The following is a 60948-nucleotide window of genomic DNA, read 5'->3' on the forward strand; positions in this document are numbered from 1 at the left end:
AATACCACTCTTGGGCACCTACCCAAAGGATGCTTAATCATACCACAAGGACACTTGCTCAACAATGTTCATAGCAGCATTATTCAAAATAGCCAGAACCTGGAAACAACCTAGATGCCCCTCAACCAAAGAATGGATAAAGAAAATGTGGTACATTTACACAATGGAGTATTATGAGGTGGTAAAAAACAATGTCATCATGAGATTTGCAGGCAAATAGATGGAATTAAAAATATCATCCTGAATGAGGTAACCCAGACCCTGAGTACAAACACAGTATGTACTCACTCATAGATGGAGGGAATTTCAAGGCAGCCCTCTGATTCAGTCTATGGCATGGATATTGTTGGCTGCTTATAGCCAAGTTTAGAGTGAGTATCAAGAGCAAAAGCATATAGACAAAGATTTGATAATTTGCAGTTTGGCTGGAAAAAGCATAAAGCTGAAGCCAAGAAAGGCATGCTTCATTGAAGAAGAGTTTGGGGGTATTACAAAGAAACCCAAGAGTGGGGCGTGGTGGTTCCTGCCTGCAATCCTAGCACCTGTGATGTGATAAGAGAATCGCCGTGTACTTAAGGCCAGCCTCGGTTACACAGTGAGGTCCTATCCAGGCTGGGTTACAACGCAATGCTCTCTCCATCAAAACAAAAAACAAAAATGTAGGTCTGATGTTGAGAGAATGAGGGAGAGACAGAGACATAGACAGAGACACATAGAGACAGAGATAGAGAGACAGAGACAAAGAGAAACAGAGACAGAGACTCTAAGGGAATTTGCTAGATCCGACCTACAGCAGGCTTAAGAGTATAATACCTTTAACTAACTTGAAAAACTGCTTTGGTAAGAGGACTCGGGGCTTCCCTGATCACAGGGCTGTGTAGAGAAGTGTTTCCCACCATGTTCAGCCATCGGGCACTCATGGGATCCTACACCTCAATGGGAGTAAATGCCAGTGAAGGACACAGAACATCAGGAACTCCCGCTGCTATTTGCAAAACACAGAGGTATGGTCGCTTTGGAAAAAACTTGACTTCTTTTTTCCTTTTTTCTTTTGTAGATTTTATTATTTATTTTATGTGTATAGGTGTTTTTTGCCTGAATGTGTGTCTATGCACCACATGTACAGTGTCCTCAGAGGCTAGAAGAGTGTCAGGGGGCCATGAGAGAGAAACAGCAAGCAGCTTTGGAACTCATGGAGAACAGCTCACCATTCAGCAAAACCACAGTGGGTGTGCCCTGAAGAGGCAGAGCCCTGGGACTGCGTGTCCTGAGGACCTCATGCTGTTATTGAGCATGGCTCTGTTTATCGTCCTCGAGGTCACCATGTCCCTCATAACCTGTGAAAACTCTCAGGAGGTTTCCAGTCCCTCACTGGGCAGTGTCACTGGTACTTACAATAATAGAGATTGACTTTCCTAAGCATTGCTGCTGGAGCAGATTAATGATTCAACCACCACTCTTAGGAAGAATTTAGAGATGTAGATTGTTAATAAAGTTAGGTTAAGATGTTTTTGTTAAAGGCTTTGATGTCAAAAATTTGGAGGAACAATTTAAAGTTTGGAAAGGCACACAAAGGCAGCCTGGTTCTTACCAGCTGACAGGCCCTTCTTGGAAGGTTGGTGACCAATGGTGATGATTAATTTCTTGTACCCATTTCTGCCCTTGGCTTCCTGGTACGATTTAATAAAAAAAAAAAAATGTTGATGAGTGGGTGTGCACTCTGAGGAATTAAAGTAGAAATGACTGATTGTTTAGATCTGTGACTCTTTTAAGACCTTTTGTGGGAATGGAGAGAGGGCTCAGCAGGACCCAGGTTCAATTCCCAGAACCCACGTGGCAGCTCACAGCTATCTGTGGCTTTAATTCCAGGGGATCTGACATCTTCACACCAATGCACATAAAATAAAGTTTAATGAATTACTTTTAAAAAATCTTTTGTAAAGTTACCTTTTGAGATAAAGAATAAAATGATTGATCCTTTCTTTGTATCCACCAACAGCTGCCTGCCAGTACAAAGGAACTGGCTGAAACATACTTGGCTTGCTAAAACTTTGTTAATCAATTATAAAAGAATCATTGCTTTGAGGTGAAGATGTTACGGTGGGAAAATACAAAGAAAAATGTTCAACTACTTGTGGGCTTCTAAGAAAAACATGTAACTTGTAATCATAATGTGATTTCTTCCTGTGCAAAGATTTTAATTTGTTTTTGGAAAATATGGAAATTGTGGTTGTGAGTAATCTTTCCTTTTGTAGAAATTTTTGTCTTAGGAGGTATAAAAAGGACAAAAGAAAAATAAGAAATATATGAGGATTATAACCAGGAAGAAGGAGGAAAGCAATAGGGTGAGACAGGACAGAAAGAACGCAGTAGGAGCAGAAAGAACAATAAAATGAAGAATTAAGGGGGTTTTTTGTTTTGTTTTTGAGACAGGGTTTCTCTGTGTAGTTTTGGTGCCTGTCCTAGATCTCGCTCTGTAGACCAGGCTGGCCTCGAACTCACAGAGATCCACCTGGCTCTGCCTCCCGGGTGTTGGGATTAAAGGCGTGTGCCACCACCACCTGGTGAATTAAGTTTTAAAAAAATAAATGTATATATTGATTTATTTTACATCCCAGCCGCAGTTTCCCCTCCTTCCTCTCCTCCCAGCCCCCCCTCCCTGCCCCCTCCCATTCACTCCTCCTCCATTTCTATTCAGAAAAGGGCAGACTGTCTCAGACTCTTTTACTGGCTTTTGGGACCCTATTCCTCATAATGGGTTGCCTTGCCCAGCCTCAATACAGGGGGAGGTTCTTAGTCTTATTGCATCTTGGTAAGATTTTAATTTGTTTTTGTTTTGACCCCTCAGATAAAGTCTCCTGTGTGCAGTTTCGCCAGCGCCACACCTCCTCTCCAGGTTCTCTCAGCAGCCAAAGAGGGAGTCAGATCCTCTGAAAATGAAATTACAGAAGGTTATTAGCCACCATGTGGGTCCTGGGGAGCCATCTCTCCAGCTCCTACCGTTTCTTTATAAAGTTAAACATGCTTTTATTTTTCTTTTTTGTAATATCAACTGGACTTGGTGATGCATACTGCAATTCCATAGCTTAGGAGATGGAGACAGGAAGAACAGTAGTTCAAGGTTAGCCTTAGCTGTATAACAAGCTCAGGACTAGCCTGAGATTCATTAAACCTTGTCTGAAACAAAACTGTTAGTACTGTGGCAGTGGCTCAGCAGTTAACAGTATGTACTGCTCTTCCAGAGGACCTGAGCTCAGTTCCCAGCACCCACACTGGCAGCTCACAACTATAATAATCTCCAGCTCCAAGGGATTTTACACCCTCTCCTGGAACGCTCTGGGCACTCATACACACACACACACACACACACACACACACACACACACACACACACACACAAACAGCAGCACCACCACCATCACCTACCCTAGACATATACAGACAATTTTTTAAAAAACTTTCACACACGTGCACATGACACCCCCCCAATGTACATACATAATTTTTTAAAACTTCAAAGACATGCATTTATCATATATGATGCTGAATTTTATGTTTCAACTTAATTAGACCATGAACCGTCCACTGATTTGACCAAACATTCTGGCTGTGCCTGTAAGGGGGTCTCTGGATAAGATGAACATAGTGACCAAAACAAATTGTGCTCCTCGATCTTGAATCTCATATAACAATCAATTGAGCACCCATAAGTAGAACAAAAACATGGAAAGAAGGGAGGGAGGGAGGGAGGAAGGAAGGAAGGAAAGAAGAAAGGAAGGAAGGAGAGAGATAAAGCAAGTGTGGAAGCTGAAAAGCTAGAGATCCAATGAGAACAGATATTTCAGTGTGGGTCACAAGGGTGGGAAAGTCCAATATCTGTCCTTCCTTCCTTCCTTTTCCCAGTACTTGGGATCGAACTTAAGACCTTAGGCATGCTGAGCCAATGCTCCACCACTGAGCTACACCAGCCCATCATTGTCTCTCCTGATTCTCAGGCCTTTGGATCTGGACTAGAACTACACTATTAGTTCTCTTGGGTCACTAGAGACCTTGAGATTTCCTAACTTCCATATCTGTATGATCGTCTGTTTTTTATTATTAGCAATGAATACCACAGTTTGGGTAACCTTATGAAGAAAATGGGGTTGTTTGGGGGTTTGGGTTCTTCCCACACACACACATCTCACAGTCCTGAAAGTTAAAAATCACCTGAGGCCACGTTGGTGTCGAGGGCCACGCTCCCACCAGGGCCATACTGATCTGAGTGACTTATGGTACCACCCAGGGCCACAGTGACATCTGGGGCTGAGCTTTGGCCAAGGGCCATGTCTGGGTCCATGGTGGCCCAACCACAGCTGGGATCTGTATTGATGTCTATAGCCCATGCCACCACCAAAAGCCATAGGGATGTCCATGCTCTGGGCCCCCATCTGAGGCCATGTTGATGTCTGAGGGCCATGCTGCCACCAGGAGCCATACTCATCTGAGTGGCCTGCACTGCCACCTGAGGCCATGGTGACATTCAAGCCCAAGCTGCAGCTGAGGGGTATGTCTGAGTCTCTTGCCCTACTGAAGCAGTCAGGGTCTGTGATAATGTCCATGACCCATGTTACCATTGGGGGCCGTGGAAGAGCTGACCCCAGTGGCCTGGGCACTGGAGAGCTGGTCCTGCTACCCAATGACTACCTCAGCAAGAGAGCTGGCCCCACTCCCAAGAGAAATGGCCCCAGTGTTGTGGGCTCAGGAGAGCTGTCCTCACCTGGATGGCTGCCACAACAGGAGAGCTGGCCCTGCACCTGGAAAAACTGGCCCCACCCCCTCATCATCTGTGTGGGAAAGCTGGCCTTGACCCTTTCCTGAGGGGGTGGTCCTAGTAGAGGCCCAGATTGACCAACTCAGCTACCACCCAGGCCCACATCCACCCCAACATCTACCCCATCTATGACCTCCTGGAGAACGTGAAGGGACCTCCGGTCCTGTGGAACTGTAGCCACAGGAGCTCCATGACTGGGGCAACAGTGGATAGCCCAGAGAAGTTTCACTGAGGGCCCAGGATTGATGGTGTGCCAGAGGCAGAGGCCTTGAACCAGACCAACAACTCATTGCATGGAACGTTAGCAAGGAAAGCTGTTTGGGCAAAAAGGTAAACTTCGTAACACAGGGAAGCTACCAAGACCACCGGGACAAAGGGATATGTGACGGAGGGGTGGGAAGGACGGAGGACTGGAAGTTTTTTTTTTATTTTTTTTTTCAGAGCTGAGGAACGAACCCAGGGCCTTGCGTTTGCTAGGCAAGCGCTCCACCACTGAGCTAAATCCCCAACCCCGTTTTTTTTTTTTGTTTTTTTTTTTAATTTTATTTTGTGGGAGGAGGCTACAAGGGTGGAGGGCAGACATAGAGGGACTGGGAAATGAGTGGGATTGTAGTACATGATGTGAAATTCCCAAAGAACCAATAAAAATTATGTTAATTAGGAAAAATGACAGCGGGCAGTGGTGGTACATGCCTTTAATCCCAGCACTCAGGAGACAGAGGTGGGCGGATCTCTGTGAGTTCAAGGCTGGCCTGGGCTACAGAGCAAGTTCCAGGACAGCCAGGACTACACAGTGAAACCCTGTCTCAAAAAACAGTGACTGAAGTGGCCCGGCACGATGTCCCAGCTAGAAAAGGTGCCATTTGCCAAACCTGATGGCCTGAGTTTGATTCCCAGGTCCCATATGGTGGAAAGAGGTTGGTTCTGAACTCCAGAGGTGCTCAGTGGCACAGCACCACCCCCACACACAAGTAAGTAAATAAATGAAATAAAAAGCTAATAGTAATAATAATAAGGCATCCATATTCAAAGCCACATTATTCACAATGATAAAAATAACTGGAGCCAGCAAGATGGTCAATGGGGGAAGACTGTAGCCTCTCAATAATGCAAGCCTAAAGACATGAGTTTGAGCTCCAGAGTCCATGTCAAAATGAAAGCAGAGACCTGAGTCCACAGTTATCCTCTGACCTCCACATGCATGTGGCTGGCATGCTGTGCCCCTCCTACAGCATATGCACACAATCATAATAAATAAAATGTAACCCACGCACACAACCTGGATCCAACCTAGATGTCCATTAGCAGTAGAACAGATAAATTGTGGCATATATATTTGTTTTGCTTTGTTTTTCGAGACAAGGTTTCTCTGGGTAGCTCTGCCTGTCCTGGAGCTTACTCTGTAGCCCAGGCTGCCCTGGAACTCAGAGATCTGCCTGCCTCTGTCTCCTGAGTGCTGGGATTAAAGGTATGCGCCAACATGCCCCACAAAGTGTGGTATATTTATGCAATGGAATACTATGCAATCTACCAAACTATAATCTATGGAAATAGAACTCAGAATGTTGAGGACATTTGGAGGGGAATATTGGCTGAGTGAGCTTGCTAGATACTGGAAATACTCAATATTTTTATCTGATTGATGGTTACATAATATATATATATTGTTTTCCTGCCGACTAAGCAGCTGTACCTGAATCTACTTATATTTTAACTATTGTCTGTGTCCCTCGGCCCTGCAGTTAGCAACACCCCACTGTTTAGACTGCGGCCTGGCAGGATTTCTGAGGCTGACAAATGTAGATTTTAACTAAGTCTCTATCATTCTAGTTACCAATAAAGACTCAGGAGTCAGATGCTGGGGTGAAAACCTGCTAGATCAGAGAAGCCGAGAAGCAACCAGCTGACCTTACTTTTTGGCTGGAGACACAACAAGAGAGTGTCTCTCCATTTGTCCCAAAGGAGAAAAACAACAATAAAACACAAGCTGGGCGGCAGTGGCACAGGTCTTTAATCCCAGCACTCAGGAGGCAGAGCCAGGTGGATCTCTTTGAGTTTGATGCCAACCTGGTCTACAGAGTGAGATTCAGGATAGGCTCCAAACTACACAGAGAAACCCTGTCTCGAAAAACAAAACAAGGGGTTGGGGATTTAGCTCAGTGGTAGAGTGCAAGCGCTAGGCCCTGGGTTCGGTCCTCAGTTCTGGAAAAAAAAAAGAAAGAAAAAGAAAACAAACAAAAAAACACCTTGGATCTCTCAGTCCTTCTCTACTCTGTGAGTCTCCTCTGTCCTCTTTTTTTTTGTTTTCTGGAGCTGAGGATCGAACCCAGGACCTTGCGCTTGCTAGGCAAGCGCTCTACCACTGAGCTAAATCCCCAAGCCCCTCCCCTGTCCTCTCTATGACTAATTCCCTGTCAACTAGTCACTGGCTCCACCCCCAATCCAAGGTGTGAGCAAATATTGCACAACATAGCTTTACATGGCACTCTAACTCCAGGTTCAAGGGACCCAACACCCTCTTCTGACAGCATACACTCCTACACACACACACACACAGAAATAAATAAAAATAAATCCTGTTTTTGAAAATGTTTTCTTTCTATAACAAGTCAACTACTACATTTTGCTTAAAGTATTCAAGGAACCCTGAGAGTTTCTTAAGAGCCTGTGTTTGGACAGGGCATCCCAGAGAAGGGCTGCAGCCAAGTGCGGGGCGCATATCTAGCAGTATGCTGTTGCTAGCCTGGGCTGGGGTTATGGAATGTCAAGGCTCTGCTTCAAGGCAAATGCCAGAGAGCAGGAAGGGGGGGTACCAGCAGGGAAAGGGGTGAAGAACAGGGCCAAGGGCAGATTCTTTCACTCTGTGGCCTGTAGCCCAAACCGTGGACTCCTGACCTCACCAGAACCTCAACAAAGGTAAAGGAGCTAAATGGTTTCCAAGTCCACCCACGAGTTTTGCTGCCCAAGGAATCAATAATAATAATAATGATCTTTATGATTCATGTTCCTCCCGTTTTATTCCAAAGCACTTTACCGAAAAGCCCCTTGGCTCAGCCAAAACGTTCAGGGCAAGAAGCCAGAATACCTGCGCTCCAGATCTGTCCATGGAACATTTGGACTTTATTGGAGTATGTTTCTCTGGTTTTAATTGTGGTAGTGCCATATATGGAGAAATATATAGTTTTACTTATGTCCTCTCCCTTAACCCTCCAATCCCTGATGAGGAAGCAATCCTCATTCTAAGCAGACAGATAAGGAAATGGGGTCTAGTTAGGGCAGAATTTATCCAAACTCACACAGTATTAAAAAGGTGGGATGGGGCTGGGCGGTGGTGGCCCACGCCTTTAATCCCAGCACTGGGGAGGCAGAGGCAGTCGGATCTCTGTGAGTTTAAGGCCAGCCTGGTCTACAGAGTTCCAGGGCAGCCAAGGCTATACAGAGAAACCTTGCCTCAAAAAATAAAACCAACCAACCAAACAACAACAAAACCCCCAAAAATCAAAAACAAAACAAAAGGTGGGGTGGGAAAAGGAAGTGGGTAATTCTGGCCGGCCTTTAACTCCCTATATAAAGCAGGCTGGCCTTAAACTCACAGTGACCCACCTGTCTCAAGTGCTGAGATTAAAGGCTTGGGCCATCAGGGCTGACACCTGAGCCCTTTAATTCTACCCTAGTCAAAATAGATAAATATATTCCACGCTCTGCTTTTTTTAGTGTGGCAGGAGGTGCCTTGATCCCATACAAAGTGCCTAGTGCATAATCCAAAGGCAGATCTGGGCTGATGGGGCTCTAAACGTACAACTTGGGAGGAAAACTCTTTTTATTAAAAAAAAAAAAAATTAAATAATTTGAGAACAGACCCGCCTGCAGGCCTTCCAAGCAAGGAGCCTTGAAGACTAAACTTCATTATCATGGTACATGCTGTGCCTCTAAACCGGACACATCAGATCTCGGTTCATGCAATGTGGCGGAAGTGGGATGTGGAAGTCCTGGGAAAGGAGTCTCATTTTCCCCAGGAGACAAGAGGAATTATACCAGCAGCGAAACTGTGAGGAAGGAGAAGGCAGTGTGCCAAGGAATAGTCCAAAGAGACAGTGCGACCCAGCTGGCTGAGATGTGAGCAACAGCCGTGTTATTGTGCCAGCCGAGGAGCCAGGAGCAATGGCGTTGCCCGGAGAGCGATGGCAAAAACCACGCGTGGGCTGGCCTGGTGGAAGCAGGCGTCCTTGACATTGCCTTCTCCCTCCCCACGTCTAATCCTGATAGCCCTTCCGCTGAGCAGGGGAGGCAAAAGCCCACTAGAGCCTACAGCAGCGGGAGACCAGAAAGTCGCACACGCCCAGGCCTTTCCTCTTCGGACTTGCCGGATGGTGGGATGCGGGAGGTTCGAACGGCGGTGGCCGGGCTGCAGCTCCAGCCTTAGGACTGGGGGGCCGGGCTCTCCTCCCGGCTCCCCGCCGCCGCCGGCCGGGGTGGGGGCTGAGCCGGCGGCCTGCTTTCTCAGGGCTGGCCAAGCCTTTTTGACAAGCTGATTGCGAGGAGGGGATTGGCTGATCCAGGCGTGACGCCGGTAACAACAAAGGTGGAGTTGGAAGAAATTAGATTAAAGGAGAAGAGGAAAAAAAAAATTAAAAGGGGAGCTAGCAGGCGACTGGAGGCAGAGACCAAGGGGAGACGCACGAAGCTCCGTTCCCGCTTCTGATTCCCCCCCCCACTTCAAGCTCCTTCGCACAAACGCTCCGGGATTTTGCTCTAAACCCCCACCCCGGCGGCGGCCTAGTTACGGAAGCCGGGGTAGAAGGGATGGCCGCTCCGCTGCGTCTTGAAAAATCTTCCCAACTCCCACTGATACCACTACGACCCAGGGGAGAACTTTTCGCTCCAACTCCTCGGATCCTAAGGCCGCTGAAGATGGGGGGCATCGAGAACAACGAAAGACTCGCTCTGAAACCCGGAAGGCCCTCGCGGGGCATCGCGATCGAACGAGGCGGGGTGTTTCCCCGGAATTTCGATGTGTTGCAAACCTAGGAGCGTCTTTATTTTTCCATTTTTGTAACACCCCCTTCGCCCCCACCCCGCTTTAGGTCCAGGGTTGCAAAAGCAGAGCAATAAAAAAAAAAAAAAAAAAAAAAAACCTGCGCACACACTCAGACACACACCAGTGGCGACAGGGGAGAGTTGGAAAAACGCAGGAGAGGAGGAGGAGGCAGGAGACAGCGGGGATGGAGCAATGGGAGCGGGAGCAGGCAGGATCCCTCAGATCCCCCCTCCGGCTTCAAGCTGCCTCGCCCGCCCCGGCAGGGGAGCGAGGAGTCGGGCGAGCAGATGGAGCGGAGCTCGCTCTAGGCAGCTGGCTTGGCCGGAGACTGGAGGAGCCGCCAAGCGACCGGCTGATTGGAAGAGAAACGCAGAGCGATGGAGGCGGGGGTAGGAGGACGATTTCTCTGCGGGGACTGGCGGCGGCGTACACGCCCGGGTCGGGCGCTGCAGAGCTTGGCTAGCTTTCAACCCGCGCTCGGCGGCTCCAGCCCCGCGCACCCCCGCCCCCAGCCCTGCCGGCGGCCCCGCAGGTGAGTGCGAGCCGAGAGCCAAACAGAACCAAACGTCGAAAAATGTCTGCCTGGAAAGAAAAAAAGAAAGGAAAAAAAAAACCCAAAAATTTTTTCTTATTCCTTTTTTTAAAAATTTTTCGTGCAGCCCCCAGAGCGGTGGGAGGGAAGGGGTGAGGCTGAGCCGCCCGGAGGAGGCGGAGGGGCCAGGCGAGGCCGGGGCGGCCCGGGAGGCGGCGGCGGCGCCAAGGCGGCTCTGACGGGCTAGCGCTCGAAGCGGCGCTGCGCTGCGCCGAGGCGGGCGGGCGGGCGGGCGGAGCGGGGCGGGCGGAGCGCGGCGCGTGGGGCTCGCCATTAGCCGTCGCTCCGCTTCGCCATCTCGGGCTTTGTCTGGAGACTCGCTGGCCCGGCGTCGGCAGCTGCGGAGCTGCGACTCCGCTCTTGCGCCCGCCGTAGTGCCAGGTCCCCCCTGCCCTCACTAGCACCCACACGCTCGGTAAGTGGGCCTCGGTGCGGCGGATTTCGGGGGAAAGGGGTTGCTCCCTGGCGGCGCCAATCTCCGGGCTCCACGCGCCCAGGGCAGGCCTAGGGAGCCACGCCGGGCTGGATTGAACCGGCTCCCTTCCTCTACCGGGGCCGGCCAGTCCCGGTCGTTTTCTCGGGGGTGAGAAACAAGGTGGATTTGGGGGAGTTTTTTTGTTTGTTTGTTTTTTAGGGAACTAGTAGCATATTTTTAAGTTTCGTGAGTGCCGTTCGGAGATAAGGGGACCGCGAGGTAGGCGCCGAAACCTGGCACCGCGATCGGCGAGCGTGAGCCCAAAGCCGGTGGCCACGCTCCGGGGACCAGGGTGGGCGATCGCCCGCTCCCCGAGGCGGGAGAGGGAAGCAGACGAGGGCTGGCCCGGAAGACCGAGCCTAAGCTCGGAGAACCTGGAAGAGAGCTCCAGAGCAGGGCTGCCGGCACCCGCGAGGCTCGCCGGCCACCCCTCTGGGCACCCTCTCCACCGCCGCACCTCGGCCCTCCCTCCCGCGCCGGCCAAGCCTGCTAGTTCCCCCGCGGGGCTGGCGAGGTCGCTCTCGCCGCCCGCTTGCCTGCCCGCCTCGGCTCGCAGCCCCGCCGCCATCCGGGCGGCTGCGTGTCTCCCTGCCCCGGCCCCCCCCCTTCCCCGGCGGCAGCAACAGCAGCAGCCGCCGCCGCCGCCACTACCACCACCCCCCTCCCCTCCTTCCTTGCCTCCGCCTCGGCCGCCCGGGTCCCCCCAGCGCCCGCCCCTCCTCCCAGCTGCCCCCCGCGGAGCCCGCCCGGGCAGGCTGTGGGAGGGAGCGGAGCCGGCGAGGCGGGCGGGCTGGCGCTCGCTCCCCGGGGGTCGGTGTGCGCTCTACGGGGAAGGACGCGCTCGCTGCCCCGCTTCTCCCGCCCCCCCTCCCGCTCCTCCTCCTCCCTTCTCCCTCCTCCTCCCCGCTCCGGCGGCGGAGGCTGCTGCTGCTGCGGCGGCGGGGGGTGTGCGAGCTGAGGCCGGGGCCGGCGGGCGGGCGGCGGGCGGGCTGCCTGCAGGCGGAGGGCGCTGTGCTTTGTGCTTTTCGCCGCGAGGAGCAGCAGGCAGCAGCCACAGCCGCCGCCGCCGCCGCCACAGCAGCAGCAGCCGCCGCCCCAGCGCCGCCGCCGCCGCCGCGCCCGGAGGAGGAGCCGCTGCCGCCGCGGGAGGGAGTTGCGGCTGTGCCCGGCCGAGCGGGGGAGGGCGCCGCGCTCAGAGCCGGGAAGGGAGCCGCCGGAGCGGGGAGCTCAGAGGCCGCGCTGCGCCGGGTAACCGAGGCGGCGGAGGACGTGCGCCGGGGCCGGGGCTAGGGAGCGAGCCGCGGACGCCGGGCGGCGAGACCGGGGAGGACTGTAGACGAGCTGACCGGGACACGGGGAAGGGCGCCGAGAGCCAGGGGTGGAAAGGGCAGGAAGCGAGGCCCCAGATGGAGGAGCCCGCGCTTCTCCGGCCGGCAGGCGCAGTTCTCGCCGGCCGCCGGAGGGGGCGGCGGGGCCGGTGAGCGCAGCGCCCCCGCCTCGCGGCCGCCGTCCTCCCGCCCTCTGCTTGGCTCGGCTCCCCGGAGGCCGGGGCGGGGGCGCCGGCAGGGCTGGGCCGCAGGCTCGGGGAGGAGGCGGCCGTTCCCGCCGCGGTCGCGCCTCTGCGCCGGGCATCTTCCGTGCGCGTCGGGGTAGCTGGGCGGTGGCGGCGTCTCTGGCCCCGGTAGGTGGCTCGGGGGCGGGGGACAGGCTAGGCCGCTTCTCTCCGGCTGCTCGCCTGCCCGGACGGGCGGCGACCGCGTTGGGAGGTTGGAAGGGGGGAGCAGCGGGAATCCGGATCTGGTCCCCGGGGGCGGTGTGGCCGCTACGCTCCCGGGCTGGCGGCGGCTGCGTTGCGTCCGGGTCCCCGCCGGGTTGCGGAGGCGGGGGGAACCGGCCGGGGGGAAGCGGGAGGAGGAGACTGGGGCGCGTGCCCGCTTCCGTGCCCGCGCGCGCCCTTTACCCGCCCTTCCTCCCCCGCCCTCCAGCCTGGGGCCTCCCCGGGGCGGGCGCTCAACGAGGAGGAGGAGGAAGAAAAAAAATTTTTTTTTTTTTTTTTTGGCCCGGGTGGGGGAAGGAGATCGGAGGGCGGGCGCTAGCTGCACGCGGGAGCTGGGAGCAGTCTCTCGCGTGGGCAGGGGAGGGCGCATGCGGCGCAGCCGGGCTGCAGGGGCTGGGGGCTGGGGTAGGGAAGACAGGGGTTCACTCCTACAACCACCGATGAAGTCTGTGATCCTCCTGGTTGAGTCTGGCTGAGAGTGTGGATCTATGCCCCCTCCCTTGTGGGAGGGGGTGGGATAGAAAGGCCCCCCCCCCCCCCCCCCCCCCCCCCCCGGCAGCCTACCTGAGTGGATCTGGTGTCTCTTCGAAAGGGTGAGGTGGCTTTGACCCCGGGTTGCCCGGCCAGCGCGACCGAGGAGGTGGCTGGACAGCTGGAGAATGAACGGAGAAGCAGACTGTCCCACAGACCTGGAAATGGCCGCCCCCAAAGGCCAAGGTAGGGGACCCCAGTTTCTGCCCTCTTTAAACTGGTCTTTTCTCACACATGAACTCACCAGCTACTCTAAGGTTCCACTAGACTGCGTTCTGTGCACTGGGAGAGGGTCTTAAGTTTACAGAGTCAAGCGTCTGTCCCTTGGGGGTTTGGCCAAATCCAAATTACTTTGCTTTCACCTTACATGTTATGTCTTCTACATTCCCCTCCTGCTGTGATTGAGGGGCAGGGAAGACCCGTGCAAGCCAGTTCCTAGTTAGCCTAAAGTATTATGCCCTCACCTTAGAGAAGAGAAGGTTTTTGTCAGAGGCAGGTAGAAGGAGGAGGAGAGGGGTTATTTAGTTATTTAGGGTCCTGGGCCATAGGAACTGTCGATGGTTAGGTCCTAGCTGGCGGTGTAATGTCTGTGAAGTGGAGGGTCTGAGGCAGAGCATCTGGCAATGCTTGTGAGGCATTGGGGGAGAGGATTATGGGTCCATGGGACCCTCTCTGCTGACACCCTGGCCCAGGGTACTGCATGCAAGTGGAAATCAAGAGCCATTTGCATCCTGGTCCTGGATTCCCCCAGCTCAGCTTCCAGGGCAGCCAACTCTCCAGAGAGGTCTGAGCTGCCGCTGGGCTTCCCTTCAGCAGCTGAAAACAGTTGGCCCAAGATGCCCTTTTGCCTTCCTGAGGAGTTGGGCTGTGATGGCAACTTGGAATTCTGGGGTTCTCCAGAGAGTAAGGCCCTGAGAACTCTACCTGCCCGCATGCCTTTTCTCAGAACTGTTGTATGTGGTTCTGATGTTTGAATTCCATCTTTCTAATTGCCAGAAATTCTTCTCCTTTGGTCTTCCTTAAAGTGACTGTGAGGGAGGCAGGTGGTGATAGACTTTAATGTTGGGCTGGAGAGATCTTCGAGGGGTACCTTACTACCCACACCCCAACTCGGGCCTTGCATGCTTTTTATACCTACCTAGAGCATGACCACATTTAGATGTTACCTACATCCCTGCTTCCTTCCCTTTCTGGTGAGCCATTTATTTACCTTAAGGCCCCCAAGTCTCTATAGCTTTACTCCAGCTCATATAATAAAAGGGGCCCATGGCAGCCTAGCATGATATGATAGCTTTGAAGTAAGCCAGACATGACATCCAGAGTGGCTAAGTATGGTGGTATCTGGTCCAGAGCCCCCTGCCCTAATCCAGTATGGCCACAGTTTTGGGGGCTGAGCCAGGTCTGAGGAAGGATTCTCTAATTCAGATGCAAGGCAGCCAGGGGCTTTGGGAGGAGGGTTTGAACTCAAAAGGGCTGGGGAACAGATCAAGAGAATGGCGAGAGCCAGGTGTGATGACTTCTCCCACCTCACCAGACCGCTGGTCCCAGGAAGATATGCTGACTTTGCTGGAATGCATGAAGAACAACCTCCCATCTAACGACAGCTCCAAGTTCAAAACCACAGAGTCGCATATGGACTGGGAGAAAGTTGCATTTAAGGACTTTTCCGGAGATATGTGCAAGCTCAAATGGGTGGAGATTTCCAATGAGGTAACTGATTCCTACCTTTTGACAGACAGACACATCTATATGTGCCTTTGTCTCGGGGTTTTTTTTGTTTTGTTTTTTCGAGACAGGGTTTCTCTGTGTAGCTTTTGTGCCTTTACTGGAACTCACTTGGTAGCCCAGGCTGGCCTCGAACTCACAGAGATCCGCCTGTCTCTGCTTCCCAAGTGCTGGGATTAAAGGCGTGAGCCACCACCGCCCGGCCTGTCTCAGGTTTTTAATCTCAGAAAATGGGGAAAGTAAGGCAAACCTGTCCTATTTGTAGTCAGACAGAAGGTGTTTACATGTTCATTTGTCAGCTCTGATCTATTATGCCTTAGGGGACAGAGTAACCTGGGCGATAGCAACAGCCTGAGGCTCACAAGTCTACTACAGTCTTTCTAGGTGGCCTTGAATATCCAAACCAGTCTAAGGAGTTAATGAGGTACAGGCATGGAAGCCACAGTGAAGTCAGTCTGTCCTGTGGTGACCGCCATTAGGTGTGCCCTCACTGCCTGGACCTCTGCAGTAGGCATGATCTAGTGCCTCTGGCTGAGGTTGCCTGTACGTAGGCTGTTGGTTTGTGTCCTCAGTGAACCCAGTCTGGTGAGGAGTGGCAATAATATTGGAAAAGAAGGCTGCGCTGCACTATGGAGTGGTGTTTCCCAAATTCCTTTCTCCCCATTTCCTTGTTCAGGTGAGGAAGTTCCGTACATTGACGGAATTGATCCTTGATGCTCAGGAACATGTTAAAAACCCTTACAAAGGCAAAAAGCTCAAGGTGAGTTACCAGGAGAAGCCCGGTTGTCGGGGATGAAAGAATGGATGGTATCTAACCTCGGTTTTCTTCGTTCCAGAAACACCCGGATTTCCCAAAGAAGCCTCTCACCCCTTATTTCCGCTTCTTCATGGAAAAGCGGGCCAAGTATGCGAAACTCCACCCTGAGATGAGCAACCTGGACCTGACCAAGATCCTGTCTAAGAAATACAAGGAGCTTCCAGAGAAGAAGAAGGTGGGGGGAGGGGGGGACTCAGGTAGGGGAAGGGGAGGGCAGAGATGCTTGCAGGTGAGAGCAGCTGGTTTGGGTAGGTCATTGGAGTAGGGGTCGGCTTTAGGCAAAGGGACTCAACATCAGGGGTGTGGATGGGTAATGCAGCAGAGTGTAGGCGTGAGGAGGCCACCTGTGGTTATCTGTCCCCTCCTAGGCCCACACAAGGTCAGACAGGCCGCATTGGAAGGGAAGACCCAGAAGGCATTCAGGTTGACCTTGTACCCCACAGCCACTGCTGTGTTTTGAACAGTCACACCCAAGCATCCTCCCTGGCAATCTGTGGAGCAGTTCTCTACCTACTGTGATACTTGAGCACACAAGAGACCATAGGAAAGGGATTGGTGGGTTGTCCTGATCTGTGTGAGAAGGAATAGGGCACAGGAGTCTCGGCTCTAATGATGTTAGAGCACACTTGACTGGAACCTCTCCCTCCCTCCAGCGTTCTTCCTGCGGTAGTCACAGAAGCGAGCTCACTTCCCCATGTACAAAGGCACACGTCTTTCTTCCTCACCTCAGGCTGTTCCCTACAGAAACGGCCCACTGATTAGATTATCAGGGATACTTCACTTTAGGGGTAGAAGTTGTCCAAACCTCCTGAACAGAGATGGATAGAGCCAAAGACAGCTCAGGTTCCCTGTAAGGCAGAAAGCAGAACTACAGAGGAAGTTCGTCACAAAAGAAATGGGATGAGGAGAGAGCTGAATGCAGAGGAGATGGTGGGTGATGAGAAGAGATGTCAGTGGGGGCAGCAAGGTGTAAAAAATGCACATTGACAGGCAAAGGACAGATATTTGTATGTCTCTAGCCCCCCAAACAGCACCAGCCAACACACCGGGTAGCCATTTTTCTGCATACTCTGGCTGAGTGCTCATACCGCCTTGTTGCTGAATCCAAAATGGAATAGGTTTGATTGGGTAAAAGCAGCTGTCTGTGGCCCATACCCGAGCCAAGAGTAGCAAGAAATGCCAGAGGTGCAATTGACCCCATGGGTGAGGACTGGGGACAGTGACTACACATAGTACCAAACCTCCCAGGGACGGCAGGGAGAGGCTAAGAAACAGAATCCGGGAGATCCAGAGAAACTTGAGTGGGAGAAGCATTAGCATGGGCATTCCATTTTGGGCCTGTCTACTGCCTGTTGCCAATTGGCTATGTAGGGGCTTCAGGTAAGTCACTTCGCTCCTCTGCTCCTGATGTGGGGTATAGAGGGTGAGCCAGAACCTTGTCTGAGGAGGACTGAGATTGCCCCAAGAAGGCGATGCTGTTTGTGGTTTTCATTGGGAAGCATGGGGAAGCAATGCCTCGTTGCACTTGGTGCCTCTTCACAAGGAGGGGTCTGGCTGGTTGTGAGCCTCTGGTCCCTTATAGTGCTAATGTGACCCTCTAGGATAGAGGGAGGAAGGAAGGAAGAAATGTCTTTTACATACATGGGAGTCAGGATGCAAGATGTCAGAGGAAAGGTGGGGAAGGAAGGAACCTGGGGCTCCAGCTAGAGGAAGGGTCAGAGGCAGGAGGCGTTGACCAGGAATATGAGGAATGCTGGAGACTTGGAGCTGATGGATGGGAAAGAAACTCCAAATTCAGGACATTGGGATGTGATTTACATTGCAAGAATTCATTTTGTGTCCTTTCAACACTACCTTCTCCTGCCTTAGAAGCAGAATTCAGCCTCCCTCGTGCTATTAGCCACCTTGGAGGGAATAGACCAACATCAGCTGCCAAGGAGGGTGGGAAGAGGTGGGCAGCAGCAGCAAGAGAGTTCCACAAGGCCAGGGGGTGTTCTGTGGTATTGGGGAAAGGGGTGGGTAGTCCAACCCTGCTCCTGTCCACCCAGGGGGTGATACCATATCCCCTGGCTTCTGGGACATTTTGCCTTCAATGAAGAGAATAAGATGGAGATTGAATGTCTGGAAGACCCCTGTAAATCCCACTGTCTGGTTAATTAGTCACCGGGCCTAGTGTGAGTTCAGCTCACCGAGGGCAGAGATACCATCCATCCAAAACCGTAGCAGGAGGCAAGGCAGTCAGGAGGGTGGCTGGCATTTCTAGCTCTGGGTGCAATAGCTCTTGGGTCCTGGATGACCCCATCCCCTCCTCCCCTCAGATGAAATATATTCAGGACTTCCAGAGGGAGAAACAGGAGTTCGAGCGAAACCTGGCCCGATTCAGGTAAGGCAGAGGAGGGCCATGGGGTACTGGGTGTGGTAGGCTAAATTGACCCTGGCTGGATACTAGAACCGATCATGAAACCTGGAAGTCTTGTGTAGACTGTTAGTGTCAGGTTCAGGGGCAGGGACAGGCTGCCAGCCACTAACTCCCACTCGGCTCCAGCAGGAGGCCTAGAAAGAAGGCTTGGGTTGGACGGCTAGCTGGGGTCTGCCTTAGCAGTGCCCCTGCTGACCCTTGCTCTGGTCCCCTGGCTAGGGAGGATCACCCTGACCTTATCCAGAATGCCAAGAAGTCGGACATCCCTGAGAAACCCAAAACTCCCCAGCAACTGTGGTATACTCATGAGAAGAAGGTGTATCTCAAAGTGCGGCCGGATGTGAGTGTCTGGCCAAAGGGTAGGGGTGGAGGGCCCACGGCGGTGGCAAGGGGGGAGCCGCGCCAGGTGGCTGGGTATGGTGCAGGGGAGCAGGAGAGGAGGCCCCTCCCCAGGGGGGGGTTGCATGGACAGGGCCTGGGCCAGCTGGCGTATGAATGAGTGTGTGTGTGAGCCTGTCCCTTGCACCAAGGCGGATCCCTGCCTCTCCACCTTAACCCTCCTGGCCTGCGGTGGACACTCGCGTGACCTCCTGTGGCCCGAGGGGGCGGGGCCTCTGTGCCCCTCACCCCCCTCCCCTGCCCCTGGCTGCCTGTGTGTGTCTGACGGCTTTTGGTTTGCAGGCCACTACGAAGGAGGTGAAGGACTCCCTGGGGAAGCAGTGGTCTCAGCTCTCGGACAAAAAGAGGCTGAAATGGATTCATAAGGCCCTGGAGCAGCGGAAGGAGTACGAGGTTAGGCTTCCGCTGCGCTCCGCCCCATCCGGCTCTTCACGAGCCTCCGCCCTCTTGACTTGTGCCACCGCGTTCTGCAGGTGGCAGTCATTCCCCGACCCCCTATTGAGGGAGGGGCCCTCTGGGGCCCCTCACCTCTGCCCCTACCATCTCACAGCCCCCGCCCCACCGAGAGATCTCAGGCTAGGGCAGAGCAGGGCACCATATTGCGAACGACACGGCAGACACACAGCCACACACCGCCATCCCCAGCTTTGCTCCCTGCCTCCCTTCCCCAGCGGCTCTCCCCCTTATGGTGTCCCAGCTAACCCCGCACCCCCCGTTACCCTCCACTCCCCCACCTCTCACTCTGCAGGAGATCATGCGTGACTATATCCAGAAGCATCCCGAGCTGAACATCAGCGAGGAAGGCATCACCAAATCTACCCTCACCAAGGCCGAACGGCAGCTCAAGGACAAGTTCGATGGGCGACCCACCAAGCCACCTCCGTGAGCGCTGCCCTGGGTGGGTGGGCGGGCAAGCGGGCAGCCCGGGAGTTGGGCCTTTGCAGGACTTGAATCCAGGTTTGGGCAGCTAGGAAACCTGTTGCCCGCTTGCTCACAGGCGTGCCTTCTCTTGGGTTAAACAGGAACAGCTACTCCTTGTACTGTGCAGAGCTCATGGCCAACATGAAGGACGTGCCCAGCACAGAGCGCATGGTGCTATGCAGTCAGCAGTGGAAGCTGCTTTCCCAGAAGGAGAAGGATGCCTATCACAAGAAATGCGACCAGGTACCACGCCGATCTTTGGGGCCTGTCTCGGGGTTTGGTTCGGGCATGGGGTTTGCCCCGGCCGGGCTGTTGGTTATATTGTCTACCATCTTTAGAGGGACAGGAGGTTATACCCAGTCCCTAGGGGCCTGCTGAGGGTTACTGCCCCCAGAGGAATGGAGGCTGTCCCCAACTGACGGAGTCCCTTTACTTTCCTAGAAAAAGAAAGATTATGAGGTCGAACTGCTACGGTTCCTTGAGGTGAGTAGCATGGTGGACAGAGGGTGAGCCTGGCAGGCAGTCTTGAGTCCGATGAACCTGCCTGCTGCAGCCCGTGCCCTTCCTCCTGCTCAGAGCCTGCCCGAGGAGGAGCAGCAGCGGGTCCTGGGGGAAGAAAAGATGTTGAACATCAGTAAGAAGCAGACCACCAGTCCAGCCTCCAAGAAGCCTTCTCAGGAAGGTGGCAAGGTGTGTGCCTGCCGCGTGACAGCCACCTAGGGTGGAGCCACCCACCTACGCCAGGCCAATGGTCACTGTACCGCTGACCCTCCCCGTCCCTCCTCCAGGGCGGCTCTGAAAAGCCCAAGCGGCCTGTGTCTGCCATGTTCATCTTCTCAGAGGAGAAACGGCGGCAGCTGCAGGAGGAGCGGCCTGAGCTCTCAGAGAGCGAGCTGACCCGCCTGCTGGCCCGCATGTGGAATGACTTGTCCGAGAAGAAGAAGGTCAGGCCTTGCCTGGAGAGTCTGGCACCAGTCTCCCTTCAGGGCCGCCTGGGCTACTTCCGTGCACGCGGTTAAGGCCGCACTCCTGCCGGTGTGGATCACACATGTGCCCGCCCGCCAGCCGGAAGGCGGGAAGCTGTCAGCTGGGGTTGTCTTCCCTTGGAAAGCAGCCCCATGGGTGGGGCGGAGTCTGCGGGACATCAGCGCTGCCCACGGCCTTTGCCGGGCCCCGCCCCCGTCCCGCCGGCCCCGCCCCCGCCCCTGCCGGCCCCGCCCTCCTAGGCAGGCGCCCGCTGCCGCTGCTTGGTGGCCTTAGCGCGCCCCCTAGGGGTGGTTCGCAGGCTGACTCCGGTTGCTTTTCCTTCCAGGCTAAATATAAGGCCCGGGAGGCTGCTCTGAAGGCACAGTCTGAGAGGAAGCCCGGTGGGGAGCGTGAAGAGCGGGGCAAGCTGCCTGAGTCGCCCAAGAGAGCTGAGGAAATCTGGCAGCAGAGTGTCATCGGAGACTATCTGGCCCGCTTCAAGGTAGCAGGGAGTGGGAAAGGCTGGGTTTGCAGCCTCCTGCAGCTACAGGACCCCTCCTACGGCTGATGCCCTTCGTGTGTACCGTAGAATGACCGGGTGAAAGCCTTAAAAGCCATGGAGATGACCTGGAACAACATGGAGAAGAAGGAGAAGCTGATGTGGATTAAGAAGGCCGCAGAGGACCAAAAGCGATACGAGGTGGGAAGGGCCTGCGTAACGCGCCTCGGCGGGGATAGGTGGGTGCTGGGCCGGGAGCGCGTCCCGGCTTGGCTGGGGACCTTGAGCCAGTCTCTTAACCTTCAGCCTGTCCTAGGCTAGGTGAGAGCCCAGGTACTAGCCTCTTAAGTGGTTCCTAGGGGACATCCGTTCAATTTAGAGAGCACTTTGAATGGTCCTCTTGAAGTGGTTAACTGGGGAAGTAGTTGCTTGAGGGAGTCTAGTTATGGCTTCCGGACTAGCCACCAACTCTGGGTCTTCCTGCCTTAACCTCTGGAGTGTTGGGATTACAGGACCTGTCCCAGGCAGTTTCTCCCCTCTCTGGCATATAAAAGAGCCCGCAAAGACTGGATGACGACGGGGTGGGGCGTGTGAGTGTGACCTTCCCATGTCTCTGCACAGAGAGAGTTAAGTGAGATGCGGGCCCCTCCAGCTGCTACGAACTCTTCCAAGAAGATGAAGTTCCAGGGCGAGCCCAAGAAACCTCCCATGTAAGCCTCGGGCTAGCGCCCATCCTGGTCTAAAGATGGGACTGGAAGGTGGCTGGCTCGGGACCCTGGCCATACCTGTGTCACCCCGCCCTGCAGGAACGGTTACCAGAAGTTCTCCCAGGAGCTGCTGTCCAACGGGGAGCTGAATCACCTGCCGCTGAAAGAGCGCATGGTAGAGATTGGCAGCCGCTGGCAGCGCATCTCCCAGAGCCAGAAGGAGCACTATAAAAAGCTGGCCGAGGAACAGCAGAAGCAATACAAGGTGCACTTGGACCTCTGGGTCAAGGTGAGAAAGAGGAGGGCCAGGGAGGGATCCTGCTAGCTGGCCCTCACTCATGGTTCCTTTGGTGACTCAGAAGTCCTTCAGGGCAATGGGCACTGGCACTTTTAAAGCTAAGAAAGCCAAGGTATTAAATAATTTGCCAAGGTTACATAGTTGGTAGAAAATGCACATCAGCTGCAATTTTTTTCTTTCCTGCCAGGACCAGTGGACTTGTAAGCTCTGGCCAGGCTGTCCGTCTCTGTTTTTTCTCCCCTGCTTTGAATAGTCAGATCTGTATAGTGAGGAGAATTGCCTGTCACTGAGACAATTCTCAGGTTGGCCAGAGACCCAGAGAGATGGTGGGAATTAAGTGTTGTAGAATTTTCTCAGCCTCCATCATCTCATCAATGGCTCAAAGACCAGGGTCCAGGTGGGGTTGGTTGGTGCTGGGCCTCATGAGTCATGGGGGAGGAGGCTTTGGAGTTTAGAAGGTCCTGAGTGTGGAGCTATGATTTGGGCAGAGCAGTTGGGGAAAACTGATATGAAAACTAGCTGTCAGTTCAGGTTGACTCCGGAGAAAGGTACCTGAAGCATAATCAAGATTGTGTTCTGAGCCCCTAAGAGCTCTCTGCAGGGACCCAGAATTTGGGGAGGCTGAGGGTAAAGATAGGTGATGGTACTTGAGTGCCCTGCCCAGTGGACGTCGACATACGGAGCCCGCAGTAGTGTGGGGTATGCTCTGACTCCCAGCTCTTCTCTCCAGAGCCTGTCTCCCCAGGACCGCGCCGCATACAAAGAATACATCTCCAATGTGAGTGAGAGCAGGCCGGTGGAGGGGGGGGGGGGGAGGGTCTCTGCAGGAGCTGGAACCTAATGCCCCGCCCCTTCCTGCTCCCATTGCTCTCTGGTAGAAACGTAAGAACATGACTAAGCTTCGGGGCCCGAATCCTAAGTCTAGCCGGACCACCCTGCAGTCTAAGTCGGTAAGGAGCCCCTCCGCGATGGATGGGCGTCGTGTGGGCCCGGGCTGGTAAAATGGATCTCCTCCGGCCGCTGATGTGTCTCCACACTTCCCAGGAGTCGGAGGATGATGATGATGAGGAAGATGAGGAGGAGGAGGAGGAGGAGGAAGAGGAGGAAGACGACGAGAATGGGGACTCCTCCGAGGACGGCGGCGACTCTTCTGAGTCTAGCAGCGAGGATGAGAGCGAGGATGGGGACGAGGTGGGCGGACGGGACGTGGGGGAAGGGAGGGTTGCGGGCGGGCGGCCGGGAGGGCCACCTGGCGACTGCCGATTCTTTCTTCTCCCAGAATGAGGATGATGATGATGACGAGGATGACGATGAAGATGACGATGAGGATGAAGACAACGAGTCTGAGGGCAGCAGCTCCAGCTCTTCCTCTTCAGGGGACTCCTCAGACTCTGACTCCAATTGAGGCTCGGCCCCCCACCCCCGGCCCTGGGCAGGCAGCCAAGGAGAGCCACTGCAGAGCTCCCCTCCCCAACTGACCACCTTTGTCTCTCCCTATGTTCTGTCCCCTCAGCCTCCCCCACTTTCTTTCTTTCTTCCTTTTTTTTTTTTTGGAAAAAAAAAAAAATCAGTGGGGGTAGGAGGCTGCGTGAGCCCAGGCTAGGACTCGGCAGTCTTGGAGCCTTGAGCTCCAGGGATTCTCCAGGGACAGCAACCACCAGACTGAGCCAGCACTGGACCGGCCCACCCCACCCCTCTTCTGCACTTGCAGTTCCGGCATGGACAATGGACCGGGGAGATGGGGGTGGGAGTGTGTTCTGAAGAGTACGGTGAGGCCTCCGCACCTGCAACCTGCACCAACGTGGATGTTCAGGGGAGCCTTTCCTTCCCGGAGGGGCTCGCCTCCTGGACACCCACACTGAACTGGAGGGAGAGAAGGGTGCTGCCTTCAAGAAAGCAGGCAGTCCATGTCCCTCTCCCCTGCCCCTGCAGGAAGGAGCTGCCTGGACCCGATCATGGGGGAGGGGCAGAGTGTTTTTTATATATGTGTATATATTTTTTTTTTAAGCTCTGAGCTGTCAACGAGACGTTTCCTACCGATCTAGGCTGCCCTCGCTGTTGTCATTTCTGGGGATGGGAGGGTGTGGGGTGGGCTGGGTTGAGACTTAAAAATGGTCTTGGTGTGCATAGAATGTGAGACTGCGCGTGTGTGTGTGTGTGTGTGTGTGTGTGTGTGTGTGTGTGTGTGAGAGAGAGTGAGAGAGAGAGAGAGACACGCTATGGCATGGATGCACCTGTGGATAGGGAAGTGTGTGTACATCATATGTGTGTTCGTATGGATGGATGTGTGTGTGAATGTGTGCCTGTAAGAGAGAACCCACCTCAGTGTTTGTGAATCTGGAAAAAGGGTTGGTAAAATCCTAGGAGATGGTAACCCTGGCAGGAACAGGCCAAGGCTGCCTCTCCTTGCCATGCTCCACTGTGCCGGCTCTCCGGGTCCATGGTGGAGGGCATGGAAACCACCTGATGCTTCCTATACCAGTTTGCCTCTGCCAAGGCCATGCACCTCTGAGCTGCTGCAGGTCTGTGCTGTCCAGCAGGGAAGTGGAAAGGACAGACAATGGTATGAGCCTTAAAGCTTTCCTTCGGTGGGAAAGATCTGGCTCATCTGGGGGTGTCCCCTGGGTTTCAGGAAATGTCCTGAGATCTTTTTACCTACATGTCTCTGCCTTGCCCCATGTCCTCTGGCCACCCCCATTCCTTTGATTTCTCAGGTCTGCTCCCCTCTCCTGCCTCCACCCCTGTATGTGGGGAAAGGGGTGCAGAAGGTGCTTTCTGCAGTTGGCCCTCTAACCCTAGCTAGCAGGTGCGAGCCTTCTGTGGGCTTAGTCCCTGTGCTCTTGATAAGCCAAGTCACCTTCCCCTGGAGAGTCTTGCCCTTACTAAGTTGGCCAGAATTGGTTTTGTTCATGCTATTGGGTTTTGTGCTGCCCCATCTTTTGCCTCTTGAATGAAAGCTGGGGATGGGGAAGTAGGCTCCCCACAGAGATTGTGGGGCTGCAGCCCAGCTGCCTGTCTCCCTTGAAGGCAAAGACATTTGCTTGGACTGTGTTGTGAAGATTCCTGGGGAGTGATACCACCCCTACACACACACACACACACACACACACACACACACACACACACACACACAGTCACTCACAGTCCTTATTCTAAAATTTAATGCCAGGTACCGAACCCCGTCTCTTGTTTGAATGCCCTGGACTATTACGATTGAGTGGAATGTTTTCACTTAACAACTCTGAACACAACATGTGTTCCTCCCATTTCAAGTATTGGAAAATGGTTAGAGACAGGGCTGTGGGGGTGGGGTTGTTGGTGCTGTCAGAGGTTGCCCAGGGTACATTTTAGCACTGGGGCCCCTCTTCCCCTTTTTCTAATATTTAAGGAGTATTTTGTAGGTTTTAACAACCACTGCGCTTGAATTTGTACCCTGGGAGTGGCTTCGACGTGACTGACCCAGCTGGAGGCCCGCTGTGGAGGTTTTGTTTCCCTTTTTTGTACAATAAAGTGAAAAACAAAGGTTTGACTTCTGCCTGGTCACTGGAATAAATAAGTGGGTGACAGGGTTACCCGATAACAGGTTTGACATGAAGCCAGCTCGTTTGCCCTTTCTGGAATCATTTTCCTGTTCCCTAAAGATTCTACATGCAACCTGCCTTCACCTTGTTCCCAAACTTTCTCAATTCAGCATGTTCATCTGGGTTTGAGAAGTTGAGACGTAGATATATTTTCACCCAGAGTGCATTGCTTTAGGAAAGGAAGTAATTGACCACTGGGGTGAAGGGTTCACCCAGGCCATGCAAGTCCTTGTAGCTGGCGTGTGGCTTAGGGAGAGCCGGGCTTAGCCATGACTCCACCTAGCTTCTGATGGAAAGCTGCTAGGACCAGAGGACTTGCTCTTTGGATTAAGACCTGCTGTCTCTGAACAAGCTTTGGCTGGATTCCTGAACAGGTGAATGAGTGATAAGTATGGATCTATGCAAAGGCTCCCCATTCACGTCACTCCAGTTCCTGTCTTTACTTCAAAAGTCCCCGCACAGAGTCCCCCAGAGTCTGTTCTCCAGCCATTAGCTTTCTTGTTATTACTCCAGAGGACATTTGCCTGGACCTTGCCCTGTAGGCTGACCGCTTCTGTTAGCCTCCCTAGTCATTCCTTCCTGGATATCCATGTATCTCCTTTGAACCCCTAGTTTTCACCATTAGGGAACCATTCTAAAAGGTGGTATCCAACCAGGCATTGTGGCACATGCCTGTCATCTCAGCACTCTGAAGCTAGAGAAGAGCCATGAGTTCCAAACTAGCCTGTGCTACTTAGCCAGACTGTCTCCCCAAATAAAAGGTGGTATCTGCAGGCACCCCTTGCTGTGGCTTGAGTATCTCCTCCAAACTCCTGTTGAAACTTAACTGCCATTCTAAGGGTAGTAAAAGAATGGGACATCTTTTAAAATTGCATTTATTTAGAGTGTGTGTGTGTGTGTGTGTGTGTGTGTGTGTGTGTGTGTGTGTCCAGGGAACAACTTGCTGGAGTCGGTTCTCTTCCCCCCACGTGGGGTCTTTAGTGATCAAACCCAGGGTGTTATGCTTGGTGGCCATCTCACCAGCCCCAAGAAGTGAGACATTTAAGAGGATATGATTACAAGAGCCTGGCCCCCAGAAATGGTTTAAGGCATTATGGGAGTTGGGAACTTGATGAAAGGGTGACTTTGGCCACATTCCCCCCTGTGCTGTATGTGCTCGCTCACAGTCCTGCCATGTTGATGAGAGGTGTCAGAGCTCTGCTGTGGTTTATAATTGACCCAGTCTGCGATACTCGGTGACAGTAGCATAAAGTCATCCAATATCTGGTCCTTGTACAAATGTGTAGACAGCCATGCCAGCTACCCAGCCTGAAACCAGGGCGGCAGCCTCCATCCTCTCTCCCTGTTTGACTCCATGATTTTTTTTTTTTTTTTTTTTTTGAGACAGGGTTTTCTATGTTGTAGCCCTGGCTGCCCTGGAACTCACTCTGTAGACCAGGCTGGGCTTGAACCCAGAGATCCACCTGCCTCCAGAGTGCTGGGATTAAAGGCTTGTGTCACCACCACCTACCCTTGACTTCCATGTTTACTCCATCACCTAGACCTGTCTATTTCCCTTCCTAAACCCCTCTCAAACCTCTCTCCCCTCTCCAGGGACACTCCCATCCTTTTAAGGCCACCACCATTGCTTACTCTGGAAAGACCTGGAGTTGGTCTTGCTTAGTCTTCCTCCTTATAATACTCTGCATGCAGCGGGCATAATTGTCTTACAGCCAAATTTGAGACTGAACGTAGTGATACATGATTGTAATTCCAGCATTCAGGAGGCTGGGTCTGGAAGACTGTCTGGGGCTATACTGTGAGTTTCAGCCCAGCCTGGGCTAGAGGAAGACCCCATCTCAAAAACCCAAATGCACAAATCTAAACTGGAGCCTACCTGTGGTCCTAACTAGGATTTCAAGACTAGCCTGGGCAATATAGAGAGACCTAAGTGCAAGGAAGGAAGGAAGAAAGAGAAAGAGGAAAAGAGAGAGGAAGAGAGAGAGAAGGAAAGAGAGGGGGGAGAAGGAGAGAGAGAGAAGAAAAGCTGAGTGTGGTAGCATGCACCTGAAATCTCAGGATTTGATTAGCTGAGACAGAATTACCAGACATTTGAGGCCATGTAGGGCTACATAGAAAGAGCCTGTCCCAAAAATAAACAAATGAATAACCGTGTACCTATAATCCCCAAACCCAAAAAGTTGATGCGGAAGCATTACATGTTCTAGGCCAGCCTGGAGTACACAGCAACAAACCAACAAAAACTGTGATCAGGTACCGGGCGGTGGTGGCACACGCCTTTAATCCCAGCACTCGGGAGGCAGAGCCAGATGAGTTCCAGGCCAGCCTGGGCTACAGAGTGGGTTCCAGGACAGGCTCCAAAGCTACACAGAGAAACCCTGTCTTGGAAAAACAAAAACAAAAACAAAAACAAAACAAAACAAAAAAACCAAAAAAAACTGTGATCACTTTTGTATTCAAAACTTATTGTGAGGGTTGGGGATGTGTAGCTCAGTGGTAGAGTACTTGCCTAGTACTTGCCCTGCACCACAAAAACAAATATGTTTTTGAAGACTGGCCTGGTAACCTCTCTCTGTAATCCCAATACTTGAAAGGTAGAGACAAGAAGATCAGGAAATGCTGGGTGGTGGCAGCGTAATGCCTTTAATCCTAGCACACTAGGCAGAGGCAGGTGGATCTCTGTGAGTTCAAGGCCAGCCTGGTCCACAGAGTGAGTTCCAGGACAGCCAAGTATACACAGAGAAACCCTATCTTGAAAAAAAAAAAAAGATCAGGAATTCAAGGTCACTGATGGCTTATAGTTTGAAGCCAGCCTGGACTACATAAGAGTGAGTTCCAGGAAAGGCACAAAGCTACACAGAGAAACCCTGTCTTGAAAAACAAAACAAAACAAAAAAACTATCTCAACAATAATAATAATAATATCACTCACAATGATCCGGCCAAATGCTCTCGCTTCTGCAACTCAAGTATGTGTATCACAGAGTCTTTGTACTTTTTGTTTTGTTTTTTATCAAAACAGCATTTCTCTGTATATCCCTGACTGTCTTGGAATTTGTTCTGTAGACCAGGCCTTGAACTCAGAGGTCCACCTGCCTCTGCCTAGAGTGCTGGGGTTAAGGGTGTGCCCCACCACGCCTGGTGTCTCTGCCTTTCTTGCTCTCTGCCTAGCATTCTCTTCCCTCGACAATCCACAAGGCTGATTTTCTCATTTTCCAAGTCTCAGCTCAAGTGCCACCTCACAGACAACCAGCCTCTCTAGAGGCCTCCATCTTGTGTATTTACCTGTTTGTGGTCTTTCTCCTCAAGTTGAAGACACAGTAATCCAGCACCTAAATCGCCCTTGCATCCATTTGATGTCGAAGAAAAAATGTGATAAGAGTCTGAAGGTAGAGCACAGGCCCTGGGGGCAAGGGTGGGTTGAATGCTTTTGCTGGCCTCTCTGCCCCAACTCTAGCCACACCAGTCCTCTATGCCTCAAACATACAACACCCTTCTTTTTTTTTTTTAAATAATTTATTTAACTTTATTTTATGTGCGTTGTTATGAAGGTGTCAGATCCCCTGGAACTGGAGTTACAGACAGTTGTGAGCTGCCATGTGGTTGCTGGGAATTGAACCGGGTCCTCTGGAAGAGCAGCCAGTGCTCTTAACCACTGAGCCATCTCTCCAGCCCACAACACCCTTCTTGTGCCTAGACTATGTTGTGTGTGGCAGGTGAGTTCAGTATCAAGTTTAGTTCCTCAGAATGTTACCTGCTTTTCTGAAAGTACCATAGGCACCATACCTGGCCTTTTTCATTTGAGTTCTGGAAACTGAACTGAGAGATGATCATGTTCATTAGACAAGTACTTCATCAGCTCAGTTATCTCCCCAGACTCTCTGCCTGGAGTAATCCGCCACCTCTTTGCCTAGTGAAGTGATTCAGGACATTGTTCACTTATTTGTTTGTTTGTTTGTTTATTCATTCATTCATTCATTCATTCATTTACTCATTCATTCGGTTTCTCAAGACAGGGTTTCTCTGTGTAGCCCTGACTGTCCTGGAACTCACTCTGTAGACTGGACTGGCCTTGAACTCACAGAGATCCACCTGCCTCTGCTTCCCCAGTGCTGGGACTATAAAGGTGTGCACCATCACCACCTCACTCAGAATGAAAGTGGTGCCATACACTTCTGTGAGTTCAAGGCCAGCCTACATAATAAGACCTCATCTCAAACAAAAACAAAAAAGTCTATTGCATGGGGCTGGAGATGGCTTGCTGTTAAGATCACTGACTGTTCTTTCTGAGAACCCAAGTTGAAGTCCCAGCACCCACATGGCAGCTAACAATTGTCTGTAATTCTAGTTCTAGAGGATCTATCTCCCTCTTCCGGGCTCTGCAGGTATTGCATGCAGGTGGTGCACAGACATTCAAGCAAACAAGTTTCTCATGGTACTGGTGTGAGGGTGTTAGATCCCTTGGAACTGGAGTTACAGACAATTGTGAGCTGCCATGTGGGTGCTGGGAATTGAACTGGAGCCCTCTGGAAGAGCAGCCAGTGCTCTTAACCACTGAGCTATCTCTCTAGCCCCAGGCCTTAGTATTTATTAACTGGTATGGAACTGGGACATGTACCAAAAGATCACCACCATACAGCAGCCATGGCCATGTGCTGAGATGGTCCATTCTATGGAAGTTTGGTGTGGGGATGGTGGGGATATGAGGAAACATTCAGAGAAACAGAGAGGAGCCAGAAGAGTTCCTCCGAATGTTCAAATGCCTTAAGGCAAGGATTTTTAGGACATTATTTTGATAAGAAAAACCAAACAGCAAGACTATGAAGAATCCTGAAGGGGGGGGGGGGGTGAGAGATGGGTGAAGTCTGAGGCCATGCTCTGGTCACTCCCAAAGCCTTGGCTCACTTCTTTGCACCAGATCCAAGTCCAGCCATCTTCTGAGAGTCTCTGCTGTTTGGTCCCACAGCGATCCCAGTTTATCTGAAACTCCCATGAACTCCAGCAAGTTCTTTGTCTTCAAGGTGTTTTCAGGCTCTCCCTCTCCTTCACTCCAAACAGTTCAATCAATAGTGAAAGTTTGATGCTTGCTGCCTCTCAGTCACAGTCCAGAATGTACTGATGTGTAAACACAAGTCTGGCTTGATGATGCCCACAGGTCTCATTGTCTGCATGGTTCCAGCCCACAGTCTCTTCAGCACATACTTGGTCCTGTATGATCTAGCCTGCCCACCCTGTTGCTGACTGCCCCACATAGCCCTATGTTCCAGCCAGCCAGCCCTTAGTCTGATCCTCCCCCTCCTCCTCCTTCTACCATGACCAGGTTGGCCTCCAACTCAGACATCAGCCTGCCTCTGTCCCTGGTGCTGGGACAAGAGTCATGTGCCACCACACCTGGCCATATTCTTTTTTGTTTTTAGTGCTTGTGTCCAATCTGATCCATATTCTGATATTTACCATTGGACTGCCTCGTGCCACCATGGCCTTTCCTGAAAATTCCTTCACATCCTTTGGTGTCTTCTGCCCATCTCTGAATCCTGCAAACCTCTTTCCTTTTTACCACACTAATTTTCAATTATTTTCCTTCATGTCTTCCTACCCTGAGGAGACTGTAGACTTCCTGAGGAAGCACAATTGTCTTATTTCATCTTTGTCTCTCAGCATGTGGATTGTGCTGTTATTCAGAATAACATTTTTTAGCTTTATTTATTTTATTCAAAATCTTAACATTTGATTTTCATTTAATTGCAGTTAATTTTACAAATTTTTACAAATGAATCTTCATAAACCTTTTTCTTTTTTTTTTTTTTTTGATACAGGGTCTCACTATGTAGCCTTAGCTGATCCGGAACTCACTATGTAGATCAGGCTGCCTCTAACTCATAGAGATCTGTCTGCCTCTGTCTCTTGGGTGCAGGGATGAAAGGCAAGAATAACATTTTTTTTTTTAAAGGAAAATGTTCTAAGTTTGTAATGAAGGTGAAGACACTATAAAGAGTCATTTAGCCGGTCGGTGGTGGTGCACGCCTTTAATGCCAGCACTCGGGAGGCAGAGCCAGGCAGATCTCTGTGAGTTCGAGGCCAGCCTGGTCTCCAAAGTGAGTTCCAGGAAAGGCGCAAAGCTACACAGAGAAACTGTGTCTCGAAAAACAAAAACAAAAAACAAAACAAAACAAAACAAAAGAATCATTTAAAAATAGAGGGGAAAAAAGAAACAACCACTAGCTCTGGAGAGACGGCTCAGCCTTTAAAGGCTAGGTTCACAACCCAAAGGACAAGCGTTTGGTTCTCAACACCCACACCCACAGCTGTCTCTCCAGTTAGAAAAAAAGAGAGAGAGAGAGAAAGCTAGAGTAAGAGCTAATTGTTGTGACAGCATAGTACTGTAATGCTAGCCCTCGGGAGGCTGAGGCAGGATGGGCTACATGAGACCATGTGTCAATGGAGTAAAAAAACAAAGTTAAGATTTATCAGGCACTCGAGATGACACTCACACACTGACTTCCATGTTAGCTTGTTGTTTCTGAGACAGGGTCTTACTATGTAGCCCTGGAAGCATTTATGTAGACCAGGCTGGCCTCATCTGATCCTCCTGCCTCTGCCTCTGCCTCGTAGTGTTGTGATAAAAGGTGTGGCAAAATCTATTTGTTAGACTTCACAATGCGATAGGTACTATCATTATGGAAGAAACTGAGGCACGAGAAGCTCGTTTGCCTAGTTAAACCAGTTAAGTTCAGAACATGTTTTTCCCCCCCTGGGGGGGGGGGGTTCGAGACAGGGTTTCTCTGTGTAGCTTTGGAGCATGTCCTGGAACTCGCTCTGTAGACCAGGCTGGCCTCGAACTCACAGAGATCCACCTGGCTCTGCCTCCCGAGTGTTGGGATCAAAGGCGTGCGCCACCACCGCCGGGCTAATGTGTGGTTTCAACTGCTTCGAAATATCTACCAACTGACCTCCATAAACGTTTGCTGAAGACTGAAAGAGCCAATGATGGTCTCAAAGTATGTGATTTCAGAGTTTGATCTTATCTGAAGCGATAGGGCTGTCACACAAGTCCCAAGGCAGCAGCCACGGCCACCTAGATGTGAGCGCATATCTAAACACCTCCAGTGGCTGAGAAAAGGACCTTTCCTCCCGAAGGGAAAGAGGCGAGAGCATGCGGGTAAGGGCGCTCCCAGCGGAGCAGCACTTAGTGTAGGCAGAGCCTGGCCCGTGCCAAGCGGGCTGTCTGAGAGGTGGAGGGTCCAGCGTGGGCTCCGGAAGCAGGAAAGGCGAGCAGGTGTGGGATCTAAATTCGGATGAGGGCGGGGAGCGCGCTCCGCTCAGAAGGGCGCAGCTCGCGCCCGGCAGCGGACCCTCTCCCCTCCGCTTTCCTCGGTTCGGAGGCCTAGGGTGGGTAGCGAGCGACCCACCCAGAAACCCGGAGAACGAATTCAGACCAGCCCCTCCTAAGGGGTTTCCGTCCTGAGTGCCTAACTGCACCCCACTTCAAGCCCATCCTCCTCACACAAGTGACTGCACGCCTCGGGGTCACAGTGGGGAGCGGCCTGGGGAGCAGAGCGGGGAGCCCCGCGGGAAGGGCGGGGGTGCCTGGGCCGGAAGGCGTCCCAGGCTCGGCTGGGAGCCGGCGCTCTCTTTCGACGCCACCCCGTTGCCTCCGCCCCCGAGCCGGCCGGGACGGCACCAAGTCTCCGCCCCTGGCGCACCGCGCACCTCACCTTGAACGCTGCCCCACCCACCTCTAGCCTATTGGGCGTCCTGGGCCGAGGAGACGCCGCGATTGGCCGGGTTCGTCCACGGAGGCCCCGCCCACCTCCCCGCCCCAGTTCCCGTCCGCCGGTACTTTGGACGGCGGCGTGGCGCCCCTCCTCCCCTCCCGGTCCCCGCCCCCTGGAGCAAATGCTGCCGAGCTGCGGCCGCGGGGCAGATGCACGCGCTCGGGCCCTTCTAGCAAGCGCGAGCAGTCGCTGGGCACGCGAAAGCGAAAGGAGGAAGAGGAAGGGAGGGCGAGGGCGGGGTGTTGAGGAGGGGCGGGAGGAGGAAGAGGAGGAGGTTGGAGCGCGCTCGCGCCTGGCCTCGCGCCCGCGCCGAGGGAGGGGGGAGAGGGGCGCGCGCGCGCACGCTCGCGTCCTCGCTCGCTCCATCCATCCATCCTCCGGTCGCGGCACGCGCGCGCGCTCCGGGCTCGCGCCGCACCCCCCGCCCGGGAGAGGCGGGCTGGAGTGGGGGGCGGGGGGAGGGGCGCGCGGACGGCGCGCGGACTGCGCGCGGGCGGGGTGAGGTGAGGAGGAGGAGGAGGCGGCGACGGGACGAGAAGGGAGGGGAAGGGGCCATGGCCGCCCGGTGAGGCGGCGAGGCGGGGGGGCAGCCCGACCCCCCCGGCCCCGGCCCCGGGCCCCGGGGAAAGGCGAGGACGGACCGACGGACATGGGGCTCCGGAGCAGCAGCCGCCGCCGCCGCCGCCGCCGGAGGACGCGGCCCTGAGAGGCCGCCGGGCCCCGGCGCGGCCCCCCGGGCGGGGTGAGTACGGAACGGGGACGGGGGAGGGGCCTGCGGGGGGCGGGGGGCGGGGCCCGAGGCGGGGCTTGGGCCCCCTCCCCCCAGGTCTGGGTCAGCGCCCCTTCCCCTCCCCCCGGGCCGACGCGGAAACGCCCGGCTTTCCCCGGCTTCCCGGCCGGGCCGGGGCCCCCCGGTCTCCCCCTGGCTGGGTCCTCCTTGGGCGGGGCAGGGCCGGCCGGGGAGGGGGCGCGGGGCCTTTGTTAGGGAGCCAGGCCCCAGCCCCCGGGACAATAGAGACACCCTCCCGGACTCTTTCCCCGGCCGGTCCGGGCTCTGGGCTGGCGGCGACCGAGAGGGGTCGGGACGCGTCCCACTCTGCCTTACTCTCTGGGGGTCGGTCTGTCCCGGCCCGCCGCCGGCCTTGGGCGGCTCGGCTCTCCTCCCCCCAGTCGGTATGATGCAGCAGCAGTGCCGCAAGGACGGGAGAAGAGCCGCGGCACGGCCTGCTACCCTTCCCAGTGCCCCCGGCTCGTTTGTCAGTCCCCACCCCACTCGAGGCCGGCAGCTCCTTAAACTCGTACCCACCGTTCAGTGGGGCCCCGAACTGTGGGCGCTGTTTCTGAATCCTACGGTGGGGATTTCTGGACTTTGGGGCTCTTGGAGAGACTTCCGGGCTGGTCCTGAGGGAGGGAGGGTGCGATCTAAAAGAACAGGTAAGGGGAGTGCCCACTCCTCGAGTGTGCTTGCCACGGGGCTCTCCTCTGCTCCTGCCCGTGCTGGCTGGAAATGCCCTTTGCCTGTAGGCTTCTGTGGGCTGTTCCTCTCGTAGAGCGGCAGGCTTATTTTAAGAGAAGGCAGTGGGGTGAAGGTGGTAGGGTCTTAGGGCCATTCCTACTTCTGGTAGCAGTACCCCCCCAAGTGGACATCCTGGCTGAAAGCAGAGGTGACTCCGAGAGCCCTTAGGGAAAGGGGGGTTGTCTTGAGGAGTGTGTGCAGTTCTTTGCCACACCCTGTGGGTTTGCTTTGAGGCCTTAGAGTCCCTTCTCCTCCCCCTGCTGCATTGCACCATGGGTATCAAAGAGGGGTTTGAGTTTTGGGTACCTGGGATGAGCTGCTGCCTCCTATAGACCCAGAGTCTGATTGGCAGTGCAGTTCAGGGCCTGAGCTTAGGCCTGGGGAGGACGAGGCCACCTCTGGTTTTCAGGCCCTGAAAACCATCAGACTTAGTGATCCGGGGCCTCGGGGAGGGAGACTCTGTGATGCCAGGATTAAGCCCTGGGCCCGGAGGTGGGGAGGGGAGGTGGCAGTCTTTGGGGGTGTCTGGGACTCACACCAACTCCCCCCCCCCTCCGTGTCTGCAGCCGTGTTGCCGCCCGCTGTGCTATGAGCAGTCAGAGCGCCGTCTCCACAAGAGTTTACAAATGAAAATGGAGGAAATGTCTTTGTCTGGCCTGGATAACAGCAAACTAGAGGTGAAGGCTCCCCCACGCGTGCCTCTGGGTCTTTCTGTCGGTGTCTCCGCGTCGCTCTATCTGGCATCTGTGCCAGAGAGGAATTTGGGTAGTCAGCCTCGTTCCTTAGCGGGAATAGCCAGCTGAAGCGACCCAAGGATCTGGGAGGGAGAAAGGAATAAAAAAGTCAAGGTGGGGAAAGTGGCCAGGGAAGCAGCCTGCTTGGTCGGGGCCAGGGCGTTGGGCTGGTGAGAGTTGTTCAGTCCTGGGGGGTGCCACCCTTGTGACCATGGATGTTCTCTCCTGGGGCCCAGGCCATCGCTCAGGAGATATATGCGGACCTGGTCGAGGATTCTTGTTTGGGATTCTGCTTTGAGGTACACCGGGCTGTCAAGTGTGGCTACTTCTTCCTGGATGATACAGATCCTGAGAGCATGAAGGATTTTGGTGAGCTTCAGGGTGGAAGAAGAGTGCTCTAGTTCTGCCCAGGGGGGGTGGGGGGGCACTTAGAGGGTTCTCTAGTAACTGCCCTAGATGCAAAGCCTGACGCTCCTGTGAACTTAAGCAGGGATGGGTTTAAAGGGGGCCTGGGAGCATAGGGGAGAACAAGCTGTGAGGGTACCCTGCCTGCTCTGATCGCCACGCCTCTCCTGTCCCCAGAGATCGTGGACCAGCCTGGGTTGGACATCTTTGGACAGGTTTTCAACCAGTGGAAGAGCAAGGAGTGTGTCTGCCCCAATTGCAGCCGCAGTATTGCTGCGTCCCGCTTTGCCCCCCACCTGGAGAAGTGCCTGGGAATGGGTCGGAACAGCAGCCGAATCGCCAACCGTCGGTGAGAACCTCTCACTGTCTGCACCACTGACACACATCTTGTGCAGTCTGTAGTCCCATGGGGGCGGGTGGTAGGGTGTGGAGGACACTTGGCCCTCACATGTATCGCTGTAAAATAATGTGCAAAATAATGTGCAGATGTGTGATAACCTTGACCCTTTCTCTTCTCAACTCTGGGCAGGATTGCCAATAGCAACAATATGAACAAGTCTGAGAGTGACCAAGAAGACAATGATGACATCAATGACAATGACTGGTCCTATGGCTCAGAGAAGAAAGGTGTTTGGGATTCTGGGAGAAACTGGGGTGAAGTGGGAAAGCGGGGGTTAGAGCATACATTTGCTGTAAACTGTCTTGATGACGGGAAAATGTAGGGGTTTTTTTTAGAGCTGAGGATCGAACCCAGGGCCTTGCGCTTGCTAGGGAAGCGCTCTACCACTGAGCTAAGTCCCCAACCCTGAAAACGTAGTTTTGAACAACATATAAATGCTGAGACCGAGAACTCAAAAGTAACTATGTTCTTTGTTCTCTCGTCCCCCAGCCAAGAAGAGAAAATCAGACAAGGTGAGAGCCGCGCGAGCATGGGGGAAGTTTGGGTGAAGGACAGATGCCCTCCCTCCCTTTTGGGCAGGGAGTGCTCAGGTCTTTTTACTCAACTGTGGTGTTGCTGTGGGAGGAGGGGGCTCTTTGGGGTGACTGGTGGGCAGGGAAGCTCCCTCTGGTGGAAGGGAGGGAGGGAATGTAGGCAGCAGGCCTCATCCCGGGGAGGAGTAGTATGAGTTTGAGGTTGTTTCTTTGTCAAATCTTTTTTCCTTCCCTGGGTTCTCGGCCCCCCCTTATCGCTGCCCTTCCCCCAAAGCTATGGTATCTCCCATTCCAGAACCCTAATTCCCCTCGAAGATCCAAGTCTTTAAAACACAAAAATGGTAAGTGGGGCTAGACCAACAGGGGCACTGTCAGCGGGGTGATCACAGGACTTGTAGGGGGTGGGAGGGAGGGCCTGTGAGCCTTCTATCACCCCACTTCCTCTCTGGTTATTTTCAGGGTTCTCTGTCTGTACCTCTGCATCAAACACCCTTCCCCTTCTTTTTTCTTCTTCAGGGGAACTTAGCAACTCCGATCCGTTTAAGGTGAGTAGAAGCTCCCTTTCTGCCTCTCCTCATTGCCCTTTGAGGTGGCTGGGATTTGGACAAGTGAGCTCAGGTTGCTGACAGCTAGCAGTGGATGTAAGGCTCTCTGAGCCTTGGGTGTTGGTGTTCTTGGTGGGTCCCGTCTCCTGTCCATATGCAGGTAGGTTGGGAAGACTCTAGAAAACAGCATGGCGGCAGGGATGAGAGAGAGGGACCGAGTCTCCATTCCCACCCTTTCCTGTCTGCCCTTCTTTTTCCTTCTCTGACCCGTACCTCTGGTTCTCTCACAGTATAGCAACTCAACTGGGATCAGCTATGAGACCCTTGGGCCGGAAGAGCTGCGGAGCCTGCTCACCACGGTGTGTGATTGGAGAGAGGGAGGGTTGGCTTGGGCTGGGCAGTGACTGAGAGTCAGGACCCTGGAGGGACAGGTGCCATGGCAGCAGTAGGCTTCCTGTCCCACTGCTCTGGGGCTGCTTTCTGCTTGGGCAGTTAGTCCGGCATTGGTGCGGAGGGAGCAGCTAGTATTCCGAGTAGGCCCCCTGGCCTCCTTTCAGCTTATGCTCCTCTTCCAGCAATGTGGAGTGATTTCTGAACATACCAAGAAGATGTGCACAAGGTGAGCACAGATACTAAATGGGAGCTGATCCCATAGGCATGGGTCGGGAGGACCCCTGGAATTGAGCAATGGGCCCCCATTCTTAACCCTCCCTTCATCTGCTAGGCCTTACTTATTAGGCCACCATCTGGGGATTCACCACTGACTCTTTCCCTGTCCCTCCAGCTTCTGCTCCACCTGAGTTCCTGAAGTCCTTCCCTGCCTTGTCAGGGTCTGATCATTCTGTCCCCACCAGGTCACTACGCTGCCCTCAGCACACGGATGAACAGAGGCGAACCGTACGGATTTATTTCCTTGGGCCCCCAGCGTAAGTGACCTTTCCTGAAGGGTAGTGGGTCAGGTTGGTGATCTCTTTCCCTCACGTTTCATTGACTCCCCTTGCCAGCGTCCTTCCGGAGGTCGAGAGCTCCTTGGATAATGACAGCTTTGACATGACTGACAGCCAGGCCCTCATCAGCAGGCTTCAGTGGGACGGCTCTTCTGATCTCTCACCTTCTGATTCAGGCTCCTCCAAGACTAGTGAAAATCAAGGATGGGGTCTAGGTAATACAGTGCCAATTGATCTCAGGGGCTTTGGGCACTGGGGCACTGCCTCCCTTCACAACTCCACTCTAATCCCTCTGCCTCCGCCTCTGCAGGTACCAACAGCTCTGAATCACGGAAAACCAAGAAAAAGAAATCCCATCTGAGCTTGGTAGGGACTGCCTCCGGCCTGGGCTCCAACAAGAAGAAAAAGCCAAAGCCACCGGCTCCCCCGACGCCCAGCATCTATGATGACGTCAACTGACTTGGGTGCAAGGGATAGCCTTTGGCTGAGAGAGCCCTCTCTCCCGACCCCCACCCAGGCGGCATAGCCTGGCATACGGACAGCTGCTGGGGGTTTGGGCTTGGGAAGCTTGGTGGGCCAGGCAGGCAGAGGATCCAGTTATGTGCCCCTGGGGGGTGTCAGGGTCCTCTGCAACGAAGCATGACCCTCGGCGTGCAGGACTCAGACCTGGACATATTATGCCTTGGACATAAGTTTGGTGGGGAGGTGGTTTTCCTATTTATTCTGTGAGTTACTGGATGTCCAGCTAGGCTGGGGGCCTGACCTGGGCACTGTGCCAGGGCGCTGCCTGCTCCCCACCCCAGGAACTGGACTGAGTCCTGCCGAGGGGCATTGTGGCTACCCAGGCAGCTTTGGTTTGGAAGCTGAGCCCAGAGGGGGCCTCCCTTGGCTGCCCTCAGCAATGTGAATGGGTCCGGTGCTTGGAGCTGAGGGGCAGGGCTGGTGTGTCCTGTCTGTGTGCAGAGTCCTATCAGATGTCCCCAGTCCCCGGGGGCAGCAGGCAGAGTGCTGTCTGCTGAGGTGGGCATCCAGAACTGCCTCACGGGGCAGCCCTTCCCTCAGTCCCCATGGGCCTCCTTGGCAGCAGGAGCTGTCCTTTTGTTGTTGGGTGCCAGGAAAGGGCCTCCAGCCTCTACAGCTTCAAGGAATGGGAAGGGGAGGGTAGGAAGAGGGGGCCTGTATCAGAGTGGCCCCCTGCCCTCCCTGCCCCAGGGCTGTGAGGACAGCCCAGGTGAGAGGGACGGTGCTGCTTTATTTGAAATGTTTCTTACCTCATTCCCTGCCCCAGGAAGGGGCCCAGCCTCACCCTCCTGGGGTGGCCCCCTGTTCTCCCCCCCCATCCTGCCCCCCAGCCCTGCCCTGCTGGGGCAGCCTGAGTTCCCAGCTGCTGCTTGCCGCCCCTTCCCCTTGACCAGCTTTGGTTCCTCTCAGCGCTCCCGCCTCTAAAGCCTGCCCCGTTCCCTCCCTTGCCGCTTTTAAGTTATTTATTCTGTACTTGTGGTTTGGGGCTCTGAGGAAAACCCTAATCTTGTGCCTCTCTCCCTTTGCTAGGAGTAGGGTGGGATGAGAAGGTAGTCTCTGCCCTTGGTTGTCAGTGGAGGTTGGCTGGGTGCGGTTGCCCCTCTGTGGGACTGTCATGCCAGGGCACCCACCTACCTGGCTTACATCCTGAAGAGATGTACTGTCCCACCTGCCAAGTAGGTGGTATGCCTTGGAACTGAGCTGGAGGACCTGGACATGGGCTGGAGTACAGCTGACTGACAGGAAGGGGGTTGACCCTGAGCCAAGTTTTCTGGCACTTGCTATACATGTCCCCTCTGTTCCCAGGAGGAGCCACTCCCACACTGGGTAGCTAGTACCCAGGACTGGTTGGACTGATTTGGGTTAGGGACCCTAGAGGGTTAAGGGAACAACAGAGTTAGGGTTGCAGTACCCTGTCTGGAACCCCAGTCTCCCCCTGGGGTGGTTCTGATTGTGGCTGATGCCTGGTTACAAATTGATTTTTAACCCAAGCATTGTGATTATTTTTTAAAAAGTCAAACCAATTTTGGCAGGAGTTAGAATAAATTCTGGAGCCTGGGCTCCTCCGTCCTTGGCCCTCTACAGCCTTCTCCCTTGAGGGGAAACTAGAGGGGCAGAGCAGGTTCTTCAGCTGCCTCCAAGCACAGGCTTGGGAGCCTGCTGAAGGTCGGGACGCCGGCCCAGGCGAAGTAGCTGCAGCTCAGGCCAACTCACTCTGCTCTCCCACCTCTCCCTTCTCCTCTGGTTGGAGGGGGTAGTTCGGGAACTGGTTTGTCCACAAAACACTTCCCTATTGTTCCTTGGCTCACCCTCAGGGCAGAGCCCCCTGCCCAGGCTGGGTAAGAGATGGGCTTGGTCCAGCAGGGACCCTGAGGGAACAAACCCCTTCCTTCTGGGGAGTATGCCCCCCTACCGTGTAGTTGAACGGGGCCAGGAACTCCCCACTCCCTCTAACAGCAGGCTGTGTGGGTTTCAATTCCCATCCCCCACCCTGGCTAGGTGTCGTCCTCCCTGTACCCTATCATGTGTCTGAGTGTGTGGGGGGTTCTGTACTAATTTCCATGGCCGGTGGCTTTTCCTTCCATGCATCACTCCCCCCCGCATGCCCAGGGGCCACCCGCCTGGCATTACCGCATGCTGGGGTCATTGGGGGAGGGGGGGTGGGGCTCACGCTGTCCTGTGGTCTTGAGATTTTTATTTTTGCATATGTAATCCATCCTGTACAGGTAGCTAACTTTGTAAACGCTGTGTATTCCCTCTGCCCCCATGGCTGCTGGTGTAAATAAACTGCATCTCCCGTTGGTAGCCTGGCCTACCCACCCTCTTTACCATGTTGTTGAGGGTAGAGCAGTCACAAAAGAGGCTCCACAGCCACAAAATGCAATTTTATTTGCTCATACTGACCCACCAACTGAGGGCCTAGGGCAGGGCAATCTATACCCAGAGCTCGTCCTTGGAACTGGGCAGGACACTGGATTAGGGCCAGTGTTCCCTCACAGCCTTAGGCCTAGGCTAGCAGCAGCTGTGACCTGGCCTCTTGATGCTGGGGGCTTGGCCTTCTGCCCCAATCCCCTGCCTAACTGAGCTTTATGCCGGCTATTTAGGAGGGGGAAAAAAAGTGCTTTGAAAGAAAGCAAAATATCCTATTCCTGCTACAAGGGGTGGAGGGAGGAGGTGGTGGCAGCTGGGTACCTATAGGGAAAGCTAGTACAGTCTTCATCCCTGCCTGTGAATTTCGTTTCAAAAGATCACCCTCATCTAAGGCGTGGAAGTGGTACTTCAAGCTCCCTGCAGAGAAATGCTAAGGCCATGCTGAGCTGCCCTGGCAGCAACCCTGGGGGTAGGGCGCAGACATGCAAGAAACGGAAAAGGCCTAGGGCCACAGCCAGGAGGGAAGACCCAGAGCCCAAGCTTCTCACTGAGCTTGACATTTTGAACTTTGGGATTCCAAAAGAGGGAAGATGATATCCTTGTTTCTACCTGAGTTGTGCTTGCAGAGATATCTGTACCCTGTGGACACACACACCTGCTTCCTGGGTCCTATGGACAGGGTACCCACCATATCCTTCCCATCCCTCCCTCCCAGGTCCTTGGGCCCAGCTCTGGCCAGGAAAGGGGGGAGGCCATGAAGGAGGAAGACCATGCCATTCATTGTCTCCCAGATGTCCTTATCGTCCATACATCCCAAATACTAGGAAGCTGAAGAAGACCGTGACTCCCACCAAGGAAACAGTGGCAGGTGCTGTGAAGAACTGGCGGTAATTAATACGGAAGTACCAGACCACGCCCAAGAGCACCACAAACACAGGCACCATGAGGCTGCCCACATTGATACCAAGGCTGGATGGTTCAGTGGCTGAGGGGGTCAAAGAGCCTGAGGGGCCAGAAACAGCTGCCCCTGGAGGTGAGTGGTGGCAGTGAATCACACAGTTGTCGGTAATGTTCAGGGAACTCAGTGTGCGTGCTGGGTCCTGCAGCAGCCGACCCTGGTAGATCAGCTTCATCTGGCTCTCTTGTCCAGGGAAGTATTTGCTACAAGGATAAAAGGAAAGACTGGATGAGGAAGGATGGTATATAGGCCTGGACCAACAAAACAGGACATGGAAGAAACTGATGGGCTGTCTATGGGAGTCTCCCATTTCCCTTTAACAGAGGCCAGCCATTAAAACTCCTCTAGTGCTCTCAGATCTGCATCAACTTTTTCAGGGAAACCAATGCCTGAGGCACAAGTCATGAGCAACTACTCTCTTTCCAGCCTACTCACCTCTTCAGGGTTCCCACAGTGTCCTCTGGCCTGGCCACAGCTAGCTCCTCAGTGTCATTGAGGAACTTGAGCCGAACATTGATGAGGCTGGGGCTGGGAGAGAGGCTTGTGCTATTATCCAATCCCAGTGGAGCTTCTGGACGGCTGCTCTCCAGGCCTGCTTGTCTTTTAGGTAGGCCTTGGATATCCAGGAGATGTTCAAGGCTGGGCTCCATCTCTCCCCTAGCTCCTGGCTCCCCAGTGGAGTCTCCACCACTGTCACTGGTCTCTTCAGCCTTCTCATCATTCCCCTCTGATGGATGGGGGAGTTCTGTTGGCTCTGGAGTGCCTTGGCTTACCAGCTGGTCCACATGCCCCAGGTGGAGAACAGATGTGTCTCCCGCTGACACAATGGTGCCCAGCAGCTGGTTGTTACTGCTGTCTGCTACGTAGGTAGAGAGCCAGGCTAGAACCAAGGCTAGAATCAGCACCACCACACCTGCCACCACCATCACCTCATTACCCACACCCTCAATGAGGGTGACATCAGAGAGCTCCATGGCCTGGCTGCTGACCGGATCCACACTGCAGGAACAAAAGGGGATAGCATCAGCATGGCCTGAGGGGTTATAACCAGGTTTCTAGTTTGTTTAGGTTCTGAGTCAGGCTGGAGAAAAACAAACAAACAAACAAAAGACAGGAGTTTGTGATGTTTTGTAGGAGAGGCAGCCAACCTCCCCAACTGTAGTAGACCCTCAATCGCAAGCTAAGGACTTACCCTTGGCCTCTATTGTGAAACTCTAGCTTTCAGATTCTGTTCCCATAGGAGCACAGGTCACCAGAAAAGTCTCATAAGCTTGTCACCAGCTGCTAGTTGCTTTTATTTATTTATTTGATATTTGGAGGATAATGAAGAAAGAGCATTTGCTTCTTCCTTTCGAGACAGGGTATCTCTGTGTAACCCTGGCTATCCTGGAACTACCACTCTGTAGACCAGGCTAACTTCAAACTCAAGAGATCCACCTGCCCCTGCCTCCCGAGTGCTTTGATTAAATGGCATGCGCCACTACCCCCCTGGTTACATATGCTTCTTTAAGCCTGGAGTTTCTCGAAGATTTCTAACATGTGACCAAGCACATATGCCCCCTAAGCAGCCTCAACCACAGCTTCAGAGAATGAGAAGACTCCTTCACAGGCTTTGTGCAGCCAACCCTGCCAGATTCTCATTTGGTTACGTCTCATTCATGGCCACAGACCCATGCATGCACAGCTGTCAAGAGCCAAAATAAATAAATACATTCTGATCTATCAAGGACAGAATCAGATCACTACAAATGGACGAGTGTATTGGAACTATCAGCAGACACTTTTGTCTCCTGCGAAACTGTTCTGGCAAGTTCTGGGGAGCCACATGGGGCAGATACCAGAAACACTGCCCTCTTTGGGTCACCAGGGGCTTGGCTCACAACTGTAAAACCACTGCCCCAGCATATACTCCAGTTATTCAGAACTTGGGAAATGAAGGCGGTAGGATCAAGGGTTCAAGACATGCCTCCACTATATTGCAAATTCAAATACCAGACTACGTGAGGTATCTTAAACAAACAAGTCAAAAAAATAAAAACTGTCAAGTATAAATTATTTGGAGAGATTTCCCAACAGCTGCCACATTCCTTATTTCAGTCTGTCTTGTGCTGTGAAGGTTCTCCCTCTCTGCAGTTTCTTAGAAAAGCATGGAAGATCTCTGCATACTCCTTGGAGTACCTTTTCTTTTCCTTGGAGGATCTACTTTCACACCTGTCCCTGGGCAAATCCACCTGGTGATTATCATTATCAGACTATTCTCAGAGCACCCATAAAACATCATTATAACCTGTCCATGTCTTCATTGACTTCCGGGAGAATCAAGCGTAGTTCTCTTTGTACGAAGCTCTCATTGCAATGCCACAATGCTGCTCAAAGACTATTTGTGGACATACTGACATTCAAAGAGTTTCCACAGCCTTACTTAACAGATTAGCCCTGGAGTCAGGGAAACACAGATCGCAGTCTAGTCCCCCTTCTAGCCATGTAACTGCCAACAGCTTTTTCACAGCCTCAGCATTGTCATCAATAAAGTGGGGTTTTAAATGGTACCTACCTCATGAGGTTGTTTTGAAGATGACGTGAAATCATCGAAGCAAAATAAGTAAGACTGTTCGATAAACAAATGATAGCAATTATGTTTCACTCCCACAACTAACCCCTGATGGTAAGGTTAATGTCAGGAACCGTGATTCACAGAAAAGGAAACTGTGGCAAAGACAGACGGGAACCGAGGACACAAGGAACTGCCGTGGGCAGTTAGGACCCCGCGTCTGCCTGCTCCAAGGCCTCAGTGCTCTCCTCAGCCCGTGGACGACCCTGACCGCGCGGTGTGGAGTCGTCCCCGACCCTGCTTTTTCTGAGGCGAAGGCTCTGCGCCTGAGAGATCCTATTCCCGTGGCGGTAGAGTCCATGAGCCCCCGCCCTCCAGCCGAAGGGCTTCCGGGTCACGGTCGCAGTGCCCAAGCCCAGCTCTCCAGATCGGTGACGGTTAGGGTCAGATGGGGGGGGTGTCACAAACCATTCACGCCCCTCAAACTTCGGGGCGGGGCAGAGGGACTGGGGGCGGGGCTTGAGGACGCTGAGCGTCATGGGAAAATAAAGGGGGTTTGGATTGGACTGTTTCTGGATGGGGAAGGAGAGCCTCACCTGACAGAGCCAGGATAAATGTTTTGACTTCGCCAGGGCAGTCTCTGCACTCGTCTTTCCGTAAGGGTCGGGGGAGGGGCTGGCAACTCAAGATTCTGTTCAGGGTCCGATCTCTTCCGGCTTTTCTCGGAAGCTGTTAACATCGGGGCCGGAAGTCCCGCCTCCTCGCCTTGTACTGATGACGCAAAGCTACGTAAGGCGGACTGACGTAAACTAATCTTTAAAAGGGCCAGATTGCACAGCGGCAGGAGGGGCGGAGTCATTGTTGGCGGGATTTCGGACTTCTGGCAGGCAGTAAGGCCACGCCTAGTGGGCGTGGTCCCAGGCCGTCCAGAGGTCAGAGGCGGGGCCAGAAGAGGAGGGGCGGCTGGGGGAGGTGCTTGTGGAGGGGGCGTGGTATCATGCCTAGAAGAGTGCCCAGGCAGGCTCTTTTGGTCGACCCAGCGCTAGGTTTCCCTCTATCACTCCTTCCGGCTTCGCTCTCGAGCTCCGGAACTAATGGGATTCATTATTGCTCCAGTGCGCACCGAGCTCCAATATTGGGATCCATAAGGTCTGGTATTTCTACTTCTAAGAAAGTTGTTACTCGAGGAGACAGGCAAGAAGACCCGTTATAGTCTTAAGTACTGTAAGATTCCTGCCTCATAATAATGGTGCTTTGATAAATAAAGCAGAAAGGCATTTCAGAGAGACACAGATATAGTACCCTTTTAAAAAATGGTTTATTTGTTTGCTTTTATTTATTTATGTGTTTGTATGTGTATGCCATGTGTGTGATTGCTTGTAGAGGCCAGAAGAGGGCACTGGATCCCTGGAGCTAGGGATGCAGGAGGTTGTAAACCGCATTTTTTGGGTGCTGGGAAGAGAACTCAGATCTGGAAAGAACAGCAGATGCTCATAACAGTTGAACCATCTTTCCAAGTCTATCACCCTGGATTAGCTTTTCCCTGTTAACGCTGTGTCGTAGAGCAGTGCTTATCAACCTGTGCGTCGCGACCCCTTGGGGTTCCAACGACCCTTTAACAGGAATTGAATATCAGATAGCCTGAATATCAGATTTTGGTTTTTTTTCGAGACAGAGTTTCTCTGTGTAGTTTTGGTGCCTGTCCTGGATCTCTAGCCTTTGGAGTAGCTAGAATCACACGACTCTGCCAAGCTGGCTGGCAAGAAAACTTCATCTGTGTGTGTGTGTGTGTGTGTGTGTGTGTGCAGGAACACATGTATAGAGGCCTCAAGAGTCTTTCTCAGTCACTTTCTCCACCTTACTTTCCGAGACAAGATCTCTCATTGAATCTAGAGCTACACTATTAGGCTACATTAGCTGGTCGGCAAGCCCCAGAGTCACCCGCTTTAACCTCTCCAGTGCTGGCATTACACAGACATGCATGCAGCTGTGCCGGGCTTTTTTATTTGTTTGTTTGTTTGTTTGTTTAGAGTCAGGGTCTCTCTATGTAATCCTGGCTGTCCTAGTTGCTATGTAGACCAGACTGGCCTAGAAATCAAGGGAGATCCGTTTGTCTCTGCCTCCCTAGTGCTGGGATCAAAGGTGTACACCATCATGCCCTGCTGGTTTTATTATTATTATTAATATTTAATGAGGGTGCTGAGGATCAAACCAAGGCCTCATTCCCTACTTACCAGCCCTTAGGATAAGTGCAAATAACTTTCTAATCTTTTTCCTTTTACCTGTTTATGGTGTAATATTTATTAAACAAACCTAGGATTTGGGAGGATGGCTCAGTGGTTGCTGCTCTTCCAAAGAACCTGAGTTTGACTTTGACAACCACCCGTAACTGGCTCCAGGGGATCCTGTGCTGTCTTCTGGCTTCTGCAGATATCCTCCATCTTGTGGTGCACGCACACACACATACACACACAGATTTAAAACAAACCAACCTAGGGCCAACAGAATGACTCAGCAAGGCTCCTGCTGAGTGGATAGAGAAAACCAGCTCTTGCAAGTTGTCCTCTGATGAATTCACACACACACACAATGTAAAACAAAGTAAAGCCACCCCTAAACTCTGTTCTTTTAATATTTCATTCTCTTTTGTAACTGGAAAATCTTCCCCTGTCACAAAAGTAATACATATAGTCCACGATATCTTTAAGAAAACAAAAGCAACAAATAGGTATTTTGTGGTTTAAGGCATGATAGAAGAGATTAGACTGGCTAGGGCCTGCCTGCTATAATGGGGCAGAAACTTCGCATCATTCCCTGGAGCAAGGTTCCAACTCAGGCCAAGGACTGGGAAGTCTTCCTTTTCTTCTCTTAGAACCAGTGGTTCTCAAACTTCCTTATGCTGCAACCTTTTAATAGTTTCTCATGTTGTGGTGAGAACCATAAGATTATTTTTGTCGAAGCTGGGTGTGGTGGTATACACCTTTAATCCCAGCACTAGGGAGGCAGAGACAGATCTCTGTAAGTTCAAGGCCAGCCTTGTCTACAAATGGAGTTCCAGAACAGCCAGAGCTATATAGAGAGACCCTGTCTCAAGCTCCCCCCAAATTATTTTCTTTGATACTTCATAACTGTAATTTTGCTCCTGTTATGAATCATAATATAAATATCTGTTTTTCAATGGTCTTAGATGACCCCTATGAAAGGGTCGTTCGATCCCTAAAGGGGTCTCAACCCATAGGTTGAGAACCACTGTCTTAGACCTTTGGCTCTGTGGAACTAAAGCAAAACCTCCATCCAGAAACAGGTGGTCCCTTCTCTGCTGAACCAGGGCCGAGGCCCCAGGAAGCAGGCCCGGGGCTCCTGATGTGACTCTGCTGTCTGATACCATCTGGTGATTGAGATCCCTGTGTCCCTAGAAAAAAGGTCAAATCAGCCCCTCTATTCTCTCCTGGGATAGTTACCACAAGGCTCCCATGCGTGTATGTGTGTGTGTGGTCTGTAGCCTTTTTCATGTCACTAGTAATACCTGTTCAAGGCAGAAAAGGTAGAAGCCCCAGAAGAACACAGAGAGGAGAATAAACATGGAATGATGGGAACTTCAGTCACATTTAAACCTAACAATATCCATACATTTGTTCTGTGCACAAATTGTTTATTTGCATTCATAAAACTGGTTTGCCTTGAAAAGCCTCCCCCTAAATGTGAGTGGTCACACCTTTTCGTCTCTAGGGCCAGAAGAAGTAAGGAAGGATAGCTTTCTAGCTGTCTGGGCCCCAGAAGCCATTCTAGAGTGACTGCCGATTAAGATACCACGCAACACGGGAGTAAGGGAGAACACATCATAAATGTCTCAGGTGGCCAGGCGGTGGTGGCACACATCTTTAATCCCAGCACTCAGGAGACAGAGGCTGATAGATCTTTGTGAGTTCGAGGCCAGCCTGGTTTACAGAGTGAGTTCCAGGATACCTAGGGCTGTTACATAAAACCCTGTCTCAAAAAACAAAAACAACGCCAGGCGGTGGGAGCACACGCCTTCAATCCCTGGCACTCGGGAGGCAGAGGCAGGCGGATCTCTGTGAGTTCGAGGCCAGCCTGGGCTACAGAGTGAGTTCCAGGAAAGGAGCAAAGCTACACAGAGAAACCCTGTCTTGAAAAACCAAAAAAAAAAAAAAAAAAAAAAAAAAACACACACACACACACACAAAAAGATTATTCTAGCATCCATTTGAGACATGGGTTTCATTAAGAGCTGGGGTCTGACTCTGTGGTGGGACACTTGCTTAGCACGTACCCCGAGCCCCGGGGTCCATGCCTAGCGCTAGGGAAAAAACAAGCACAATAGCCCTTTTAGTTCTATCTAGAGTTGGGCTAGAAAGAAGGCAAAGAGGGCTGGGGATTTAGCTCAGTGGTAGAGCGCTTGCCTAGCAAGCACAAGGCCCTGGGTTCAGTCCTCAGCTCTGAAAAAAAAGAAAAAAGAGAAAAGAAAGAAGGCAAAGAAGCAGGGTTCCCCCGCCCCAAAGATCTTGCTAGCTTTGAACTCACAATTCTACTGCCTCAGCCTGCTGAGTACTGGGGTTAGAGGTATACGCCATCAAGTCCAAGTAAGGGCCTGCCACTATGAAGGGGGCTGAGTAGGCACCTGGGTGGCGAGGGAGGCGCTGCACCTGGGATCAGTTGCTTGTAGCTTGGGTCGATGAAGAGGCCATCTCTCTACTTATGCATGAGAGTGGTAGGTGGGTGAAAGGTTTCTTTGGGGACAGGCTGAGAAGGCCTGAAGATCAGCAGGTGGCTTCCAATGTCAGTGGAGGGACGAGCTGGCCCTGGAGGGCATGCTAAGTGCAAAGGAAAGGGGTACTGGTTGGTTTTCCAGGCCTGGGTATAGGAGCAGATGGAAGTGGCCTGCTCCGAGCTCACTGGATTTGCCCCTCCACACAGAGCAGCAGGTAGTCTCTGAGCAGTGGGGGCAGTGGGAGTTTGGTGGCAGCCTGCCGGCAGCTGCTACCCAACTGAGTACGAACAGCCAGGCGGGCCAGGTGCTGAAGCCGTCTTGGCTGGTTTTCCATGCTTAGGGCGGAGCTGTAGAAGGCTTCATGTTCCTAGACCAGAAGGAAGGGAGGATCAGATGCTCCAATACCCCTGATTTTGATGACCCATTGCCATGGTATTGGGGACTGGATTTCAGTCATGTCTGTGGCCACTCCCATCCCAGACATGCTGGTGGACTTCCCACCAAGTCAAAGCTGACTGATAAAAGGATGGTTGTCCCTCAGCAAGGGGCTGGGCAGTAAGGGAGATCAAAGATCTTTGTGGGCTGCTGTAAACGGAGGCCTGAAACCAGGGGGTTCACTGCCTACCCTCTTGTGCCCAGGTCTATCTTCCCTGTGGCCTCTCTAGCCCGCTAGGAAAAAGCTCGCCCCTGGAGTGGACATACCTGCCACACTTCAGGGAGCACCGCCTCCACCCAGGGGTCACAGGATGGAACACATGGGTAGGCATTAAGCAGGACTTCCAGGGCCCGAGGAAAGTTGGCACAGTGTTTCAGCATCTGGGAATCAAAATAGGAACCTAGGAGTTGCATGCTGCCCCAACTAAGGCGAGCCCAAGGCTGGCTATTATAAATTGCCACACACACCCTCGTGTGCCCCATGCCTCCCCTTGCCCCGTCCACACATGCCCCGAGCCCCTGGCCCCAGTTTCCTTGACTCTCTCTACCTTTGGACATCCTATCCCCTCTGCCAAGATGGAGATAGACCTCTAGTCACTGAGGGAGGCTTTTGATCTCCTTGACCCTTCCAGTCAGGAAGTTCTGTCCTAGGCTCTCCCTTCCAGTTGGCATCTCCTTCCCCAGGCCCTCCCAGCGCACCTTAGGGTGAACAGGCTGGGCCCCGTAGTCCAGCAGCGCTGCAAAGAGGACCTCGGGCTCCCAGTTGGGGGCATCCTGTACCGCTTGCAGCGCGCAGTCCATGGGTGTGTGGCCTGCCCCGTTGGTGACTCTAGCGCTGGCCCCGTGGCGCAGCAGCAGCTCGGCCAGGCCTCCACAACCGTTAGCACAGGCGTTGTGTAGTGGTGTGTGGCGCTTGCGACCAGCAGCCCGGGGATCAGCCCCGGCTTCCAAGAGCTGTCGTGCTGCCGCCTCGTGGCAGCTACCTGGACCCTCTGCTCCAGCGCACGCTGCGTTCAGTGCAGTTTCGCCCTGGCTGGTGCGCAGGTCCACGTCTGCACCCTTCTCCAGGTAGAGAGCCACATGTTGCTCCAGGCCACGAGCTGCAGCCACATGCAGGGGAGTGACTTCGCTCTCCTGTGATGCCACATTCACAGATGCTCCAGCCTCTAGCAGCAACTTGGCGCACCTACGGACAGGATGCAAGACCCGGGCAAATCCTGAGGACCCTAAGGCCTGCGATCACCACCCATATCTCTGGCCTAGTGTTCCCATCTGATCACAGAAACTCCATTACGAACACCAGGGCTATGGTGCCAGTAGAAGCTGCCAGAGCACCTTCAATTTTCAGTTAAGCCCAAAACAGTCTAGTGCAGCAGCCAAGAGCACACACAGAGCATTAATGGATGTGGCAGAATCTGGAGAGTCCGTCCTGAACTGAACTGATTTACTTTTTTTGTGCTAGGCGGGAAACCCAGGCAAGTTGGCAAGCTATTGCTGAGCGGCACCCCGATCCTGACAACGTCAGACTCACTATGCAGCAGAGAATGACCTTGAATTCCTGGTCCTTCTGCCTCCTCTTTGCACTTGCTGAGATTATGGTTCTGCACCACAAAGCTCAGTTTCTGTGGCGGTGGGAATCAAAGGCAAAGTTCCATGCATGTTTGTAGGCAAGCACTCTGTCCACTGAGCCACAGCCCCAGCTCCTGATCTCCTTACATTTTGATAGGGCAAGATTTGGAAAACCCACCCCTAAGTACACTAGGACACGTGGAATATTAAAGTGTGTTCCAAAAACAGACGACTACTCTTCCCAAATGGGCTGTATTCACTCGGCCCAGGAAAGCGGTTGGGGACCTCCCTACTCTCCTTTCCCTTAGAGAAAACAAGCAAAACCAAACAAAACATTTTAGAGGGAACCTGCTTCACAGTCTCTGAATTGCTGGAAAAATTACAGCCCAGCACACCATTATAGCAAATGTGCTATTACCTACTGTGGTGACAGAACATGAGCTGAACTAAATTGCCAATGGAAACAAAATGGTGATTTAGTTTTGGTTGTGAGCCTAGCCGTTAAACGGCTGAGCATCTTTCCAGCCCAACCAATGGTAGTTTACAACGGAAAAGGCAATAGTAGCTGCTGGATTTTAGTGAAACCATAACTGGAGATCCTTCCCCCAAATACAATACAGATCATGGATACAAGTGCTCAGTGGCCAAGAGCTGAGTCAACAGCACCTTTGACAAACTACTAAGTTTAATTCTGTAGTAAATCCTAGTTGTTGACATGTTTTGACTTCTAATACCAAATGTAAGAAACACTTAAAAAAGCTTACTCTGTGGGGCTCCAGGAAACGACTATTCTCACTATATTCAAAAGGACAAAGTCAGTGGGAGGATGCTTGTGTGCAGACCGAGAGTTCAGTTGTGTCCTAAGCACCAGAGAAAGGGCTGGTAATTTTGTTTATTGAGACAGGGTCTCACTATGTAGCCCGAGCTGGCCAGGTACTAGCTATGTAGACCAGACTGGCAATTCTCCTGCCTCAGCCTCTCGAGTAGGGCTGGCAAATTTAGATCACTGGGAGGTCTATCACTGACCCACAGCTGGTGGGGGCAGACCTCTGGCTGTTGGCTGTCAGTGTCTGGGGTCCCTACCTGCAAGCTGAGTTTGCTGAACTGATCTGTAAAAGAGTAAATACCACCATTCAGGGAGTCCGAGACACTGCTGTCTTGTGAAAAGGGAAAGGATACTGGGTGTGGCAGCTCATGCTTGTAATCCCTGTGTTTGAAAGAGTGCCCAGGCCTGGTGGTGGCAGCAGATCTCTGTGAGTTCAAGGCCAGCCTGGTCTACATAGCGAGTTCTAGGACAGCCAAGGCTGCACAAAGAAACCCTGTCTCAAGGGGAAAAAAAAAAAGACTGGTTCAAGAAGATCACTCAAGAGTGTGGGGCCAGTCTGGGCTACACAGTGAGATCCTGCTGCCCATAAACAGACCACAACGGAAAAGGATTAGGGATGCAACGCAGTTCAGAGAGTGCTGGCCTAGCACGTGCAAAGGCCTGGTTTTGGTTTCTGAGCATGGTGGTGCATGTCTGGAACCCCAGCACTTTGGAGGTAGAGGTAGGAGTTTAAGGTCATCATCTTCTAAGTTACATGAGATTCTGTCCAAAACAAAACTAAATAAAAGCAAAAATGAGTGGGGAGCCAGGCATGATGGCACACGCCTGTAATCTGAGCAGGCAGAGGCAGAAGAATCACCAAAACTTCAAGGTCGGTCTGGCATAAATAGCAAGTCCCAGGCCAGCCAAGGATATAGAGAAAGACTTTGTCAAAACCAAATAGAAAACCAATTTTAAAAATTAAATAAGTGGGAGGAGACAGCTGAGCATCGTGGTGCACACCTGTAATACCAAGACCCAAGAGGCTGAGGCAGGGGGATCACGAGTGTGAGGCCAGTCTCAGCAACATAGAGGTTCTGTTTCAAAGTAGAAGGAAAGCCAGACACAGTGGCATAACTCCAACTCCAGGAGACCTGACACCCTACTCTGGCCTCCATAGGCACCTGCACACATGTGCACACACATATACACAGAAATACAATGATGAGCCTCTATCTCTGTGTGAAAACATAAATCCCTGAGGTGCTTTATATATGACAACGAAGCCTGGTCAGGTCATCCTGGTTCCTAGAATGTGAGCTGGGCACAGACACACAAACATGCCCCACAAAAACATCCCAGGCCATGGGCACCTACTGCAAGGACTCAGGAGCTGTGCAGAGGTGCAAGGGGGTTGTGCCCTCCTCAGACAGCACATTAGCTTTGGCACCAAATGTGAGCAGCAGCCGAACACAGTCGGGTTGGACTTGGGCACAGGCCTCATGCAAGGCAGCACGACCTCCGATCCGGGCATCGAGCTCAGCCCCCTGCAGGATAAGGTGCCGGGCGCAGTCTATGTAGCCTCTGGCCACAGCGATGGTAAGAGGTGCTGTGTGTTTGGTCTTTGGAGTCAGCACCCAGAATCCTGAGGAGAACAGGCAGTACTGTAGGACTTTGAATGGGAGTGCAGGATGGAGAAGCTGTCTCTGGCTGACACCAGATGCTGGCCTTCCCTGGGTCTGGCTTACTGAGCCCCAACAGCCATGCTGGACCTGTGACTAGGGGTTCACTCAAGTTCTGAGTTGGGAGAACACATTGGGAGAGCCTTTTTCAACACGTTGTCAGTCTCTAACAAAACACTACACTCCCCAGCACTGGAAAACAAGGCAGAAAATCTCACATAGTATGTGTCATAGAGAAGTTATTCTATAAAACCACAGAGGAGGGAGACAGCCAGGAGCAGATCCTGACGGGAACCTCAGGCTGAGTGACTAGTGGGTTCAGTGGCTCTCTTCGTTCACATCTGGCCTTGGGTTTGGAGATGGGAGCTGTGCACAGGGGTGTGGGGAGCTGAGTTTGGAAATGGACTGCCAGATGGAAAGAGGGGCTTGTTGATCAATGACTGGTATTGGCTTTGAATGGAACAGTCAAGAACGTGTTTAAAGGATACAGTGTGTTGTACTGAAGTGGACACTGTTGGCATGGCGGGGAAGTGGGGTCGCTGTTTCTCTGAATCTTAGGTGAAGATTGTTTTGTTTTTGAAGAATAAGACCTAGTCCAGGTTCCATTTGGGTATTTTTCAAGACAAAGCCAGGACAGCTTGGGTGGAGTCACCACTACAGGTCGGCAGGACTTGGGGCCTTGCGGTGCCTGCCTGTCCTGGGCCCATAAGCTCTCCTCAGGACTGTGAACCCCCAGATCCAAGGGCCGAGGTTAAAGCAAATGCTTGTCAGTTTTCACAAACATCTCAGTTAAGTATTTGGTTAACTTGGACAAACTTGCTAGGTTGGGATACGTCCTAGAACATTTTCTGTCAAGCACATAAAGGTCTTCATTCTCCTGCTACTGAAAACAGCAAAGGGGACTGGGGTCTGGCTCAGTGGTAGAGCACTTGCCTCTGACTTCCATCTTTTAATACCCAAATCAATCAGTCAATCAATCATCAATCAACAATCAAAGTGGAAAAAAAAGGAAAAAGGGGGCTGGAGAGATGTCTCAGTGGTTAAGAGCACTGGCTGTTCTTCCAGAGGACTGGAGTTCAATTCCCAGTACCCACATGGCAGCTCACAACAGTCTATAACTCCAGTTCCAGGAGATCCAATGGTCTCTCCTTACTTCCATGAGTATTAGGCACATAAATAGTGCACAGATCTACATGCAGACAAAACACCACCCACATATATAAGATAAAAATGTGGGGTTGGGGATTTAGCTCAGTGGTAGAGCGCTTGCGTAGCAAGCACAAGGCCCTAGGTTTGGTCCTCAGCACCAGGAAAATAAATAAATAAATAAATAAATAAATAAATAAATAAATAAATAAATAAATAAATAAGTAAAAGTGTAATTTAAGAACTGGGCAGTGGTTGGCGCACACCTTTAATCCCAGTATTCAGGAGGCAGATGCAGGCGGATCTCTGTGAGTTCAAACACAACCTGTTCTACATATCAAGTTCTAGGTCAGCCAGAACTACATAATGAGATTCTGTCTCTAAAAATAAACAAAAAACAAATAAATAGAAAAAGGAAGCTAGGTATGATGGCTCATGCCTGTAATGACAGCAATCAGAGGCTGAGATAATATGGCTTGCTGCGAATTTGAGGACAGTCTGGGATACACAGTAAAATACGGCAAGGCTGTACCTCAAACCTCTTCTCCACAAAGGGAGTGGGAGACAGAAAACGAAAAGTCACAAGTCTTGGCTAAGATGAGCTTACAATCCATCAAGAATGTCAGGAGAACCCAAAGAAAATACAGACTAGGCCTCAGAATACAGGGAGGCTTCAAATGCAGGGAGCAGAGGACAATGAAACCTGGGTTTGCCTGGGCAGTTAAAGACTTAAAGGGGAGAGCTGTGAGCTCACTAAAGACTGAGGGCAGTGGGGCTGGAGAGACGGCTCAGGGGTTTCTTGTAGCAGCACTTGTGTACGCTTTTGTTCAGCTGGTGGACAAAGGCAGGCTAGACAGGTGGAAAAATCAATCCTCTTTTGCAACCCAGAAAAAAAAAAAAAAAAAAGAATGTTTCTTGTTCTTCCAGAAGACTGGAGTTGGGTTCCCAGAGAACCCCCAGCATGGACTCACAACCGCCTGTAACCCCAGTTCCAGGGGATCCAATGCCCTCTGCTGTCCTCCATGGGCACTAGACATGCACATGGTGTACAGACATACACCCATACACATAAAATAAATCTAAACAAGTTATAAAGGACCACGAGTGCAGTGATGCAGGATGGGTGCTGATTGGCAGCTTGGTAGGGAGCAGGAAAAGGCGGGGAAGCAGATCCCAGAGCACTGTGAGACCAGTGATCTGGAGAGCTTATCTGGAGGTCCTAGGAGGGGAGCAGCTACTTGTACACCCTGGACCAAAGACCAGTCCTCTGTTGGGGAAGGTGGTCTTCTCTGACTGGAGTGGTAGAGCAGGAAGAGGACAGCAGCCCAGCCAGCCTGATCAGCTAAGTCAGCCTGGCAATCAGGAAGTGACAGATGCCACAACCAGACTGCTCCCATATTTGGGTCCAGGTGATCTTTTGTTTTGTTTTTTGTTGTTGTTGTTTTTTCGAGACAGGGTCCCTCTGTGTAGCTCTGGCTGTCCTGGGACTTGCTTTGTAGACCATGCTGGCTTTGAATTCAGAGATCTGCCTGCCTGTGTCTCAGTGCTGAGATTAAAGGTATGCACCACCAGCTCTCTTCCAGGTGATCTTATATGCTCTGCTCTGGTGGGGGTGGGGTGGGGGGGCGGAGATTAAAGATTTGAGGCCTTTGACTCTAACTAGCTAACACTGAAGAATGTTTACAACTGAAAAATAAGATACCATCGGCATGTTAGAAAGGCCAAGAGTCTCAACAATAAAAAATGTTTTTTTAAAGGAGAAAGGACCCAAATCTACCATTCTATTTGTAGAGTAGTTATATATAAATCCTGGCACATCTATGTACAGCTTTGAGTATTTTGTGGACTTAAGGTCACTGACAAGGAAAGATCTTACATGAAAAAAAATTACTTGATAATATTGCATGTGGCCAGGCATGGTGTATGACTGTAACCCCACCATTCAGGAGCATGAGACAGGAAGATCCGAAGTCCCAGGCCAGTCTGGGCCACAGAGAAGTCCTGTTTCAAAACAAATGACAGTAACATATTGGATAGGACCTGATGGGACAAGCACACGGTCCCAGTTACTCTAAAGGCTGAGGCAGAAGGATCACAAGCTCAAAATCTGCCTGAGCTATGGAGTGAGTTGAAAACCAGCCTGGGTTACTTAGCAAGACTGTCGAAAAATTTAAAAAGCTGTGGGTTGGAGCACAGCAGCAAAGACGATGCTTATTTATTTATTTTTATTTTTTGGTTTTTCGAGACAGGGTTTCTCTGTGTAGCTTTGCGCCTCTCCTGGAACTCACTTGGTAGCCCAGGCTGGCCTCAAACTCACAGAGATCCGCCTGCCTCTGCCTCCCGAGTGCTGGGATTAAAGGCGTGCGCCACCACCGCCCGGCAGACGATGCTTATTAATAAGCATTCAAAAATAAAGTGCTTATTGGACCGGTGAGATGGTTCAGCAGGAGGTGCTTGGGTCTCCTCCCTACCCCCAACTTCAATAAGTGTAAAAAAAATTGCATATGGATTTCATAAAAATTCCCTTCTATAGGAGAAAACCACAGGAGAAACATGGAATATATATATTATATATATATAAAACATATGGGTATTCCTATATAATTAATATAGTGCATACAATTGTTTGTCAACCAAAACCAACATTTTCAAGCTGTGTATGTGTTATATAAGAACATAACTTTTGGAGGCTGGGTGTGGTGGTACATGCCTTTAATCCCAGCACTCAGGAGGCAGAAGTGGGTGGATCTCTATGAGTTTGAGGCCAGCCTGATCTACTTACCCTGTCTCACAACCACAAAAACAAAATAAAGCAAAAAAAAAAAAAAAAAAAAAAAAAAAAAAAAACCCAACCAACCAACCAAACAAACCAAAACACAAAAACAAAACCCAAATCCACACTTTGCCTTAACTGTTTAGGAAGGAGCTAACATGGGTGGTTATGATGGGCAGCCCACTTTAAACTAGGGTCTGGACTCTTCCCTTCCCCACCCCCACGCTTCTCCCCTCTCTGCCCTCCTAGGTGGTACTCCTTACCCTGTTCTGCTGACCAGGCCAGCTGGTTGCTCACAGTCTCCACAATCATGTTGGCAGCCTCTTCATCTTGGAACAGGATTTGAACCTGCTGTAGGTCCCCAGAGAACAGGGCATTGTGGACAGCTGGGTCTCGGCAGGAGCGGCGAGGCCTCATGAGCCGTGCCTGGGGACTAGAGAGGTATCTCTGGCTTCGACACCGATGGGCAGCAGCCCGCCTCCTGTCCTCCCATTCTAACCACTCTCTCTGTAGGCGGAGAGCACGCAGTGTGGAGGACGTGAAAGGAAAGGTCTCCCCTGCCATGAGGGGTCCAGTGGTCTGGGTAGTGCCACCTAGGCAGAGAACTGTTCCTTGTCCCAGCTAGCACCCTTGCTCTGGGGAGCCACCCTGCCCCCTTCCTGGTAAGCTGGGGAAGCAGCTGAGTCTATAAATAGGCCCCTCACTGCATTGGTAAACAGTTTGCCTAGAGTCATGATCCTAATGCAGAAGGTATTGGGCCAGCCTCTGCCCCTACTGGTCCCCTTCCATTGGTCAGCAGGTCCTGAGTCAAGGTCATTCCTGGATCCCACTTCTCTGGAGTGAGCCTTCTAGTCCAAGCAGTCAACCATGGGATGGATGGATGGGCAGGATGGAGCGGGGTAGGGAGGTGTGTGTGGGGGGGAGGACCAAGGTCCTACAGCCTCCACAGTGTTGGCTGAGGAAGTGGGCAGGAGCCCAGGATGGCCCACAGACCTCAGTCAGGGGAGGCAGAGAGAAACACTGAGAAGCAAACCATTCTTCCTGAATTTGCAATAACAGCAATTGCTGCGAACATGTACCACACGTGGTAGAATTTCAGTCACTCTCATATCCACCTCTACTCAGAGGACCACAGTCAATGAGGACATACAAAGCAGATTTGGTCAGTAAATGAGATGGCCAAGCTTAAGTATTTCAGTCCCACTGACAGGGTTTCTCTGTAGTTTTGGTGCCTGTCCTGGATCTCGCTCTGTAGACCAGGCTGGCCTTGAACTCACAGAAATCCACCTGGCTCTGCCTCCCTAGTGCTGGGATTAAAGGCGTGCGCCACCACCGCCATCGGCAGGAACTTAACTCTTAACAAGGGAAAACTACTGACTCAAGATCACACAGCTGGTGAGGGCAGGGCAAAGACTCCGGGGGGGCCAGACTTGATGAGGCACTTGGACTCTAGGGGCTACTACCATGTGGGTCTGATAGTTGGGCGAGCCTCTCCTGTCCCCTCATGCCCAGGGAGGAATGGTCTCTACCTTCAGTGACTAGTTTTTTTCTCCCTAGTTTCTTTCTTTTTTTTTTTTGGTTTTTCGAGACAGGGTTTCTCTGTGTAGCTTTGGAGCCTGTCCTGGAACTCACTCTGTAGACCAGGCTGGCCTCGAACTCACAGAGATTCACCTGCCTCTGCCTCCCAGTGCTGGGATCAAAGGCGTGCGCCACCACCGCCTGGCACTTCCTCATTTCTAAGAGGCCTCACGTGCCTACCTGAGGTGTGCCAAGGGGTTGACCTTAGAACTGGGGACCTTCAAACTGTACACCCTTCCCCCTTTGGAGGAAGTGGCTGTGCCTCCAGGAGCCTCTAGGGGGAGGAATGAGGCTGTGAAACCACACCAGCTGGTCTGACTATCTGGTAGAGCAAGGGAGGGTGGAGGGATGTCTGCCTGCCAGCCTCTGCCTCCTGGGCTGCATGCGGGGTGGTGTCTCAACAATGCAGTGTGGGTTCCTCCTGGCTCCTGCTACCACCCTGACTTTCCAGCAACCTCCCCCTCCTCTGTGTCTTTCACTTCCTCCTGGCCACAGGCCCACACAGGATCTGTCTCTCCCACATTCTGTCCCCAGCTTCAGTTCAAGTCCTCCAAACCTTCAACTTGGATCAACCCAGCCCATGTCTCTTTCTCAGACCACATGCCCCCAGCTGCCGCCAGAACCAACTGTCCAAAAAAACTTACTTTCCTTAAAAACTTCTGCAGTCTGGCTCAGGCTCTTCCATGAAAGTCCCAATTCCCTGGTCTGGCCCCACACCACACGGCATTCTTCTCACCAGGTTCTCGGCCCTTCCCCACTATCCCAATGGCTTGGAATCTCCTCCTCATTCATCCAAGGCAGCCTGCTGGGTCGAGGTGTCCCTGCAGTAACAGCTATTCAACTTTTTTTGGTTTTGGTTTGGTTTTTTGAGACAGGGTCTCTCTGTGTAGCTTTGGTGCCTTTCCTGGAACTTTCTGTAGCCCAGGTTGGCCTCGAACTCAGAGATCCGCCTGCCTCTGCCTCCTGCATGCTGGGATTAAAGGTGTGTACCACCACCGCCGGTGCTATTCAGGTTCTAAAGGGCATTGGGTGGGCTTAGCGAAGTCCACATGCCATAGACATCACTCTACCATGCTGGATGTGGGCTGCAGGGCAGGCCCTGGCATGGTCAGTCTTGACACAGTGTTTAGGAGCACCTGGCTTATGGCAGGCTGGCCTCTCCTGAACATTGAATAAAGGTCCCTATTCTCTGCCAGAGCAAACACTCCTTATCTGCCCAGGTGGGTGGCAGCAACCTGGGCTTCTTCCGGTATTGCCCTCACCCTCTGCTCAATCATCCTGTGCTTGGCTCCCAGCTTCTTGGTAGTGTTCCAGGGTGGGGATCCCAGAAGAAGAGTGAGATCATGCCCGATGAGGGTTTGAAGATCCTCAGAGAACGGCACCTCTATGGACGCAGCTGTGATTAACCCTACTGGAA

At 52.5% G+C, this 60948-nt stretch overlaps 4 protein-coding genes and 1 pseudogene across 11 annotated transcripts; 3 read left to right on the forward strand and 2 right to left on the reverse strand.

Moving 5' to 3' along the window:
* The first annotated feature begins 10692 nt into the window (after positions 1 to 10692).
* Positions 10693 to 24017, forward strand: Ubtf (upstream binding transcription factor). Of its 2 annotated transcripts, XM_052756932.1 has the most exons (21): positions 10693 to 10858; positions 13288 to 13412; positions 14761 to 14936; positions 15628 to 15711; positions 15788 to 15943; positions 18087 to 18151; positions 18407 to 18527; positions 18869 to 18979; positions 19335 to 19468; positions 19609 to 19750; positions 19949 to 19990; positions 20084 to 20197; positions 20296 to 20451; positions 20820 to 20975; positions 21063 to 21173; positions 21594 to 21682; positions 21779 to 21968; positions 22708 to 22755; positions 22856 to 22927; positions 23022 to 23168; positions 23257 to 24017. In XM_052756932.1, the coding sequence occupies exons 2-21, from the start codon at positions 13355 to 13357 to the stop codon at positions 23380 to 23382; spliced, it is 2298 nt and encodes a 765-aa protein (XP_052612892.1). In that variant the 5' UTR covers positions 10693 to 10858; positions 13288 to 13354; the 3' UTR covers positions 23383 to 24017. The 2 variants fall into 2 exon arrangements, with proteins under 2 accessions (XP_052612892.1, XP_052612893.1); XM_052756933.1 differs by lacking the exon at positions 18869 to 18979 and having other exon boundaries at positions 10694 to 10858.
* A 9947-nt stretch (positions 24018 to 33964) lies between these two features.
* On the forward strand, positions 33965 to 41239 carry Atxn7l3 (ataxin 7 like 3). 6 transcript variants are annotated; one of them, XM_052757042.1, is made up of 13 exons: positions 33965 to 34075; positions 35416 to 35526; positions 35820 to 35952; positions 36166 to 36337; positions 36518 to 36615; positions 36878 to 36900; positions 37196 to 37262; positions 37381 to 37466; positions 37757 to 37825; positions 38042 to 38085; positions 38321 to 38392; positions 38471 to 38628; positions 38724 to 41239. In XM_052757042.1, exons 2-13 carry the CDS (start codon positions 35476 to 35478, stop codon positions 38870 to 38872), a joined length of 1122 nt encoding a protein of 373 aa, XP_052613002.1. In that variant the 5' UTR covers positions 33965 to 34075; positions 35416 to 35475; the 3' UTR covers positions 38873 to 41239. The 6 variants fall into 6 exon arrangements, with proteins under 6 accessions (XP_052613002.1, XP_052613004.1, XP_052613005.1 ...); XM_052757044.1 differs by lacking the exon at positions 33965 to 34075 and adding an exon at positions 34585 to 34767; XM_052757045.1 differs by lacking the exon at positions 33965 to 34075 and adding an exon at positions 34802 to 34997.
* Positions 41240 to 41304: 65 nt separating this feature from the next.
* Positions 41305 to 45544, reverse strand: Tmub2 (transmembrane and ubiquitin like domain containing 2). 2 transcript variants are annotated; one of them, XM_052757046.1, is made up of 4 exons: positions 45411 to 45537; positions 44818 to 44871; positions 42699 to 43262; positions 41305 to 42466 (listed from the first exon to the last, which is right to left on the reverse strand). In XM_052757046.1, the coding sequence occupies exons 2-4, from the start codon at positions 44850 to 44852 to the stop codon at positions 42103 to 42105; spliced, it is 963 nt and encodes a 320-aa protein (XP_052613006.1). In that variant the 5' UTR covers positions 44853 to 44871; positions 45411 to 45537; the 3' UTR covers positions 41305 to 42102. The 2 variants fall into 2 exon arrangements, with proteins under 2 accessions (XP_052613006.1, XP_052613007.1); XM_052757047.1 differs by lacking the exon at positions 44818 to 44871 and having other exon boundaries at positions 45411 to 45544.
* A 3442-nt stretch (positions 45545 to 48986) lies between these two features.
* On the reverse strand, positions 48987 to 58586 carry Asb16 (ankyrin repeat and SOCS box containing 16). Its single transcript, XM_052758829.1, has 5 exons — positions 58217 to 58586; positions 53730 to 53997; positions 50678 to 51164; positions 50246 to 50359; positions 48987 to 49910 (listed from the first exon to the last, which is right to left on the reverse strand). The coding sequence occupies exons 1-5, from the start codon at positions 58515 to 58517 to the stop codon at positions 49725 to 49727; spliced, it is 1356 nt and encodes a 451-aa protein (XP_052614789.1). The 5' UTR covers positions 58518 to 58586; the 3' UTR covers positions 48987 to 49724.
* Positions 55987 to 56093, forward strand: LOC128123576 (uncharacterized; annotated as a pseudogene).
* Positions 58587 to 60948: the final 2362 nt, after the last annotated feature.

The sequence above is a fragment of the Peromyscus californicus genome, unplaced genomic scaffold, assembly GCF_007827085.1.
Source record: "Peromyscus californicus insignis strain IS unplaced genomic scaffold, ASM782708v3 Scaffold_3__1_contigs__length_106647218, whole genome shotgun sequence".
Taxonomy (NCBI): domain Eukaryota; kingdom Metazoa; phylum Chordata; class Mammalia; order Rodentia; family Cricetidae; genus Peromyscus; species Peromyscus californicus.

What these genes read in the sequence shown, in the direction of transcription:
- Ubtf (XM_052756932.1), top strand. Translation starts at nt 13,355, where the DNA reads ATGAACGGAGAAGCAGACTGTCCCACAGACCTGGAAATGGCCGCCCCC. An exon ending in GGCCGCCCCCAAAGGCCAAG is followed by an intron (nt 13,413 to 14,760) that starts GTAGGGGACCCC and finishes CCACCTCACCAG; the next exon opens with ACCGCTGGTCCCAGGAAGAT. An exon ending in AGCTTCCAGAGAAGAAGAAG is followed by an intron (nt 15,944 to 18,086) that starts GTGGGGGGAGGG and finishes TCCTCCCCTCAG; the next exon opens with ATGAAATATATTCAGGACTT.
- Atxn7l3 (XM_052757042.1), top strand. Translation starts at nt 35,476, where the DNA reads ATGAAAATGGAGGAAATGTCTTTGTCTGGCCTGGATAACAGCAAACTA. An exon ending in TGGATAACAGCAAACTAGAG is followed by an intron (nt 35,527 to 35,819) that starts GTGAAGGCTCCC and finishes CCTGGGGCCCAG; the next exon opens with GCCATCGCTCAGGAGATATA. An exon ending in TATTTCCTTGGGCCCCCAGC is followed by an intron (nt 38,393 to 38,470) that starts GTAAGTGACCTT and finishes TCCCCTTGCCAG; the next exon opens with CGTCCTTCCGGAGGTCGAGA.
- Tmub2 (XM_052757046.1), bottom strand. Translation starts at nt 44,852, where the DNA reads ATGATTTCACGTCATCTTCAAAACAACCTCATGAG. An exon ending in CTTCAAAACAACCTCATGAG is followed by an intron (nt 43,263 to 44,817) that starts GTAGGTACCATT and finishes TTGTTCCTGCAG; the next exon opens with TGTGGATCCGGTCAGCAGCC. An exon ending in ACTGTGGGAACCCTGAAGAG is followed by an intron (nt 42,467 to 42,698) that starts GTGAGTAGGCTG and finishes TTATCCTTGTAG; the next exon opens with CAAATACTTCCCTGGACAAG.
- Asb16 (XM_052758829.1), bottom strand. Translation starts at nt 58,517, where the DNA reads ATGGCAGGGGAGACCTTTCCTTTCACGTCCTCCACACTGCGTGCTCTC. An exon ending in GGCCTGGTCAGCAGAACAGG is followed by an intron (nt 53,998 to 58,216) that starts GTAAGGAGTACC and finishes TGTTCTCCTCAG; the next exon opens with GATTCTGGGTGCTGACTCCA. An exon ending in TGCTCCCTGAAGTGTGGCAG is followed by an intron (nt 49,911 to 50,245) that starts GTATGTCCACTC and finishes CTTCTGGTCTAG; the next exon opens with GAACATGAAGCCTTCTACAG.